Below are 65,676 nucleotides of genomic sequence, written 5' to 3' on the forward strand. Positions count from 1 at the left end.
CAAGCGAACCAGGGCTCACAGAAGACATGTCTGAGGGGTGCCAGGCTCTGCCGTTGCCGGACAGCCAGGCCGTTGATTGAGACCTAATTTACAGAAGACAGGAAGCCAGCACTGAAGACTTGCATCAAATGTGAAAGGTCCATGTGTGCCCAGCACTTGGAGCCACACCTTTCAGTCCCATTTCTGCTGTAGACACATACCCTGACTGAACCCATAGCACCGGGGGCTGGGGGAGTTGGGTTGGCCACCAAATGCCCCCACCACGGTAAGATTCTGGAGTACTACTGCTTGGACGACCTAACTAGTGCTTGCATGTCCTGCGCCATCGAGGACCTGCATCGCATCCACAACATGAAGACCCTGCCTAAAGCACACAAAGAGCTGAGGGAGAAGTTGAAGGAGGAGCAGAAGGCTTTGGCCAAGAGAGAGAATCAGAGCATGAAACTAAGCAGGTGGGACAAGGAGCAGAGGGAGAGGTTGGCGAGCTCCAGTATCCGACTCATTGAGGGAGTGTCCTCCCTCCGCGACATCACCCTGACGGGCGTCCAGAGTTCTGTCTCAGTTCGCTTAAACTCCATCAAGACCTCTAAGAGAACCATGCAGGCTGCCCTGTCCGAGGGGGACTTCTTCCGCTTCCTCCAGGGGTATGAAGGGGTGCACCAGGCTGTGGAGAAGGCCCGTGCCGTGGATCTGAGGAAGGGGCTGGAGCCCGGGGCCGACCGGGACAAGCTGGTCCAGGAGTTACAGCAGAGCGGAGGAAAGCTGCTGGAGCAGACGACCCAGCTGTGGAGTTCTCTGCTGGCTCTGGTCGACCCCGAGAACCACCAGGAAAAACAGGGTTCCCCAGGGTTTACCTCCCACCGCCACGTTGAACTTTGACCCCAAGAGCTTGGGAAGGGGCATGTCTCTTTCCCAGGACCACAGGAAAGTGTTCTACACCCCGCTTGCCAAACTCACCACCCATACTCTTCTGTGCCAGGATAGCGGCTCTGATGCCAACCCTAGGTGGGTGGTCAAATTCTCTGAGGACTGTGATTGGACCGTTGGCGTATGTGACAAGGAAGCTACTGAGAATTTCAATAATGGCCATGTCTATGCTCTGCGCTGGCAGAAGGACCAACTGAGCTCTGTTTGCACTCAGTACTATGAGAGTGTTAGGCGTAGTGATGGGATGACCTATACAGATAAACCTCCAGAGGCACATGTCGATTCTCAGTGTATCTATCTTCCTGGGCAAACTGCAGCTCAACCTGAAACAATACCCCGTCCCATAGAACTAGAAGTGTTCTGGGACAAAACCTCCCCAGCATCCCTGTCCTTCTACAGCAGGGGCAAATGTCACCAGAGGATGGAACTGCACAGAATGGAGATCGAGCATCATCAGGGTGACCTAACCCCCTTTGTCACCCTGGGAACAGGAAGTAGCCCAGCCAGTGCCAGAGAGTACAGAGATTACAGTCAACCAGAGCAGAAGTGGAGGTGCCCATGTGGAGAGGTCCATCAGATTCAGCAGCAGTCTTCCTACCACCAGCAGTGGTCTAACCAGGGTCCCATGTGCAAGTGTGAGAGGGTTATCGGTACGGCATATATAGAGGTGTTTTGTGAGCTTGTATAATGTAGGCAATGTCTAGGTAAAGTGCATTGAATTCAGTTTGGATCCCGGCTAGTGAGTTGTTGGTACTGTAGGATTCTAATGTGTGTTGGACTCACTGGTTGGATTTGAGTTGACATGTAAGGCAGGACTTTTTCTCCCCCTGCTGTTCACCCACCTATCATAATGTTGTCCCAATGTATCAATAACTTCCACTTTTTCATGTTCCGTAATCACATTTTTCTGACCTCATTATTGTAAAATAAATCCTGTAAATAGTCAATTGATGTAATGTAAATGCTGATGTTTCTGTTCAGATATTCAACTGGGTCATTTACAAACAGGTCTGAGAAGTACATTCTGAATTTCTTAAGTTTGACATTTTAACAAACAGACAGTACAATTAATATCTGTGCTATATGTTGTATATATGGGTGGATTTTTAATGGTCATGTTTAGCTAAAATGTAAAATGAACAATGAACTCTAAAATACAAATCATATGGAATTACCTTTATTGGTTGGAACTGACAAGACTGTAACAACAAAACAGAAGGCTTACAAAATGCATAACACGTTTTACTAAAAGGAAAAGATATAAAATGGAATTATCCTCCAAATCACTGTAAAGTAAATATACCACCCTGGTGAAAACTAGTCAGTTAAACACCTTAGCATAATAATGCAGAGACAACATTCTCGCAAAGTAACTCTATACACGGGATCCAGACATGTTGCACTTTGTAGCGTTTGTTGCGTTGGTTATCTGCTGCGCAGCTCAAGCGAGAACGTTGTAGAGGATGGGCAGACATCGTTGTGATCGCAGCTGAATGTGTTTAGGGACCCAGGATTTTTGCAGCGGGGTTATTGCAGGGAGTCCTGTCGCCTGACAGTGAGTGCTCCGTCCTCTTTGGCCCCTGAGCCTGTGTGGGGATGTGATTTGAACTGTGACTGAAGTTGCGGCATGGTTTTTGATTTATTTATTTTTTGTATTTTGTAATGATGTCATTTTTTCTCTCAAAGTTCCCGGGATGTCACGTGTCCTACTTATTTTGGTACACTCGTAACAACTTTATAATTACGAAACGTATATTCGATCAAATTAACCTCCCGTAGCAAATAAGCCATACATTTTTTAGTTGATCATATTCGAAACTCTCATCGACCTCCATACACAAACGAATTTCTTGGTAGGCGAAACAACGAAAAGACGCCAACTGTTGGAGGGAGACAGATTTTCCGTCGAGTTGGGCATCTCTCTTCCTCTCTGGCAATTTGGGCTGCCCGACCAATAGTGAATTATAGATCTGTCATTCTCGTTGAAAGAAAGCCTGAGAAGTAGAAGACCGATCTATGTGCGCAATTTCTGTGCTTCTTCCCGTTCTCGTATTTTTACTTTCGTTTTTGTACACGAACTTCAAACATCAGAAATACGATATTATTGGTTATACATTTTTTTATTTCGCTTTATTTTTAGATTGTACAAAATGCTTATCTACACAATTCATTGTTTGTTGTCACATAAACTTAAATTAGTCGAACCATTAGAATTTTATCAACCAGGAAATGGTGGAGAAATGTAATCATTAAAGGGGAATCAGCAGTTGCTACATCAATTTTTGAACATAAATTAATGCTATGTACCATTTATTATTGAAGAATATAACTTATAAGTGCCTCATGAGCTTAGTTCAACTGACCAACCTCATCAGAACCCAAAATAAGCTTTTTAATTCCAATGTTGGTAAACAATGTAAATATAAACAAACATGGTATAGCCTCAAAACATGATTAAAACTATAATATGTAAATTGATGGTCATCCATAGCTCTGTCTATGAATTTGAGTGGTTACATTTCTGCACCCAACTCGAATTTACGACTTCACAATTGGTAACTACCACCTTCCCACCTGGTTATGAACGCAGCAACATTGCATGAGATGAATCTAGGAGTGGCCTCAAACGCAGATCAGAGACAGAGAGCAAGCAAAAGCAAACAGGCCGACAAGTAAAACGTTTAGATTTTAATTATAGGGGCCAACGACTTTGAAAGTCTTATTGTCAGTCAGATTGAGAGAGGCTACTAAGAGGTATTTTTAACATGCGAAGGACAACACCAACGCAAAAGACCCGATTCCCACCACCATTTGTTGAGATAGCTTCAACCGCACCAGGGATCCCAGAAGTGAAAATGATTGAGGTGTGCCAGGTTCTGCCGGAGATCCAGGCTGTTGTTTGTGACATGTGTGTGGATGACAAAAAGACAGCATTGAAGACCTGCATCAAATGCGAGATGTCCATGTGTGCCCAGCACTTGGAACCACACCTGACAGTGCCATTGCTGCTGCAGACACATACCCTGACTGAACCCATAGCACCGGGGGCTGGGGGAGTTGGGTTGGCCACCAAATGCCCCCACCACGGTAAGATTCTTGAGTATTACTGCTTGGATGACCTAACCGGCGTGTGCATGTCTTGCGCCATCGAGGACCAGCATCGCGTCCACAATATGAAAACACTGCCTAAGGCACACAAAGAGCTGGGAGAGAAGCTGAAGGAAGAGCAGAAGGAGTTGGCCCAGAGAGAGAGACAGATTCAGGAACTAGGGAGGTGGGATAAGGAGCAGAGGGAGAGGTTGGCTAGCTCCAGTGTCCGGCTCATCGAGGGAGTGTCAGCCCTGCGTGACATCACCCTAACCTGCGTCAAGACTTCCGTCTCAGCTCGCATAGTGTCCATCAATACCTCCAAGAGGACCATGCAGGCTGCCCTGTCTGATGGGGACTCCTTCCGCTTCCTCCAGGGTTATGCAGGGGTGCACCAGGCTGTGGAGAAGGCCCGTGCTGTGGATCTGAGGAAGGGGCTGGAGCCCGGGGCCGACCAGGACAGGCTGGTCCAGGAGCTACAGCAGAGTGGAGGAAAGCTCGTGGAGCAGATGACACAGCTTTGGAGTTCTCTGCTGGCTCTGGTCGACCCCGAGAACCACCAGAAAGCACAAGGTTCCACCCCTTTGACCTTTGACCCCAAGAGCTTGGGAAGGGGAATGTCTCTTTCCCAGGACCACAGGAAAGTGTTCTACACCCCGCTTGCCAAACTCACCACCCATACTCTTCTGTGCCAGGATAGCGGCTCTGATGCCAAGCTTAGGTGGGTGGTCAAACTATCTGAGGACTGTGATTGGACCATTGGTTTACGTGTCACTGTTTCTTCTGGGAATGCCAACGTTTTTGCTCTGCGCTGGCAGAAGGGCCAACTGAGTTCACAGGCAGACTTAAAGTCTGAGTTAATCTATCTTTCTGGGGAAAATGAAGCTCTACCTGAAACAATACCCCGTCCCATAGAATTAGAAGTGTTCTGGGACAAAACCTCCCCAGCATCCCTGTCCTTCTACAGCAGGGGCAGATATCACCAGAGGACGGAACTGCACAGAATGGAGATCCGGCATCATCAGGGTGACCTAGCTCCCTTTGTCACCTTGGAAACAGGAAGTAGACCAGCCAGAGCCAGAGCCAGACAGTCCAGAGCCATAGTCTTTGGAGGTTACAGTCAGTTAAATGACTATGGAGAGTACGGTCTCTATGGAGTGAACGTTCAGCCAGAGCAGCAGTGGGGGTGCCCATGTGGAGCAGTCCATGAACAACCCAAGACTCAGCAGCTGTATTCTTCCTACCAACAGCTTGTGTCTCAACAGGATCCAATGTGCACATGTGGGAAGGTTATCGGTACGCCGTATATGGGGGTGTTCTGTGAGCTGGTGTAATGTCTACACTCTTAGAAAAAAAGTTGCTATTCAGAACCTTAAAAAGGTTCTTTGTCTGAAGAACCTTTGAAGAACCAGTTTTGGTTGCAGGTAGAACTCTTTTTGTAGAAGTTTGGATCCTGGCTAGTTTAAAAAAATAATTATGTGAAATTTTTTCTTGTTTTTTTCCAGTGAGGGGCTCAGATCACAGACAGGTGTGTAAACATAAAGACATTCAAAAAATACATAATAAAGAGTCGAAAGACAGTAGAACATAAGAACAAGGATACAAGCCAAAACACCAAACTAGAACAAAATGGTTAATTAGTTCAAATTAATTAATTAAGGAGTCTGTAATTGTTCTGTCTGCCCCCTCTCCCTTCCAGTTTAAAAAAAATGTGTAGCTTACAACATTTTAATACATTGTCATTCATGAAATTACATGTGATAGTACACAAACAGAGTACAATTGATTATATTATTGTCCAATAAATCATGTAAATAGTCAAATGATTGAATGTTAATGCTGATGCTTCACTTCAGATATTTAGAAATTGTTCATTTACAAACAGGTCTGAGAAGTACATTCAGATTTTCTTAACAGTTTGACATTTTAACAAACAGTACAATTAATATCTGTACTGTATTTTGTATAAATGTGTGGATCTTTAATTGTCATGTTGAGATTCAATATTAAAATGAAAAATAAACAATGAACTCTAAAACACAAATCATATGGAATGCTCTTTACTGGTCAGAAGTGAGAAGACTGAAGAAAAGTGGCATAAAACCTGCATAACACATTTGACTAAAACCAGATAGATATAAAATGGAATTATCCTCCGAAACACTATGAAGTAAAGTAAATATACCGCCATAGGGAAAACTAGTCAGTTACAAGTACATAATAATGCATAGACAGAAACAACATTCTTGCAAAGTCATTGAATACACAGTTGTGTTGGAAATTCAACACCAGGGACACCTGAAGTCAATATTAAATGAATTGCTCTTTTTTATCAGTTAACTGGAGAGGTTACAACAAACACATACAACCTACAAGTCTGCCGCAAGTTCCGCCAGGGCGGTCCCTTCAGTTCTCTTTTAAAAGCTACGTAGGCATGGTTCATAGGGTTGGTTCCTGCAGGTGACTGGCTGTTATCGCGCTGGCTCAGTTTCCTAAGAAACTGAACATGTCTCCTATCTTAACTTCCAGAACATATTCTGGGCATTCTGCCAATTGGTCTGAGGAAGTGGTCATAGTCATCTGCACGAACCAAGATAGAGTGAGAGGAGAGGCATAATGTACAATTCAAGGCTATCTCTTCTGACAATAAAATGTTCCCTTACACAGTCAAGTACAATCATGTGAAATGCTGATTGCATGGACATTTTATATAATCTCTGACTATATAAAATATTGAGAAAAGTGTGAAATCAACAGTAAGTCAAGGTAACACTCAAAGCTGTCCTGTCTCCCTTAGCCTACTTTAAGAACATACTTTGAACACATTCTGTATTCCACAACAGTTTCCTGCCCCTCTGACCTTTTCATACAATTGGTTTTGAGAAGTAGAGCGGACTGCAACTGACATTCATTTACAAATAGATCTGAGCAGTACATTCAGATTTTCTTAACAGTTTGACATTTTAACAAACTGTACAATTAATATCTGTCATGTATTTTGTATAGATGTGTGGATGTTGAGATTTAATGTTAACATTTTAAATAAACCCTCAACTCTAAAATACAAATCATATGGAATGGACTTTATTGGTCAGTACTGACACAAGAAAAAATAACGTTTACCGACGGCATCACACGTTTGACTAAAAGCAAAAGATATAAAATGGAATTATCCTCCAAAACACTATGAAGTAAAGTAAATATATCGCCATAGTTAAAACTAGTCAGTTACACACGTTAACATAATAATGCATTGAGAGAGACAACATTCTCGCAAAGTAACTGAATACCCAATAAAGTACAATAATGTGAAATACTGATTGCATGGAGGGAGAGGTTGGCTAGCTACAATGTCCAGCTCATTGAGGGAGTGTCCGCCCTGCGTGACATCGCCCTGACCAGCGTCCAGAGTTCCGTTTCAGCTCGCTTAAAGTCCATCAAGACCTCTAAGAGAACCATGTAGGCTGCCCTGTCCGCGGGGGACTCCTGCTTCCTCCAGGGGTATGCAGGGGTGCACCAGGCTGTGGAGAAGGCCCGTGCCGTGGATCTGAGGAAGGGGCTGGAGCCCGGGTCCGACTGGGACAAGCTGGTCCAGGAGGTACAGCAGAGCCGAGGAAAGCTCCTGTACTATGACAGTATTAGGCGTAGTGATGGGATGACCTATACAGATAAACCTCCACAGGCACACGTTTATTCTCAGTTAATCTATCTTCCTGGGAAAAATGAAGCTCTACCTGAAACAATACCCCGTCCCATAGAATTAGAAGTGTTCTGGGACAAAACCTCCCCAGCATCCCTGTCCTTCTACAGCAGGGGCAGATATCACCAGAGGGCGGAACTGCACAGAATGGAGATTGAGCATCATCAGGGTGACCTAACTCCCTTTGTCACCCTGGGAACAGGAAGTAGCCCAGACAGTCCAGAGCCAGATTCATTGGAGATTAGTCAGTTAAATGACTATGGAGAGTACGGTCTCTATGGAGTGAACATTCAGCCAGAGCAACCCAAGACTCAGCAGGTGCGGTATTTCTACCACCAGCATGTGTCTCAACAGGGTCCCATGTTGACATGTGAGAGGGTTATCGGTATGCCAAATATATTTTTACATTTATTTTACCTTTATTTAACCAGGTAGGCCAGTTGAGAACAAGTTCTCATTTACAACTGCGACCTGGCCAAGATAAAGCAAAGCAGTGCGACAAAAACAACAGCACAGAGTTACACATGGGATAAACAAACGTACAGTCAATAACAGAATAGAAAATCTGTATACAGTGTGTGCAAATGAAGTAAGGAGGTAAGGCAATAAATAGGCCATAGTGGCGAAGTAATTACAATTGAGCAATTAACACTGGAGTGATAGATGTATAGATGAGGATGTGCAAGTAGAAATACTGGTGTGCAAAAGAGCAGAAAAACAAATATGGGGATGAGGTAGGTAGTTTGTTGGATGGGCTATTTACAGATGGGCTGTGTACAGCTGCAGCGATCGGTAAGCTGCTCTGACAGCCGATGCTTAAAGTTAGTGATGGGGTGTGTTCTGTGAGCTGGTGTAATGTCTACACTCTTAGAAAAAAGAACCCTTCGAAGAACCCTTTTTGGTTTGAATCCTGGCTAGTGTTAAAAAATAATTGTGGACATATCTAATTGTGGACATATATCAACATGAGCCCCTCCCAGCTCATGTTGTGGACATATCTAGGCATTAAAAAAAACACTTGCATCACTCACCTTATGTTTTTACATTTGGCACACATTCATTAAGTCAGGTTGCATACATCAATATATATTTTCAATACAGATATTCAAAATACATTGAATGAATTTACTCATTATTACATTACATCACCTGTTGAATGTATCAACTGTAATTTCCTTGGCGCTGTTCACACGGGCTATGGAAAGTTCGAGTGAAAAGATGTCAAGGAAATGCAGTAGACATTGAGTTATACAGAGCTTATGTGGAGTCTTCTATCTGGTAACTAACATTATTTTTGCTGCAGTCAGTCCAGACAATCACACTAGTTTCTGAGGTACTATGATAGTCAGTGAAGAATTATTGGTTCGTAATATGATATTTGGGAGAAATGGGATGGTGGCCCAACCTGTGACCATAAAGTTTTCACATTGGGGCAACCCCACATTATATGCATATTCCAATGCTGTTGTTTTTGGCCAGTGTGTTGTACTGTAGGATTCTAATGTGTGTTGGACTCACAGTGGCTGGATTTGGGTTTAACATGCAAGGCAGGACTTTGTCTCCCCCTGCTGGTCAGGTTACCTAACTATCCTAATGTTGTCCCACTGTTCCAAGAACTCCCACCTATTCATGTCCCTTAATCACATTTAGCTGACCTCATCATTGTACATGAAATCATGTAAATAGTCAGTTGACTGAATGTTAATGCTGATGTTTCTGTCCAGTTATAAAATAAATTACTAGCTTATAAAATCTAAATACATTGTGATTCATGAAATTACATGAGCTGGTACACAAACAGAGTTCAATTAATATCTGTATTGTATATTGTATAAATGTGTGAATCTTTAATTGTCATGTTGAGATTCAATATTAAAATGAAAAATAAACAATGAACTCTAAAACACAAATCATATGGAATGCTCTTTATTGGTCAGAAGTGAGAAGACTGAAGAAAAGTGGCATAAAACCTGCATAACACATTTGACTAAAACCAGATAGATATAAAATGGAATTATCCTCCAAAACACTGTGAAGTAAAGTAAATATACCGCCATAGGGAAAACTAGTCAGTTACAAGTACATAATAATGCATAGACAGAAACAACATTCTCACAAAGTAACTGACACAGTCAAGTACAATCATGTGAAATGCTGATTGCATGGACATTTTATATAATCTCTGACTATATAAAATATTGAGAAAAGTGTGAAATCAATAGTAAGTCAAGGTAACACTCAAAGCTGTCCTGTCTCCCTCACCTCTTTAGCCTATGTTAAGAACATACTTTGAATACATTCTGTATTCCATAAGTTTCCCCTCAAAATACTGGGTGTAATTTGACTGACTTGAGTTTCTACTGTAGCTGTACGGTACATGAAACAGTTTGTCAGTAGTTTCACTCTATGGGAAAAAAAGACTGGAATACAATATCATCTAACACTTTTGCAAATCATTCAAGGTTAATATATATTTATTTAAGTGAGTTTGAAAAGGATTAAGTTAAATAACCAGAAATATCTTAACATAAAAATCTTTCAATATTGCTAATTATAAGGAATATTTTCATCTATTGAATATATCTAAAATAATAAAAACTATGTTTTTGGGATAAACTTGATCTGTACTCTTGATATAGTAAATACTTCATACAGTGAAATACTAAACATACATTTTTTGCATATGGCTTTCATATAGCATGGTGGTGACGTGCATAGAAGTGTTAGGAGAAAGAGGGGATTGAGAGAGAGAGAGAAAGAGGTAAAGAGAGAGAGAGATTCTAGGATTTGGTAGATAATAATGGACAGAGAGAAGAAGCCTGTACACAAGGCCTGCAGAGTTGAATGGGAATGATTGAGCAAGATGACACAAAAATGCATCCTGAAGTACCACAACAATCCTCGGGTCACTTATTAACAAAGACACGTCAATTTCTGGTAATTTACAGGAAAAAAAGCCAAATATGTCTAAAATATCAAAACTTAAATAAGACTCTTAGATAAGGGATTGTTTTGATAGTGTCACCTAAAAAGGTTTTGATTTGGCAACCAAACACTTATCCAAGATTTACGTTTCTCAAATGACTGATTCTTACTATCAATGGTTACAGTATTGTGTGTTTCTGTGTGTGTGTGTGCAGAATATGTAATAGCATCCACGTGACAGGGGCAGGCAGCAAACAAAACACACCACCACCCCCCCCCCTGACCCTGTTACGCCCAGGAACCAGCCTGGACCTCGCCTAGTTATCGTTCCCAAAGACGGTGTTGAGCTGCTGGGTGACCCTGATGAAGGTGGTCCTGCGGCTGAGCTCCTTGAGCTTCCCTGCGCCCACGTAGGTGCAGGTGGAGCGGACCCCACCCAGGACGTCGCGTATGGTTACGTCCACTGGGCCCTTGTAGACCACCTCCACCGTCTTCCCCTCAGAAGCCCTGGGAGAAGAAGAGGGAACGTTTTAGCGAACTCTTAAGCCTAATGTATTCGACGCAAGAACCATACGCAAAATGGCGATCCTGTGTTCTTGCGTCGAGTTATGAATTGTGGGGATACACACGTCTGCATATTTTTTCTACGCAACGCAATTTTGCGTAGCTACTTTTAGTTCCATGAGTACGTACGTGGGATATAAACTAGTATTTATGTTTCAAGTTTGACGAATATTCATTTTATTAGAGAATGCCAAGAGTGTGCAAAGCTGTCATCTAGGCAAAGGGTAGCTATTTTGAAGAATCTAAAATATATTTTGATTTGTTTAACACTTTTTGGGTTACTACATGATTCCATACGTGTTATTTCATAGTTTTGATGTCTTCACTATAATTCTACAATGTAGTAAAAATAAAGTAGTAAAAATAGTAAAAATAGTAAAAATAAAGAAAAACCCTTGAATGAGTAGGTGTGTCCAAACTTTTGACTGGTACTGTGTGTACGGGATAAATGTCTCAGTAGAATAGAACAAACACTTCAGCATAAGTATAATACAGGAAGGCACAATTAATAGTCCAATATTGACATGTGTTTTGGGTAAGGGTGTTTTTCCTAAAGCGTGCTACGGTGTTTAAAGCTGCTCATTTCCTGCTAGGCGGTCAGTAACACCTCTGACCTGTACTCCGCCACGCCCCCGGCGTGTCTCTTCATGGCCGTGTCGGAGCTCATGCCGTAGAACAGCTTGTACTTCTTCCCGTTCTTCTCGATGACCTCGCCCCCGCTCTCTGAGTGGCCGGCCAGCATTCCGCCCAGCATCACAAAGTCCGCCCCCGCGCCTGTCAGTCACACACAACCACAGCTGAGAAAACCCAGACAGGGTCAGACACATTCCTGTGGGACCATCACACGACGTCCTAAGAACCCAGCTGGGGTCGGACAATCCTGGGAACTAGACAAAACCTTCAGGGGACCATGACACAACATCCTGACAACTTTAGGCGACCATTTTATGACGTCCCGGTGACATCCTAACGACTCATTATTGATAGCAGGGTTGTCAGAACCTTGGTATGGGATGCAGGGGGTTAAGTGTGAGGTTAGCGCGAGACAACAAATGCACTTTTCTATACTCAAGGAGAGAAAGAGACAAACAGCTAGACTGTTGTTTTACTATTAAACTCAATACTAGCATTGTTTTACATATCGTAAAGCAGTTTGTGTTTCATAACCAGGCAAAGCTAAATAGTTGGCTAGTGACTGGCGGTTATGGAGAAATAAGAGAGTCGCTTATGCGATGTCTAGCAGAGCCTGCCTGCTTGTCTGCCCACACGCATCGCTTGCTCCCCCGCGGCTCACCAGCTGATGTAGGCTGTGTGTGGCGCGTCCTTCCCACTGCTAGAGAACTGAACCCTCGCTGCTCTGCGCACCCAGTGCTGCTAATATTCTACTTATCATAGTAGCTTATCCAGTCCAAAGTGCAAATACAAGGCACGAGAAGCCAAGTCTGAGTCATAAATGGTTGACTCCAAGTCCGAGTCACCAACGGTTGAGTCCAAGTCCAGTCACCAACGGTTGAGTCCAGGTCCGAGTCACCAACGGTTGAGTCCAAGTCCGAGTCACCAATGGTTGAGTCCAAGTCCAGTCACCAACGGTTGAGTCCAAGTCCGAGTCACCAATGGTTGAGTCCAAGTCCAGTCACCAACGGTTGAGTCCAAGTCCGAGTCACCAACGGTTGAGTCCAAGTCCGAGTCACCAACGGTTGAGTCCAGGTCCAGTCAGTAGTCCTGAAAATGTGTTGTAGTACTTGAGCCCGAGTCCTGGACCTGAGTACTACAACTCTGGTTTTAGAGTCTCTGTAGTCTGATTAAAGTCGGTACTGTATGTTCTGTGAGTTGAAATGTTACATTCTACTGCTACAAAACTCACCAAAAGCCTTGGAGACGTCACCTGGGCAAGTGCATCCACCGTCCTTTATGAGAGAGGAAGAAAAGGGAAGAATAACATACTATGGGTCTTCAGGTAAAGTCTTTATCTATTCAACCATCTTGGCATGTATATGTACTGTATGTGTGTATGAGGTCCAGGGTGTACCACGGTGTTGAGCCAAAGACAGCCAAAGACTGTTGAGCCAAAGACTGCCAAAGACTGTTGAGCCAAAGACAACCAAAGACTGTTGAGCCAAAGACAACCAAAGACTGTTGAGCCAAAGACAGCCAAAGACTGTTGAGCCAAAGACAGCCAAAGACTGTTGAGCCAAAGACAGCCAAAGACTGTTGAGCCAAAGACTGCCAAAGACTGTTGAGCCAAAGACAACCAAAGCACTGTTGAGCCAAAGACAACCAAAGACTGTTGAGCCAAAGACAGCCAAAGACTGTTGAGCCAAAGACAGCCAAAGACTGTTGAGCCAAAGACAGCCAAAGACTGTTGAGCCAAAGACAGCCAAAGACTGTTGAGCCAAAGACAGCCAAAGACTGTTGAGCCAAAGGGATGTAAGTGTATAACTAGGGATGCACGATACTATCTGTGAACATATCTGAATCGGCCCGATGTCTAGTTTAACGCTGACGTGCAAAACCGATGTCAAAGCTGACGTGCATACCTATATAACGTAGGTACATGACGTGCATACCTATATAACGTAGGTACATGACGTGCATACCTATATAATGTAGGTACATGACGTGCATACCTATATAACGTAGGTACATGACGTGCATACCTATATAACGTAGGTACATGACATAATGACGCCATGAAAAATACAGCGCTACACAGAACAAAAGCATAGAGATACTAAGCGCACACTTCCAACAACTAAACAAGTTCAAGTCCAGCAGTCATTTGAAAGAGTAAGAACATTCCAGTGAGACAACTCAAAGGTGAAATCCATTAACGCCAAGATAATGGAATTCATTATGCTACTTGCTATTGGCGTCACGACTGACATTAGGACCAGCGATGTCAGCCCCACGAGCATCCTGAGTCTGACAGCACAGTGGGTCGACGAGGATTTGGTGCTGAGGAAAGCCGTATTACATGCTCAAGAATGTGCTGGTTCTCATACCGCTGCTGCCATTTCAATGGCATCTGACGACATGAACACACTACTAGTGCCATTCAAACTAACTGGAGAAATAAGCTCCCCAACTGCGTCTGCAGCAGGCGTGATACCCTCTGTCATGGCACTGAAACGCCTGCTCAACAAAACTGCCAACAGACCGTGGGGTTAAAACTTACAAAAGTATTCGAGGCTGTGAACAAGCAATTCGGTGGTATTCTCTTTGAGCCTCTTTACTGTGTCGCCACCATGCTCGATGCTATGTATAAGGACAGCTACTTCGATGCAGACAAGAAACAGGGTTTATGTGAAATGTTACAGACGCAGCTGGACAAGATGGAAACAGACACAGTGACAGTGCGCACCAAGGAAGAGAGGCCACGGACAGACAGAACTGAAACACTGCTTGATATGTATGATGAAATCCTGGTTCAGAATGAAACGACTGAACAAATGAACAATGAAACAGCACAGCAAGTAAGTGAAAGAAATAGGTTTTGATTATGTTTTACTGGTAATGGGGACATACGTAAATGACAACAAAATAACTTTTTGGTCAGTGTGGTGTGTGTGTGTAACCTTTATTTAGCTAGGCAAGTCAGCTAAGAACAAATTCTTATTTACAATGATGGCCAACCCGGCCAAACCCGGACGACGCTGGGCCAATTGTGCGCTGCCCTACGGGACTCCCAATCATGCCCGGATGTGATACAGCCTGGATTCTAACCAGGGACTGTAGTGACGCCTCTTGCACTGAGATGCAGTGCCTTAGACCGCTGCATCCATGTGTGTGTGTTAACTATTTAACTGTACTAGAATGCTTAAAAGGCCGCTAAAATTTAAAAGATGGGTATCGGGTTTTTTGACAAGGAAAATATCGGATATCAGCCCAAAATGTCATATCGGTGCATCAATATGTATAAAATAACAATACATGTATAATAATAATGGAGGCTTACAGAGATGATGTGTCCGCCCAGGCCGTGGGCAGCGTCTGCACACTCGATCACAGCGCTCAGCTGGGGATAGCCCACCCCAGTCTTCATACGGGTGGTGCACACAGACCCTACACACACACACGCACGCACGCACGCACGCACGCACGCAGGCAGGCAGGCAGGCAGGCAGGCAGGCAGACAGACAGGCAGGCAGGCAGACAGACAGACAGACAGACAGACAGACAGACAGACAGACAGACAGACAGACAGACAGACAGACAGACAGACAGACAGACAGACAGACAGACAGACAGACAGAAAGTTAGGAGGTTATGAGTATAACCACACTAAGACCCCAATTCAATCAATTGCAGAAAAGGTATGAGGAATGACGATCCAGCAAAACCGCAATGTGACAAAGTCGCCCGGGTTATAACATCACCTGGTCCGATGCCCACTTTGATGATGTCAGCGCCGGCGAGGATCAGCTCCTCCACCATCTCCCCGGTAACCACATTCCCTGCCTGTGGCAAAGACAACACAGTCACTTTCAGTGTCTTAGATGGTGCACTAGTATAGTGCACTACTTTTGACTAGAGTATTATATGGGCTCAAATGACACCCTGAGTGCACTACTTTGACAAGAGCCCTCAGGAATAGTGTGATTTGAGATGTATAAACTGTAAATACTGCAGGCATAATCACATGCTCATAATCACAAGTTTGCACACTATAAAAGAGAGTATAGAGGAGTCACTGACCATGATGGTGTGTGTCGGGTACTTCTGACGCACGTCTTTGACAAAGTGGACAAAGTGCTCTGAGTAGCCATTGGCCACATCCACACAGATGTACTGCAGCTGAGGCACAGCGGCTAGGATCTCACCCAGTCTGTCAAAGTCCCCTTCACTTGTCCCTGTGCTGACTGCCACACTCTGAGAGAGAGAGAGAGAGAGAGAGAGAGAGAGAGAGAGAGAGAGAGAGAGAGAGAGAGAGATAAACACATAATGAAAAGTTTGGCAAAGTAAGATACTTGTCTTATAGGGTACTATGTAAATTATATCCCAGACAACATTGCTTTAATGTACCTGTACACATTCTTGATTCTTTGTTGCAAACTCCTTCCAGTCATCTACTGAATAGTGTTTGTGAATGGCAGTGAAGAGAGTGAACTGGTGGGAGAAAGAGAAATGTGTTTGTTAAACACCTTTAAATGCATAAAATCTATGGGAACAGAGACTTCTAATAAACATAGATTTGGGCTCCACTTTCTCTGTGAGCCAGTAGGGGATATTTGAGATGTTTAGTATTAGAAAGTATGAGTGAGGATGGTGAATTCTGATTTAAGCTATTTTGTTGTTTTTGCTTGTTGCCGTTTATAACACAATATGCATGTCTATGTCTATACCTTGGATAACGCCAGGGCCATCTCGAAGGTGCCGACGGTGTCCATGTTGGCTGCAACTATGGGGATTCCTCTGTAGCTTCCCTTAGAGTTCCTGAAGGTGTAACTTCTCATCAGGTCAACCTGGGGGAGAAGGAGAAACAGATTTAGACAGAGAGACAAACAGAGAGACAGACAGAGATACAGACAGACAGAAACAGAGAGAGACAGAGATACAGACAGACAGAAACACAGACAGACAGACAGACAGACAGACAGACAGACAGACAGACAGACAGACAGACAGACAGACAGAGAGAGAGAGAGAGAGACAGACAGAGACAGACAGACAGAGATACAGACAATAACAGAGAGAGAGAGAGACAGACAGAGAGAGACAGAGATACAGACAGACAGGTGGAAGGTAGAGAAAAAGGCACCACCATTGAAGAGTGATATACTGTGTTTGGAAAATGACACTACTGGTACAAACTGGTCATTGAATACAATAGAACAATGCTGTAGACATATTAGTACATTACAGGAAAAGGGAAGGAGTTATGCACCTCGCTACGGGACTTGAGTGTGCTTCGTTTCGGACGGAGAAGCACATCCTTGAAGTCCAACTTGATGTCATTCTCAATGCGAGGCATTTCTACTGCTGGTTACCGGTAGTAGGAACACGTTGTATCTTCTTCTGATCGGTCTGCAATGGGGTCGACAAAACGAACAACTGTATAGAACAGGCAGAATAGCACACAACAGGCTGATTCACACCAACCCACACACAAAAACAAACAACCAAACACACACGAGGGAGAACATGTGATAAACGCTAGAGATAGTGAACAATGAGTGCCTTAAAACATTAGAGTAAGCACATTTTCAAGGTTCCATGAGGGTCTGTTCACTCATAAAAATGGTAGTAGACAGGGACTGTTCAAAGTTCCATGAGGTTTCCTTGTGGGTCTGTTTATTGTCGCGACAGTAGTGCAAGGAAAAATACCCACTTTTAAATGTTACATAATTAAGATACACTTAAGATAACGTTACTTACAATATCCAAATCGGTAATAATGTAATAGTAATACATTAATTACAGACCATTTAGCTAAAGCTGGTCATATAAGGCCTGATAAACTAGCTACTCGAAAAATCTAGTCAAGATAGGCTATCATGCTGTCACTGCGTCCATGGTCCAGTCAAAATTCAAGGTTGGCAAATATTTAATTAAAACCGTCAAAAGAGGTTAAAGACCCTAGATCTGTACGTACGGTTAGATTTAGGTATATAATGAATCATGTTTCTTCTCTACAAAATGAGGAATAAACTACTTACCTTTATGAAATGTATGAGGAATATTTCTTATTTCAGCAGAACACTTCCGTTACAAATGCGAGGCAGGAATGTTTAAGAGGGCGGGTCTTTACTGTAAAGCTATTCTTGTAGTTCTATTATTCGGGTATCTGTGCTTTTTCTGTTACAGTAGGGTTTGAGAAAAGACTACAAATAAAGACTTTACGTCACTCCTTCGTCGTGGAGTTTACTAAATTGTTTTTTTTTTACCACTAGTAATGGGGCTACCTCTACAGATTTCTCGCACACTAAAATATTTAAATAAACATATTTTATCTAATAAAAAATGTTGATGCAGAAAACATCTCCTCGAAGTACCAACGCACATAGCGGAACCTATTTTTGTGAGCAACGTGAATAGTGGGACCTATCTTTGAGAAACACAGAACATTTTTTGCGACCGAAGATTGGTGTAGAAATTTGCTTAGGTTGTGAACTGGAAACCAAATTTAGTAGCTATTACACAGATACCATATCAGTTATAATATAATTAATGTGTTTAGAAAACAAAATAAGACAAAAATGTTGATTAAAGTCAAGGTAAGAGAACGTCAGACACAGAAATGCAGCCACTAGCAAGTTAGCTAGTTTTAGCTTTAATTTCAGCTGCTCAGTGCATACAATCAGTAGCAGGCTAGCTACCTACATGGGTCCATAAAATAAGAATCGAATAACCTGACATTTTAAATGGCTACATAGATCATAAGTAACTGTCTTCTGCTGGTTATCAGGGGTCGAATAATAGATAATCCTGAACATGATTAAGTATTTTCTAAATGGCTTTCTCTCAGACTCTCACAGGGAAGGAAATTGAGATTGACATAGAGCCCACAGACAAGGTATGTATGTATGTAACATTACCTTTTCCAGTATTCCCTTTGTTGTGTGTATGTACACCATGCGCTGATATTATGTATTCATTGTGTGTATTCTATTTGTCTCTGTCAGGTGGAGAGGATCAAGGAGCGGGTGGAGGAGAAAGAGGGGATCCCTCCTCAACAGCAGAGGTTGATCTACAGCGGGAAACAGATGTAAGCCACAGAGGCAATATCTCAGAATTAATCATGTGGAAAAGAAAAAAAATAGCTTATATGTTTTCAGTGTACAAATGACTCCCCTGCACTAGTCTCGGAAATCCCAGTCCTAGGGCAACAGCACTGGAACATTGTTAATGTGGGAGGCAGCCCATTTGCCCTAGGTATACTACACCTCTACAGACATACTTTAGTCAGTGGTCAGATAACAACAGACATGAAAATGATTTGTTCCTCTCTTCCTAATATCCCCATTTTCCCGCTGTGTCTTTCCCTCAGGAACGATGAAAAGACAGCGGCAGACTACAAGATCCAGGGAGGTTCTGTACTACATCTGGTCCTGGCACTGAGAGGAGGGGAGGTCCTTCACTGTCCCACGAGCCTTCTGCTCACCTTGTAACCACCACGCTTGCCTTAGCCCCGGTTAGATGTTGCCCTTAAGCACAGATCTAGGATCAGCTTAACCCTCCTCAAATCCAAACCGTAATCGTTATGGGCGAGAAATGCAAAACGGACCTTAGATCAGTGATTGTGGGCAACTTCAGCTCTATCCCCTTGGAACCGGCCAATGTAGACCTTCTCTGAGACATATTACAACTGTAATGAGGTGTTGTCCTTTTGTGTTGGGAGGATCGCCATGTCAGCACTCTCTCTTGTCCCTTCCTCGTTTGAGAGTATCAAACTGATGCAGATGTTACGTTTACAATGCGTGAAAGTGTGAGAAAGTATTATTCTTTAGAGATAGATTCATGTAAGGGTTTAGTTTGTCATTAAAACATCAGTTTTCCGTGATGGATTTTGCATTGTCATTAATGATGTGTTTAATGTTATGGGACTGAGAGGCATGCTTTGTAGGAAAAATTCAAACACCACACCAGTCACCAACAATTATTTTACCCCAGTATAATAATCTCTTGTTACTATAGCTATGTACATTTATGCTGGAACTCACAAAAATAATCCATAAGAGACAGGAGGTAGGTAGAAAGTTAAACAGTTCTCTTTGAAGTATGTCTAAGTAGGGCTAGGAGTTTCTCGGTCTGCTCAATTGGTCAACAAATACTTCTTGCTTCACTCATGTACAATTAGGTAGGTGGTGGGACTGACACCTACAGTCAAAGGCCTAATCCCAAATCGCCCCATACGCCCCATGCACTTGTGGAGATTTGACAGGTGTAAGCAATATGGTAATACATTTACATTTTTACATTTACGTAATTTAGCAGACGCTCTTATCCAGAGCGACTTACAAATTGGTGCATTCACCTTATGATATCCAGTGGAACAACCACTTTACAATAGTACATCTATATATTTTTTTTTTTGGGGGGGGGGGGTGTTAGAAGGATTACTATATCCTATCCCAGGTATTCCTTAAAGTGGTGGGGTTTCAGGTGTCTACGGAAGGTGGTGATTGACTCCGCTGTCCTGGCGTCGTGAGGGAGCTTGTTCCACCATTGGGGTGCCAGAGCAGCGAACAGTTTTGACTGGGCTGAGCGGGAACTGTGCTTCCGCAGAGGTAGGGGGGATGAACACAGTGCCCTTGTTTGGGTGTAGGGCCTGATCAGAGCCTGAAGGTACGGAGGTGCCGTTCCCCTCACAGCTCCGTAGGCAAGCACCATGGTCTTGTAGCAGATGCGAGCTTCAACTGGAAGCCAGTGGAGTGTGCGGAGGAGCGGGGTGACGTGAGAGAACTTGGGAAGGTTGAACACCAGACGGACTGGATGAGTTGTAGGGGTTTAATGGCACAGGCAGGGAGCCCCGCCAACAGCGAGTTGCAGTAATCCAGACGGGAGATGACAAGTGCCTGGATTAGGACCTGCGCCGCTTCCTGTGTAATGCAGGGTTGTAATACAGTTGAAGTCGGAAGTTTACATACACCTTAGCCAAATACATTTAAACTCTGTTTTTCACAATTCCTGACATTTAGTCCTAGTAAAAATTCCCTGTCTTAGGTCAGTTAGGATCACCTCTTTATTTTAAGAATGTGAAATGTCAGAATAATAGTAGAGAGAATTATTTATTTCAGATTTTATTTCTTTCATCACATTCCCAGTGGGTCAGAAGTTTACATACTCTCAATTAGTATTTGGTAGCATTGCCTTTAAATTGTTTAACTTGGGTCAAACGTTCCACAAGCTTCCCACAATAAGTTGGGTGAATTTTGGCCCATTCCTCCTGACAGAGCTGGTGTAACTGAGTCAGGTTTGTTGGCCTCCTTGCTCGCACACGCTTTTTCAGTTCTGCCCACACATTTTCTATAGGATTGAGGTCAGGGCTTTGTGATGGCCACTCCAATACCTTGACTTTGTTGTCCTTAAGCCATTTTGCCACAACTTTGGAAGTATGCTTGGGGTCATTGTCCATTTGGAAGACCCATTTGCGACCAAGCTTTAACTATTGAGATGTTGCTTAAATATATCCACATCATTTTCCCATTCCTCATGATGCCATCTATTTTGTGAAGTGCACCAGTCCCTCCTGCAGCACAGCACCCCCACAACATGATGCTGCCACCCCCGTGCTTCACGGTTAGGATGGTGTTCTTCAGTTTGCAAGCCTCCCCCTTTTTCCTCCAAACATAATGATGGTCGTTATGGCCAAACAGTTCTATTTTTGTTTCAACAGGCCAGAGGACATTTCTCCAAAAAGTACGATCTTTGTCCCCATGTGCAGTTGCAAACCTTAGTCTGGTTTTATTATGGCGGTTTTGGAGCAGTGGCTTCTTCCTTGCTGAGCGGCCTTTCAGGTTATGTCGATATAGGACTTGTTTTACTGTGGATATAGATACTTTTGTACCTGTTTCCTCCATCATCTTCACAAGGTCCTTTGCTGTTGTTCTGGGATTGATTTGCACTTTTCGCACCAAAGTATGTTAATCTCAAGGAGACAGAACGCGTCTCCTTCCTGAGCGGTATGACGCCTGCGTGGTCCCATGGTGTTAATACTTGCATACTATTGTTTGTACAGATGAACGTGGTACCTTCAGGCATTTGGAAATTGCTCCCAAGGATGAACCAGACTTGTGGAGGTCTACAATTGTTTTTCTAAGGTCTTGGCTGATTTCTTTTGATTTTCCCATAATGTCAAGCAAAGAGGCACTGAGTTTAAAGGTAGACCTTGAAATACATCCACAGGTACACCTCCAATTGACTCAAATGATGTCAATCAGCCTATCAGAAGCTTCTAAAGCCATGCCATCCTTTTCTGGAATTTTCCAAGCTGTTTAAAGGCACAGTCAACTTAATGTATGTAAACTTCTGACCCACTGGAATTGTGATACAGTGAATTATAAGTGGAATAATCTGTATGTAAACAATTGTTGGAAAAATTACTTGTGTCATGCACAAAGTAGGTGTCCTAACCGACTTGCCAAAACTATAGTTTGTTAACAAGAAATTTGTGGAGTGGTTGAAAATCGAGTTTTAATGACTCCAACCTAAGTGTATGCAATCTTCCGACTTCAACTGTAGCTCACCCTGATAGGCTAGCTGGAAGTTGCACCAATCCTCTCAGATATCCAGAATTGCATAGGGCATAACGGTCGATTTGGCCAACCACATGACTCCAACAGGGTCACCAGGAGGGATCAGCCAATGAAGTTGGAAGTCCCACACGGTTGACTACATTAAATTGGTGGAAGCCCTCAATGGCACTGCCCATGTTAATACTTTTGTCCACAAGAGGCCTCTATCATTATCTATGGCAAGGGGGGTGATATCCGGTCCGCCGGGCACTTCAATCAGGCCCACGAGACACATTTTTATTTTATTTATCATTTTTATTTTTTCTCCCCAATTTTATGGTATCCAATGGTAATTACTGTCTTGTCCAATTGCTGCACCTCCCGTACGGACTCAGGAGAGATCAGATTGCGGGACCAAGCAGAAGATCAGATTGCGGGACCAAGCAGAACTCTGAGATTACCATTAGCTCTGAAACTATGTTATTACAATGTTATAATGATTTCTCATTATCATTATTATCGCATAATAGTTTAAAAGATGATTATTCAACTGAAGGAACTAGCGAAGTGGGGATGCCATATTTAAGTGCTATGCCTGTGTTATTCCTCGGTATTAGTACACAAAAGCTACAGAGTGGGTTTAACATTGGGTTACCATGAATGCCTGCAGTAGAAAGCGGTCGACCATGTGTGTAAGCGTCATGATGTCATCCTGTTGTAATAGTAAAGCCATATTGCAGCTGAGGTGACTGAGATGGTAATGAGATAAGGAAGCACGGTTACAGTATGTCAATAAAGAGGATACACTCCCCACTTTAAATAAATAAAACATAACTTTTTATTCTGTGGGGACTTTCCATAAAGTCATGGACATCTAGTGATATACAGCACAAAACACTTCTCTGTCACGCAACTTTCAAAGACATGGCAGACCTTTCAGAGCTACAGTAAGGCCTACGGTCCAGGCTGACTACATGGCAGAACCTTTCAGAGCTACAGTATAGCCTAAGGTCCAGGCTGACTACATGGCAGACCTTTCAGAGCTACAGATATGGGTTAAGGTCCAGGCTGACTACACTGGCAGGACACTTTCAGACGCTACAGTCTAGACTAAGGTCCAGGCTGACTACATGGCAGACCTTTCAGAGCTACAGTATAGGCCTAAGGTCCAGGCTGAACTACATGGCAGACCATTTCAGAGCTACAGTATAGGGTTAAGGTCCAGGCTGACTACATGGCAGACCTTTCAGAGCTACAGTATAGGCCTAAGGTCCAGGCTGACTACATGGCAGACCTTTTAGAGCTACAGTATAGGGTTAAGGTCCAGGCTGACTACATGGTAGACCTTTCAGAGCTACAGTATAGGGTTAAGGTCCAGGCTGACTACATGGCAGACCTTTCAGAGCTACAGTATAGGGTTAAGGTCCAGGCTGACTACCATGGCAGACCTTTTCAGAGCTACAGTATAGGGTTAAGGTCCAGGCTGACTTCATGGCAGACCTTTCAGAGCTACAGTATAGGGTTAAGGTCCAGGCTTACTACATGGCAGACCTTTCAGAGCTACAGTATAGGCCTAAGGTCCAGGCTGACTACATGGCAGACCTTTCAGAGCTACAGTATAGGGTTAAGGTCCAGGCTGACTACATGGCAGACCTTTCATAGCTACAGTATAGGCCTAAGGTCCAGGCTGACTACATGGCAGACCTTTCAGAGCTACAGTATAGGGTTAAGGTCCAGGCTGACTACATGGCAGACCTTTCAGAGCTACAGTATAGGCCTAAGGTCCAGGCTGACTACATGGCAGACCTTTCAGAGCTACAGTATAAGGTTAAGGTCCAGGCAGACTACATGGCAGACCTTTCAGAGCTACAGTATAGGGTTAAGGTCCAGGCTGACTGAATGGCAGACCTTTCAGAGCTACAGTATAGGCCTAAGGTCCAGGCTGACTACATGGCAGACCTTTCAGAGCTACAGTATAGGCCTAAGGTCCAGGCTGACTACATGGCAGACCTTTTAGAGCTACAGTATAGGGTTAAGGTCCAGGCTGACTTCATGGCAGACCTTTCAGAGCTACAGTATAGGCCTAAGGTCCAGGCTGACTACATGGCAGACCTTTCAGAGCTACAGTATAGGGTTAAGGTCCAGGCTGACTACATGGCAGACCTTTCAGAGCTACAGTATAGGCCTAAGGTCCAGGCTGACTACATGGCAGACCTTTCAGAGCTACAGTATAGGGTTAAGGTCCAGGCTGACTTCATGGCAGACCTTTCAGAGCTACAGTATAGGGTTAAGGTCCAGGCTGACTACATGGCAGACCTTTCAGAGCTACAGTATAGGCCTAAGGTCCAGGATGACTACATGGCAGACCTTTCAGAGCTACAGTAAAGGGTTAAGGTCCAGGCTGACTACATGGCAGACCTTTCAGAGCTACAGTATAGGGTTAAGGTCCAGGCTGACTACATGGCAGACATTTCATAGCTACAATATAGGCCTAAGGTCCAGGCTGACTACATGGCAGACCTTTCAGAGCTACAGTATAGGCCTAAGGTCCAGGCTGACTACATGGCAGACCTTTCAGAGCTACAGTATAGGGTTAAGGTCCAGGCTGACTACATGGCAGACCTTTCAGTGCTACAGAATAGGCCTAAGGTCCAGGCTGACTACATGGCAGACCTTTCAGAGCTACAGTATAGGGTTAAGGTCCAGGCTGACTACATGGCAGACCTTTCAGAGATACAGTATAGGCCTAAGGTCCAGGCTGACTACATGGCAGACCTTTCAGAGCTACAGTATAGGGTTAAGTTCCAGGCTGACTACATGGCAGACCTTTCAGAGCTACAGTATAGGGTTAAGGTCCAGGCTGACTGAATGGCAGACCTTTCAGAGCTACAGTATAGGCCTAAGGTCCAGGCTGACTACATGGCAGACCTTTTAGAGCTACAGTATAGGGTTAAGGTCCAGGCTGACTTCATGGCAGACCTTTCAGAGCTACAGTATAGGCCTAAGGTCCAGGCTGACTACATGGCAGACCTTTCAGAGCTACAGTATAGGGTTAAGGTCCAGGCTGACTACATGGCAGACCTTTCAGAGCTACAGTATAGGCCTAAGGTCCAGGCTGACTACATGGCAGACCTTTCAGAGCTACAGTATAGGGTTAAGGTCCAGGCTGACTTCATGGCAGACCTTTCAGAGCTACAGTATAGGCCTAAGGTCCAGGCTGACTACATGGCAGACCTTTCAGAGCTACAGTATAGGCCTAAGGTCCAGGCTGACGACATGGCAGACCTTTCAGAGCTACAGTATAGGGTTAAGGTCCAGGCTGACTTAATGGCAGACCTTTCAGAGCTACAGTATAGGGTTAAGGTCCAGATTGACTACATGGCAGACCTTTCAGAGCTACAGTATAGGCCTAAGGTCCAGGCTGACTACATGGCAGACCTTTCAGAGCTACAGTATAGCCTAAGGTCCAGGCTGACTACACGGCAGACCTTTCAGAGCTACAGTATAGGGTTAAGGTCCAGGCTGACTACATGGCAGACCTTTCAGAGCTACAATATAGGCCTAAGGTCCAGGCTGACTACATGGCAGACCTTTCAGAGCTACAGTATAGGCCTAAGGTCCAGGCTGACTACATGGCAGACCTTTCAGAGCGACAGTATAGGGTTAAGGTCCAGGCTGACTACATGGCATACCTTTCAGAGCTACAGTATAGGCCTAAGGTCCAGGCTGACTACATGGCAGACCTTTCAGAGCTACAGTATAGGGTTAAGGTCCAGGCTGACTACATGGCAGACCTTTCAGAGCTACAGTATAGGCCTAAGGTCCAGGCTGACTACATGGCAGACCTTTCAGAGCTACAGTATAGGCCTAAGGTCCAGGCTGACTACATGGCAGACCTTTTAGAGCTACAGTATAGGGTTAAGGTCCAGGCTGACTTCATGGCAGACCTTTCAGAGCTACAGTATAGGCCTAAGGTCCAGGCTGACTACATGGCAGACCTTTTAGAGCTACAGTATAGGGTTAAGGTCCAGGCTGACTTCATGGCAGGCCTTTCAGAGCTACAGTATAGGCCTAAGGTCCAGGCTGACTACATGGCAGACCTTTCAGAGCTACAGTATAGGGTTAAGGTCCAGGCTGACTACATGGCAGACCTTTCAGAGCTACAGTATAGGCCTAAGGTCCAGGCTGACTACATGGCAGACCTTTCAGAGCTACAGTATAGGGTTAAGGTCCAGGCTGACTTCATGGCAGACCTTTCAGAGCTACAGTATAGGCCTAAGGTCCAGGCTGACTACATGGCAGACCTTTCAGAGCTACAGTATAGGCCTAAGGTCCAGGCTGACGACATGGCAGACCTTTCAGAGCTACAGTATAGGGTTAAGGTCCAGGCTGACTTCATGGCAGACCTTTCAGAGCTACAGTATAGGGTTAAGGTCCAGATTGACTACATGGCAGACCTTTCAGAGCTACAGTATAGGCCTAAGGTCCAGGCTGACTACATGGCAGACCTTTCAGAGCTACAGTATAGGCCTAAGGTCCAGGCTGACTACACGGCAGACCTTTCAGAGCTACAGTATAGGGTTAAGGTCCAGGCTGACTACATGGCAGACCTTTCAGAGCTACAATATAGGCCTAAGGTCCAGGCTGACTACATGGCAGACCTTTCAGAGCTACAGTAAAGGCCTAAGGTCCAGGCTGACTACATGGCAGACCTTTCAGAGCTACAGTATAGGGTTAAGGTCCAGGCTGACTACATGGCAGACCTTTCAGAGCTACAGTATAGGGTTAAGGTCCAGGCTGACTGAATGGCAGACCTTTCAGAGCTACAGTATAGGCCTAAGGTCCAGGCTGACTACATGGCAGACCTTTCAGAGCTACAGTATAGGCCTAAGGTCCAGGCTGACTACATGGCAGACCTTTTAGAGCTACAGTATAGGGTTAAGGTCCAGGCTGACTTCATGGCAGACCTTTCAGAGCTACAGTATAGGCCTAAGGTCCAGGCTGACTACATGGCAGACCTTTTAGAGCTACAGTATAGGGTTAAGGTCCAGGCTGACTTCATGGCAGACCTTTCAGAGCTACAGTATGGGCCTAAGGTCCAGGCTGACTACATGGCAGACCTTTCAGAGCTACAGTATAGGGTTAAGGTCCAGGCTGACTACATGGCAGACCTTTCAGAGCTACAGTATAGGCCTAAGGTCCAGGCTGACTACATGGCAGACCTTTCAGAGCTACAGTATAGGGTTAAGGTCCAGGCTGACTTCATGGCAGACCTTTCAGAGCTACAGTATAGGCCTAAGGTCCAGGCTGACTACATGGCAGACCTTTCAGAGCTACAGTATAGGCCTAAGGTCCAGGCTGACGACATGGCAGACCTTTCAGAGCTACAGTATAGGGTTAAGGTCCAGGCTGACTTCATGGCAGACCTTTCAGAGCTACAGTATAGGGTTAAGGTCCAGATTGACTACATGGCAGACCTTTCAGAGCTACAGTATAGGCCTAAGGTCCAGGCTGACTACATGGCAGACCTTTCAGAGCTACAGTATAGGCCCAAGGTCCAGGCTGACTACACGGCAGACCTTTCAGAGCTACAGTATAGGGTTAAGGTCCAGGCTGACTACATGGCAGACCTTTCAGAGCTACAATATAGGCCTAAGGTCCAGGCTGACTACATGGCAGACCTTTCAGAGCTACAGTATAGGCCTAAGGTCCAGGCTGACTACATGGCAGACCTTTCAGAGCTACAGTATAGGGTTAAGGTCCAGGCTGACTACATGGCAGACCTTTCAGAGCTACAGTATAGGCCTAAGGTCCAGGCTGACTACATGGCAGACCTTTCAGAGCTACAGTGTAGGGTTAAGGTCCAGGCTGACTACATGGCAGACCTTTCAGAGCTACAGTATAGGCCTAAGGTCCAGGCTGACTACATGGCAGACCTTTCAGAGCTACAGTATAGGGTTAAGGTCCAGGCTGACTACATGGCAGACCTTTCAGAGCTACAGTATAGGGTTAAGGTCCAGGCTGACTGAATGGCAGACCTTTCAGAGCTACAGTATAGGCCTAAGGTCCAGGCTGACTACATGGCAGACCTTTCAAAGCTACAGTATAGGGTTAAGGTCCAGGCTGACTACATGGCAGACCTTTCAGAGCTAAAATATAGCCCTAAGGTCCAGGCTGACTACATGGCAGACCTTTCAGAGCTACAGTATAGTCATAAGGTCCAGGCTGACTACATGGCAGACCTTTCAGAGCTACAGTATAGGGTTAAGGTCCAGGCTGACTACATGGCAGACCTTTCAGTGCTACAGTATAGGCCTAAGGTCCAGGCTGACTACATGGCAGACCTTTCAAAGCTACAGTATAGGGTTAAGGTCCAGGCTGACTACATGGCAGACCTTTCAGAGCTACAGTATAGGCCTAAGGTCCAGGCTGACTACATGGCAGACCTTTCAGAGCTACAGTATAGGGTTAAGGTCCAGGCTGACTACATGGCAGACCTTTCAGAGCTACAGTATAGGCCTAAGGTCCAGGCTGACTACATGTCAGACCTTTCAGAGCTACAGTATAGGCCTAAGTTCCAGGCTGACTACATGGCAGACCTTTCAGAGCTACAGTATAGGGTTAAGGTCCAGGCTGACTGAATGGCAGACCTTTCAGAGCTACAGTATAGGCCTAAGGTCCAGGCTGACTTCATGGCAGACCTTTCAGAGCTACAGTATAGGGTTAAGGTCCAGGCTGACTACATGGCAGACCTTTCAGAGCTACAGTATAGGCCTAAGGTCCAGGATGACTACATGGCAGACCTTTCAGAGCTACAGTATAGGGTTAAGGTCCAGGCTGACTACATGGCAGACCTTTCAGAGCTACAGTATAGGCCTAAGGTCCAGGCTGACTACATGGCAGACCTTTCAGAGCTACAGTATAGGGTTAAGGTCCAGGCTGACTACATGGCAGACCTTTCAGAGCTACAGTATAGGCCTAAGGTCCAGGCTGACTACATGGCAGACTTTTCAGAGCTACAGTATAAGGTTAAGGTCCAGGCTGACTACATGGCAGACCTTTCAGAGCTACAGTATAGGGTTAAGGTCCAGGCTGACTGAATGGCAGACCTTTCAGAGCTACAGTATAGGCCTAAGGTCCAGGCTGACTACATGGCAGACCTTTCAGAGCTACAGTATAGGGTTAAGGTCCAGGCTGACTACATGGAAGACCTTTCAGAGCTACAGTATAGGCCTAAGGTCAAAGCTGACTACATGGCAGAACTTTCAGAGCTACAGTATAGGGTTAAGGTCCAGGCTGACTACATGGCAGACCTTTCAGAGCTACAGTATAGGCCTAAGGTCCAGGCTGACTACATGGCAGACCTTTCAGAGCTACAGTATAGGGTTAAGGTCCAGGCTGACTACATGGCAGACCTTTCAGAGCTACAGTATAGGCCTAAGGTCCAGGCTGACTACATGGCAGACCTTTCAGAGCTACAGTATAGGGTTAAGGTCCAGGCTGACTTCATGGCAGACCTTTCAGAGCTACAGTATAGGCCTAAGGTCCAGGCTGACTACATGGCAGACCTTTCAGAGCTACAGTATAGGCCTAAGGTCCAGGCTGACGACATGGCAGACCTTTCAGAGCTACCGTATAGGGTTAAGGTCCAGGCTGACTTCATGGCAGACCTTTCAGAGCTACAGTATAGGCCTAAGGTCCAGGCTGACTTCATGGCAGACCTTTCAGAGCTACAGTATAGGCCTAAGGTCCAGGCTGACTTCATGGCAGACCTTTCAGAGCTACAGTATAGGCCTAAGGTCCAGGCTGACTACATGGCAGAACTTTCAGAGCTACAGTATAGGGTTAAGGTCCAGGCTGACTACATGGAAGACCTTTCAGAGCTACAGTATAGGCCTAAGGTCAAGGCTGACTACATGGCAGAACTTTCAGAGCTACAGTATAGGGTTAAGGTCCAGGCTGACTACATGGCAGACCTTTCAGAGCTACAGTATAGGCCTAAGGTCCAGGCTGACTACATGGCAGACCTTTCAGAGCTACAGTATAGGGTTAAGGTCCAGGCTGACAACATGGCAGACCTTTCAGAGCTACAGTATAGGGTTAAGGTCCAGGCTGACTACATGGCAGACCTTTCAGAGCTACAGTATAGGGTTAAGGTCCAGGCTGACTACATGGCAGACCTTTCAGAGCTACAGTATAGGGTTAAGTTCCAGGCTGACTTCATGGCAGACCTTTCAGAGCTACAGTATAGGGTTAAGGTCCAGGCTGACTACATGGCAGACCTTTCAGAGCTACAGTATAGGCCTAAGGTCCAGGATGACTACATGGCAGACCTTTCAGAGCTACAGTAAAGGGTTAAGGTCCAGGCTGACTACATGGCAGACCTTTCAGAGCTACAGTATAGGGTTAAGGTCCAGGCTGACTACATGGCAGACCTTTCAGAGCTACAGTATAGGCCTAAGGTCCAGGCTGACTACATGGCAGACCTTTCAGAGCTACAGTATAGGGTTAAGGTCCAGGCTGACTTCATGGCAGACCTTTCAGAGCTATAGTATAGGCCCAAGGTCCAGGCTGACTACATGGCAGACCTTTCAGAGCTACAGTATAGGCCTAAGGTCCAGGCTGACTACATGGCAGACCTTTCAGAGCTACAGTATAGGGTTAAGGTCCAGGCTGACTTCATGGCAGACCTTTCAGAGCTACAGTATAGGCCTAAGGTCCAGGCTGACTTCATGGCAGACCTTTAAGAGCTACAGTATAGGCCTAAGGTCCAGGCTGACTACATGGCAGACCTTTCAGAGCTACAGTATAGGGTTAAGGTCCAGGCTGACTACATGGCAGACCTTTCAGAGCTACAGTATAGGCCTAAGGTCCAGGCTGACTACATGGCAGACCTTTCAGAGCTACAGTATAGGGTTAAGGTCCAGGCTGACTACATGGCAGACCTTTCAGTGCTACAGAATAGGCCTAAGGTCCAGGCTGACTACATGGCAGACCTTTCAGAGCTACAGTATAGGGTTAAGGTCCAGGCTGACTACATGGCAGACCTTTCAGAGCTACAGTATAGGCCTAAGGTCCAGGCTGACTACATGGCAGACCTTTCAGAGCTACATTATAGGGTTAAGGTCCAGGCTGACTACATGGCAGACCTTTCAGAGCTACAGTATAGGGTTAAGGTCCAGGCTGACTGAATGGCAGACCTTTCAGAGCTACAGTATAGGCCTAAGGTCCAGGCTGACTACATGGCAGACCTTTCAGTGCTACAGTATAGGCCTAAGGTCCAGGCTGACTACATGGCAGACCTTTTAGAGCTACAGTATAGGGTTAAGGTCCAGGCTGACTTCATGGCAGACCTTTCAGAGCTACAGTATAGGCCTAAGGTCCAGGCTGACTACATGGCAGACCTTTTAGAGCTACAGTATAGGGTTAAGGTCCAGGCTGACTTCATGGCAGACCTTTCAGAGCTACAGTATAGGCCTAAGGTCCAGGCTGACTACATGGCAGACCTTTCAGAGCTACAGTATAGGGTTAAGGTCCAGGCTGACTACATGGCAGACCTTTCAGAGCTACAGTATAGGCCTAAGGTCCAGGCTGACTACATGGCAGACCTTTCAGAGCTACAGTATAGGGTTAAGGTCCAGGCTGACTTCATGGCAGACCTTTCAGAGCTACAGTATAGGCCTAAGGTCCAGGCTGACTACATGGCAGACCTTTCAGAGCTACAGTATAGGCCTAAGGTCCAGGCTGACGACATGGCAGACCTTTCAGAGCTACAGTATAGGGTTAAGGTCCAGGCTGACTTCATGGCAGACCTTTCAGAGTTACAGTATAGGGTTAAGGTCCAGATTGACTACATGGCAGACCTTTCAGAGCTACAGTATAGGCCTAAGGTCCAGGCTGACTACATGGCAGACCTTTCAGAGCTACAGTATAGGCCTAAGGTCCAGGCTGACTACATGGCAGACCTTTCAGAGCTACAGTATAGGGTTAAGGTCCAGGCTGACTACATGGCAGACCTTTCATAGCTACAATATAGGCCTAAGGTCCAGGCTGACTACATGGCAGACCTTTCAGAGCTACAGTATAGGCCTAAGGTCCAGGCTGACTACATGGCAGACCTTTCAGAGCTACAGTATAGGGTTAAGGTCCAGGCTGACTACATGGCAGACCTTTCAGAGCTACAGTATAGGCCTAAGGTCCAGGCTGACTACATGGCAGACCTTTCAGAGCTACAGTATAGGGTTAAGGTCCAGGCTGACTACATGGCAGACCTTTCAGAGCTACAGTAAAGGCCTAAGGTCCAGGCTGACTACATGGCAGACCTTTCAGAGCTACAGTATAGGGTTAAGGTCCAGGCTGACTACATGGCAGACCTTTCAGAGCTACAGTATAGGGTTAAGGTCCAGGCTGACTGAATGGCAGACCTTTCAGAGCTACAGTATAGGCCTAAGGTCCAGGCTGACTACATGGCAGACCTTTCAGAGCTACAGTATAGGGTTAAGGTCCAGGCTGACTACATTGCAGACCTTTCAGAGCTAAAATATAGGCCTAAGGTCCAGGCTGACTACATGGCAGACCTTTCAGAGCTACAGTATAGGCCTAAGGTCCAGGCTGACTACATGGCAGACCTTTCAGAGCTACAGTATAGGGTCAAGGTCCAGGCTGACTACATGGCAGACCTTTCAGTGCTACAGTATAGGCCTAAGGTCCAGGCTGACTACATGGCAGACCTTTCAAAGCTACAGTATAGGGTTAAGGTCCAGGCTGACTACATGGCATACCTTTCAGAGCTACAGTATAGGCCTAAGGTCCAGGCTGACTACATGGCAGACCTTTCAGAGCTACAGTATAGGGTTAAGGTCCAGGCTGACTACATGGCAGACCTTTCAGAGCTACAGTATAGGCCTAAGGTCCAGGCTGACTACATGTCAGACCTTTCAGAGCTACAGTATAGGGTTAAGGTCCAGGCTGACTACATGGCAGACCTTTCAGAGCTACAGTATAGGGTTAAGGTCCAGGCTGACTGAATGGCAGACCTTTCAGAGCTACAGTATAGGCCTAAGGTCCAGGCTGACTACATGGCAGACCTTTCAGAGCTACAGTATAGGCCTAAGGTCCAGGCTGACTACATGGCAGACCTTTTAGAGCTACAGTATAGGGTTAAGGTCCAGGCTGACTTCATGGCAGACCTTTCAGAGCTACAGTATAGGCCTAAGGTCCAGGCTGACTACATGGCAGACCTTTTAGAGCTACAGTATAGGGTTAAGGTCCAGGCTGACTTCATGGCAGACCTTTCAGAGCTACAGTATGGGCCTAAGGTCCAGGCTGACTACATGGCAGACCTTTCAGAGCTACAGTATAGGGTTAAGGTCCAGGCTGACTACATGGCAGACCTTTCAGAGCTAAAATATAGGCCTAAGGTCCAGGCTGACTACATGGCAGACCTTTCAGAGCTACAGTATAGGGTTAAGGTCCAGGCTGACTTCATGGCAGACCTTTCAGAGCTACAGTATAGGCCTAAGGTCCAGGCTGACTACATGGCAGACCTTTCAGAGCTACAGTATAGGCCTAAGGTCCAGGCTGACGACATGGCAGACCTTTCAGAGCTACAGTATAGGGTTAAGGTCCAGGCTGACTTCATGGCAGACCTTTCAGAGCTACAGTATAGGGTTAAGGTCCAGATTGACTACATGGCAGACCTTTCAGAGCTACAGTATAGGCCTAAGGTCCAGGCTGACTACATGGCAGACCTTTCAGAGCTACAGTATAGGCCTAAGGTCCAGGCTGACTACACGGCAGACCTTTCAGAGCTACAGTATAGGGTTAAGGTCCAGGCTGACTACATGGCAGACCTTTCAGAGCTACAATATAGGCCTAAGGTCCAGGCTGACTACATGGCAGACCTTTCAGAGCTACAGTATAGGCCTAAGGTCCAGGCTGACTACATGGCAGACCTTTCAGAGCTACAGTATAGGGTTAAGGTCCAGGATGACTACATGGCAGACCTTTCAGAGCTACAGTATAGGCCTAAGGTCCAGGCTGACTACATGGCAGACCTTTCAGAGCTACAGTATAGGGTTAAGGTCCAGGCTGACTACATGGCAGACCTTTCAGAGCTACAGTATAGGCCTAAGGTCCAGGCTGACTACATGGCAGACCTTTCAGAACTACAGTATAGGGTTAAGGTCCAGGCTGACTACATGGCAGACCTTTCAGAGCTACAGTATAGGGTTAAGGTCCAGGCTGACTGAATGGCAGACCTTTCAGAGCTACAGTATAGGCCTAAGGTCCAGGCTGACTACATGGCAGACCTTTCAGAGCTACAGTATAGGGTTAAGGTCCAGGCTGACTACATGGCAGACCTTTCAGAGCTACAGTATAGGGTTAAGGTCCAGGCTGACTACATCGCAGACCTTTCAGAGCTAAAATATAGCCCTAAGGTCCAGGCTGACTACATGGCAGACCTTTCAGAGCTACAGTATAGGCCTAAGGTCCAGGCTGACTACATGGCAGACCTTTCAGAGCTACAGTATAGGGTTAAGGTCCAGGCTGACTACATGGCAGACCTTTCAGTGCTACAGTATAGGCCTAAGGTCCAGGCTGACTACATGGCAGACCTTTCAAAGCTACAGTATAGGGTTAAGGTCCAGGCTGACTACATGGCAGACCTTTCAGAGCTACAGAATAGGCCTAAGGTCCAGGCTGACTACATGGCAGACCTTTCAGAGCTACAGTATAGGGTTAAGGTCCAGGCTGACTACATGGCAGACCTTTCAGAGCTACAGTATAGGCCTAAGGTCCAGGCTGACTACATGGCAGACCTTTCAGAGCTACAGTATAGGGTTAAGGTCCAGGCTGACTACATGGCAGACCTTTCAGAGCTACAGTATAGGCCTAAGGTCCAGGCTGACTACATGGCAGACCTTTCAGAGCTACAGTATAGGGTTAAGGTCCAGGCTGACTACATGGCAGACCTTTCAGAGCTACAGTATAGGGTTAAGGTCCAGGCTGACTGAATGGCAGACCTTTCAGAGCTACAGTATAGGCCTAAGGTCCAGGCTGACTACATGGCAGACCTTTCAGAGCTACAGTATAGGGTTAAGGTCCAGGCTGACTACATGGCAGACCTTTCAGAGCTACAGAATAGTCCTAAGGTCCAGGCTGACTACATGGCAGACCTTTCAAAGCTACAGTATAGGGTTAAGGTCCAGGCTGACTACATGGCAGACCTTTCAGAGCTACAGTATAGGCCTAAGGTCCAGGCTGACTACATGGCAGACCTTTCAGAGCTACAGTATAGGGTTAAGGTCCAGGCTGACTTCATGGCAGACCTTTCAGAGCTACAGTATAGGCCCAAGGTCCAGGCTGACTACATGGCAGACCTTTTAGAGCTACAGTATAGGCCTAAGTTCCAGGCTGACTACATGGCAGACCTTTCAGAGCTACAGTATAGGCCTAAGGTCCAGGCTGACTACATGGCAGACCTTTCAGAGCTACAGTATAGGCCTAAGGTCCAGGCTGACTACATGGCAGACCTTTCAGAGCTACAGTATAGGCCTAAGGTCCAGGCTGACTACATGGCAGACCTTTCAGAGCTACAGTATAGGCCTAAGGTCCAGGCTGACTACATGGCAGACCTTTCAGAGCTACAGTATAGGCCTAAGGTCCAGGCTGACTACATGGGAGACCTTTCAGAGCTACAGTATAGGCCTAAGGTCCAGGCTGACTACATGGCAGAGCTTTCAGAGCTACAGTGTAGGCCTAAGGTCCAGGCTGACTACATGGCAGACCTTTCAGAGCTACAGTATAGGGTTAAGGTCCAGGCTGACTACATGGCAGACGCATGCCAGATCTCACAACGTCTGGATAGGTGTTTAACATATCTGCTAACCACATAGCAATCTGATGCCCCACAGACCATTTGATGACTTAACACACAGCCTTCGGTTGATTGACCATTTGATGACTTAACACACAACCATCGGTTGATGGGAAGGCAACATCCGCAACGTAGTCGGCCTTGGAACTCGACCTTCCACCTCTGAACCGTGTGATCCTTAAATCTTCCCATGGACAACACAGATTACGATCCATACCATGACCTTTGACTTGTGTTAGCACTGCAGAGAGCAAACTGTCCCTATACAAACTGGTTGACTTATCAGAAACCTGTATCTGTACATATTACCTTCACTGACCTGTCATATACTGGACAGTATGTGTGTCTAAGACCCAAATCAGTATTTGCAACTGCATCCATGACATTCTTCTTGTGTCTGTGTGATCATTAACATTATGTCCAATGGTCATTTAATGTGATTTTAGTGGGATTATGTGTGTCTGTGTGTATAAATGTATGAATGATTAAGACGTGTAGAGGAATGACATCTTCACTGCACTTGACAGAGGTCTTAAGATAAATTGGTTGATTCCCATGAAGCCACCCCTCTATAGAAACCTACCTAGGGCTCAATTCAGTCCGTGATTTAAATTTAAAGGTCATTTCCGATTGAGCCGACATATGCAGAGTTTACTGTGAACGCAGTCTCTGCGAACGCGGGGGAACAGTGCCTTTTCATTGACATTTCGCTATAGCGCTGAACTTCCGCACTACGGATTGAATCGAGCCCTTATATGTTCATTGGCTGCATGGAGATAAAGCAGTCGGAATGTCCTGAGAACGCCTCAAACTGGTCATACAAACTGTAGAAGAGGAGTGTGTGTGTTCCAAAGGTCCAATAGCAAGGACATAGTGGGTATACTGGGCCACACAACCATCTATGGTATAGCTATACATTACAGTTACCTGACAATAAACATATCATTTCTGGTTAATATAGGGGTGCAAATTTAAATCCCTGAAGGCTTTAACACCACATGTGACTGTACATGTATATCACTCCACTACAGGGCGGCAGGTAGCCTAGCGATTAAGGACGTTGGGGCTGTAACCGAAAGGTTGCTGGTTGGAATCCATGGGCCGACTACGTGAACAATCTGTCGATGTGCCCTTGAGCAAGGCAACTAACTCTAATTGCTCTGGATAAGAGCGCCTGCTAAAATGTAAACGTCTCCAATGATAGTTTTTATATTATGATCAATTATATTTATTAAAACACCCCTAAATAAAGCACTATCAAACTTTTATAGAGTGGATTTATAGATTTGTTTTAATTTACAAAAATACTGAATTAACCTCATGATAGACATTGACATTAAAACACAGGAACACTACTGGTTGGCCTCATTCACAACATTACAGTACGCTTAGCTACACATGATTAAACTTGTGTCAATTCTCTCCGCGTAGGTTCACGTGTGTTTGTGTGCATGTGAGTTTGCGCATGTCTGGTCAATATTGTGGAGAACCCTACTCAAAATGCTCTTCAGAGTCTGCTAGCCTACCCCTATATTTTCAAAGACTTCTCTGTTTGTTAGTATCTGTAAAGGTTTAGCACTGTAGTCAGTCTGTACTGCAAGTCTTTCATTGAGCAGGCGGTCCATCTGTAGAGTTGATTGTCTGTCTTTAATGAAATCTTTCTCAGGTGTCCAGTAAAATGAAGTCACTGAGTCAAAGTGGAATATTCAAAATGGCCACTCCATTCTTTTTTTTCTTCAACATTAAATGTTTTCTTAGCTCTTTAAAAATATCAGAATAAAATAATCTGTCAACATCAATGATAACAAAAATAGGCCAATACCTAAGTACAGAATATATCAGAATTAGAGTGATAAAAGAGTTGATTTTGCACCAGGCAAGGATCTGACAGGCACTGAACCAGATTACCCATAGGCTCTTAAATGTATACCTCCGCTGTTGCATGATGTTGAATAGAAAAAAAACACACACTAAAACTAACATAATAAAACTAAAATAATAACAATGACACATGATATAAACAATTATCACAGATATAAAACACATTTTGGAATCACAGTTGTTAAAATTAAAAAACACAGACAGTATTTAGTGTATTTGACATAGAACATGAAATGAATTGATATTAATTTGATGTTTTTGACGATCAAAAAATCCAGCTTTGGTGTGTTTTCAGTAAGACAAGGCAAATTCAAAAGGTGGCAAAAAAGAAATACAAACTGACACAAGCAATACTGATGATGAATCTGCCACAGTACACTATGAGTACTTTAAAATGGCCGCCACTCTCTCACTCATGGAGTGTGTGGAGGAAGAGGAGGAAGATGAAAAAGAAGAGGAGGGGGAAGAAAAAGAGGAATCCTTATTATTGTCAAGTGGGTAAATAAAAAAAAACGAGGGGATGAAAAGAGGTGTGTATCTGTGAGGATGTCAGGTTGGATATGTCTTCTACAATAAGCAGCATCGAAAGGAGGCAGACTAAAATGTAATGACCAGATATGGTCTATAATCTTCCCTCTCCCCTAAATGTTTCTCTCCTCCTCCTTCCCACCTCCTCTCACCCCCTCCCACCTCCTTCTCCTCCTTTTCTCTATTTGGCACAGCATTCGTGATTGAAACAAAGCTACAATCAGACGTCTGAACACATTAAAATAACAGGGTGTGTCACTGAATGTTTCCAAGTCTGTGAGGGTGTGGGTGTTAACTCCCCTCTGCCATAGTGATATACCTGAAACTTTGACTACCTCAACGAGAGTGTGTTTCTCTGAGTTTGTGTGTGTCTGTGTGTGTATGGTGAGGCGTTGGGTGGTGGTGGGTGTTGGGGGGGGGGGTAGTCAAGGTGTGTGTTCAGCAGTCTGCAGACTTTTGTGTCTCGCCGTCCTCCTGCGAGAGAGGAGCCCGCGACTCCTTCAGTTGCTCGCACTCCTCCCCGCTCCCTGCCTCCTCGCCTCCCTTCGTCTCCCCTGGATACACCACCACACAGAACTTCTGGCCCAGGTAGGTCATCTTGGCTGGAGAGAGACAAGAGGAGAGGTTAGGATACTAGTCTAGAGTACAACAGTATAGTAAACGCCCAGTAGATACAGAGAGAAGCCAAGGGAGTTAATACAGTGTAAGGAGTCATAGGGAAGAGAGCCACGAGTCAGAAGAAGAATCCGTGTTCGTAAGTGATATCTTGTGAATCAACATTCATAATGTCATGTGACTAGAAAGCCAGTCATTTGAATAATAATAACAACAATGCTTTTGAAAGTTGAACGTTGCCACAAGCAGCACCGCAGATATTGAGATGAGTGAGATGCAAGTCTTTGCTCTCACACAGTCGCACACAGCTTCATGCTGTTCACAGGGTGGTAGACAGGGCACCAAAACGGCGGAGAAGTTGAGCCTCGCACTTCAACGCTCTTAGTTGTTGACCCACTATGCTGTTCACTTTCTGAAACTCCGTCATATTGCTGAGTCTACCTTTAATGACGTTCCAGGCCATCCTTGTCAATACGAAGTTATTCTTAACTGACTTGCCTGCTAAAATAAAAGGTTAAATAAATAAATCAAGTTGAAGGAATTTGAACGAGGCTGCCGTACCAACGAAGGTGTTGAAGCACTCAGGCTTGTTGTCCCAGTAGACACCCAGGAAGTAGACAGGTACTCCAGTCAGCATGATAGCCATACCGAGGCCACACACCACGGGCTCAGAGTACAGGGAGAAGATGAGCAGGAAGGCCCAGAACAACAGATAGATCACAGGCCATGCCAGACTGATCTGTAGGAGGGAGAGAGACAGATCGTGGAGTCAGTCATTATGCTAACCACAATAAGAATGCATATAATAGGCCCTCGAATACCTCGGGTCAGATTGACTAAACATTGAGAACATAACAAAAAGGTCAAATAAAAACGTTGGAGAAAGTCTAGCCCCTGTAGAACTTAATAGAACCCAATGCCAGGAATGGGTCTCCTAGGAAACTCACCCTGATTGGTCGGTGCATGTCGGGTTGCTTGATGCGCAGCACAATCTGCCCGGCAACAGTGACCCCGTAGAAGAGGTAGTTGATAAAGCCCACGTAGTTGATGAGGGTGTACATGTCACTGGTGCACAGCATCAGCAGGGTGGACAGACACTGGGGCAGGGAGGGAGAGAGGGATAGAGGTTAGAGGGTATCAGATTGCTTACTCGAAGCTTCTCACTGGGCACAGACGTCAGTTTAACGTCTATTCCACGTTGGTTCAACGTAATTTCGTTGAAATGACGTGAAAACATTGATTCAACCAGTGTGTTCCCAGTGGGTTGTGACAGTGACATTTTAAAGGCTGGCTTCATTGAACTTTATATTTGTGGTATGGACAGGGAAATTGGTAAACAGTCTGAGATAGAGGAGGACGGAGTTGGTACGCACAGTGAAGAGCAGAGCAGGGATGGGGGTGCAGCGCTTCACATGGATCATAGCCAGGAGACTGGGGAGGTGGCCCTCTCTGGCTCCAGCAAAGAACAACCTGTTAGAGAGAAAGAGAGAGAAAGAGAGAGAGACAGATAATCAGAACGAACACCAATTTAATCTGCAACACAAAATACTGTAAATCACTGTAGAGGAATACATGGTGGTATAAAGGTCTGGTACAGACGTACAGTAAGAGTTCCTAGTCAGAGATTCAGACGAGAAATAGAAATACTGTAGAATTAGACATAAGGAGAGATCAGCAGATAAACCCTGGTTGTTAAAGGAGAGATCAGCAGATAAACCCTGGTTGTTAAAGGAGCGATCAGCAGATAAACCCTGGTTGTTAAAGGAGCGATCAGCAGATAAACCCTGGTTGTTAAAGGAGAGATCAGCAGATAAACCCTGGTTGTTAAAGGAGAGATCAGCAGACAAACCCTGGTTGTTAAAGGAGAGATCAGCAGATAAACCCTGGTTGTTAAAGGAGAGATCAGCAGATAAACCCTGGTTGTTAAAGGGATGTTGACACTGACCGTGAGGAGGTGAAGAGGGATCCGTTGACCCCTCCGAAGGTGGACAGAGCTACAGAGATGGGCATGATCCACGACATCACTCCCAGCAGCTTTTCACCAAACGTCTGGAGGGAGGGAGGGAGGGAGGGAGGGGAGAGAGAGGGAGGGAGGGAGAGAGAGAGGGAGAGAGGGAGGGGGAAAGAGATGGTTAAACACACACTCAGACATTCAATGAACTGATGCATAGCTACATAAATATCACAAACATGTTTATATACTAAAATTTAAAAAAGAGTGGAAGATTGATACTTATTGATTATGTTACTGTGATGATTCTACACGCTTCAATACTCAAAGTTGAATTTGAAGCGCATTAACTCTTAGTGACCAGAAGGGGCCGCCAGAGGCCTTTTGCAATACTGAATATGAATAAACCCAGAGTCCATGTGTCTGCTTTCTGACAGGGTGATGGGTGGAGCTACTCACCACGGCAACAGCGTTGGAGGCCAGCAGCTCCTGAGGACTCATGGCGGTGACGTAGGCGATGTTGGCGAACACGTAGACGAACGTCACCAAGGGGATGGAGATGAAGATGGCGCGAGGAAGATTCCTAGAATAGAGAGAGGAATGGAGGGATGGGGAGAAATAAGTAAAATATCTATTATCTTTACCACTACCTACATGTACAAATGACCTCGACTAACCTGACTCGGTACCAGGACACCCTGTATATAGCCTCATTACTGTTATGTCATTTTATTGTGTTACTTTTTATAAAAAATGTTACCTTAGTTTATTTAGTAAATATTTTCTTAACTCTATTTCTTGAACTGCATTGTTGGTTAAGGGCTCATAAGTAAGTATTTCACGGTAAGGTCTACTACACCTGTTGTATTCGGCGCATGTGACAAATGCGATTTGATTTGATTTGGTGCACAACTTTTGACCAGAGCCCTATGTGCCCAATAAAATACTGCACTATAAAGGGAACAGTGTGCCATTTGGGAGGCAAGCGTGTACTAATTGATGGTATTACACGTAGCGGTAGACAAGCTCCTCAGTGACGTAGTGACAGAGCCCCATGTGCCCTGGTCCAAAGTAGTGCACTACAAAGAGAACAGGGTGCCATTTGGGAGGCACTAATAATGGTAGTGTCTTACACATAGGGGTCAACCAGCTCCTCGGTGACGTAGTTGAGGAAGTTCCATCCCCCGTAGGCGAAGGAGCCTTGTAGAAAGGCCAGGGCTATCAGTCCCACATCGTACTCCTGGAAGGGCTCGAAGGCATTCGCTGGCTCCAGCCAATAGTACTCTCCTGGAGGAGAAGAGAGGACCCGAGGCTTTAGAATTACGATGATGTAGGGTTTGGAGGAAATGTTCATCTGTTTGAAGTTGGTCAACTGCTGTTACAGCAACGCAGATCAATAAACACAGCCAGGTCACACATGGCATAACAATGAGGTGTGAGACAGACAGACAGACAGACAGACAGACAGACAGACAGACAGACAGACAGACAGACAGACAGACAGACAGACAGACAGACAGACAGACAGACAGACAGACAGACAGACAGACAGGCAGGCAGGCAGGCAGGCAGGCAGGCAGACAGACAGACAGACAGACAGACAGACAGACAGACAGACAGACAGACAGACAGACAGACAGACAGACAGACAGACAGACAGGCAGACAGGCAGACAGGCAGACAGGCAGACAGGCAGACAGACAGCATGTACTATTGGTTTGTACAACATGTCTGCTTCGTAGCCCAACCCATCTGTCTGTCTTCTTTCCCCTGGCTCACCTTTTTGTTGGCATGCCAATATGAACACGACATGTCTCTCTCTCTTCCTCTCTCTCTCTAACTCCCTGTCTCTCTCTCCCTCTCCCCCCTTCCATCTCTCTCTGGTGGGTGACTCTCCCATACTCTCACCCATTATGTTCTAACACCAACACTCAGAATCCTCCTCTCCTCTCCTCTCCTCTCCTCTCCTCTCCTCTCCTCTCCTCTCCTCTCCTCTCCTCTCCTCTCCTCTCCTCTCCTCTCCTCTCTCTGTGCCCACAGCCCTATTGTCACGGTTGTCTCTGTCCGTCTCGCTCATAACTGAGCCTCACGACTGTTATGATAACTAATCCACAGAGACACGCTGGGATGGAAACTACATTAAAACCCTATTAGCTCTGTGAGTTTTACCATAGGGAGGCTATGGTAACGTCTCAAATGGCACCCCTATTCCCTATGTTGTGCACTACTTTTGACCAGGGTCCGTTGGGCTCTGAATAAAAGTAGTGTACTATATAGGGAATAGGGTGCCATTTGGGCCTCAGGTTTTGCGTCCCCAGTGACCCAGTGATGGGATGTCAGTGGGGTTTTGTGTCTCTGTGTCTCTGGATCGAGAGAGAGATTAGAAAGATGCAGAGGCACAGATGGTGTAGGGACACACACGTATTGACACGCGCACACACACACACACACACACACAGACGCACACACACGCACACGCACACACATACACACACACACACACACACACACACATACACACACAGACGGAACCTAGTCCTACCCTTGCAGATCTGCACGATACCCATGATAATGATGAGAGCCAGGGCCAGCAGCTTGCCGGCTGTGAAGATGTCCTGGACTCTGGTGGCCCATCGCACACTGGAGCAGTTCACCCACGTCAACAACACTGTGAGAGAGAGAGAGAGAGAGAGACAGAGAGAATGTTATTATCGATTAAATATGCCGTTATTTCACGTTTCAAGTTGATGCCACGATGCCCCTGTACTGCGCGCGTCTGAGTGATGGAAGCGAGGAGAACAGGCCGTGGCTCAGCTGGCTGAGGTCCCTGATGATCGTCCTGGCCTTCCTGAGACACCTGGCGTTGTAGGTGTCCTGGAGGGAAGGCAGTGAGCACCCGGGGGTGCGTTGGGTTGTGCGTACCACCCGCCGCAGTGCCTCGCGCTCAGCGGCGGTGGAGTTGTCGTACCAGGTGTTTTTACTGTGGCAATATAAGACAGGGACTTATAATGCCACGAAAGCTTGTTGAATTAAATTGCGAGAAACATTACCGAGATCAACACAATACAATTCACACTGGGCGTTGTGTTCCATCCATTCATGTCCTCCGCTGCTCTCTGCTACATCAGACTACTGAGAATAACAGAGGAACACAATGGTGATTCCCAGTACAATAAACAACACTGCAGACTGGAGGAATTCTCACCAACTCAGTGTAGAATTGTTGCTAACAATGTACAAAGGTGGACGTACAGTGCACAGCTACACTACATTCGCCCTCTGCTCTGCTCTGTTCTTGCCTTTGAAGGCTTTATAACAGTAATCAGTGAGCGCGTTGGACACATACAGTAGGTAGCGGTGATAGTACTATAAATAACGATGTAAGGAGAGAGGGATAGAGGGAGAAAGAGATTGAGAAACGGATAGATATAGCGGTATCAGGTGGATGGACAAATAGAAAGAGGGCGAAGAAGGTGTGTGGGGGGGGGGTTGTGTGTGTGTGCGTGTCTGTGTGTGTGGCGGAAGTTACAGTAACACACATTGTGTTGCAACTGGCGTGACGTGTCATAAAAGGTGAAAGGCACGCAGCAACATCTCTGTACTATCACAATGAACTCTGACCCCGCTCTCCTTGCTTATCAACTTCTCTGCTAAAATGACAAGGACCACACCCCAAAGACCTACGGGTCTGAGTTTATCCACAGACACTGGCTGGGCGTTCAGCCTGTCTGTTCTGCAATCTGTCGCACCTTCACGTTTGGGTAAAAATCTGTCGTTCTACCCCTGAGCAAGGCAGTTAACCCACTGTTCCCAGGGTGCCGAAGACGTGGATGTCGATTACGGCAGCCCCCCTCACCGCTCTGATTCAGAGGGGTTGGGTTAAATGCAGAAGACACATTTCAGTTGAATGGATTTAGTTGTACACCTGACTAGGCATCTCCCTTTTTTTTCTCCCTCTCTTAATACAGCACCACAGTACATTACATCAGGAAGGGCCTGCGATAGACCAGCGTCCTGTCCAGGGTGTGTACATCAAGCTGCCTCACGCTGCCTTGGCTACTTACTTACTAGGTTAATGCTAAACACGATGGTATTGAATTCTAGAGTGTAGTGGGGGCGACAGGTAGCCTCGCGGTTAGCATTGGCCTAGTAACCAAAAGGTTGCTAGTTCGAATCCCCCAGCCGATAAAGTGAAGCATACGTCGATGTGCCCTTGAGCAAGGCACTTAAAGGAATAATCCAGTCAAAACCTATATTTTGGTATTCTGTTCATTAGTCCACTGTTGATACAGTCCCAAAATGTTATCCATGTCAGAAATCAAGTTTTCAAGATAAAGCATTTTCAAAAAGCTAATTGTCACTTATCACATCACCATGATGATGCAGATGCATTATTATTGGTGCAGACAGAGGCAGCAGTCGGGGCTGAATAAGGTTTACAGGACCCTCTAACGACCCTGTTGTTGCACACATGACATTACACACACATGACATTACACACACATGACATTACACACGCATGACATTACACACGCATGACATTACACACACATGACATTACACACGCATGACATTACACACACATGACATTACACACACATGACATTACACACACACATTACACACACATCACATTACACACACATGACATTACACACACATGACATTACACACACATGACATTACACACACATGACATTACGCACGCATGACATTACACACACATGACATTACACACACATGACATTACACACACATCACATTAGACACACATCACATTACACACACATGACATTACACACACATGACATTACACACACATCACATTACACACACATGACATTACACACACATGACATTACACACACATGACATTACACACACATGACATTACACACACATGACATTACACACACATCACATTACACACACATCACATTACACACACATCACATTACACACACATCACATTACACACACATGACATTACACACACATCACATTACACACACATGACATTACACACACATCACATTACACACACATCAGATTAGAAATACCTCTGAGCTTATCTGTTCTGGTCAGTCTGCCAAGGAACAGAGACAGGCTGGCTACTCAGCCAGACAGAGACGGAGAGAGGAGGAGGAGAGGAGGAGGAGAGGAGTAGGGGGTGGGAGAGGAGGAGGAGGTGGGGTGGGAGGGTTGTTCATAGTTTATAGTTGTAAAAGAGTGTATGGTGTTTAGCGGTTTGGGGAAAGGAAAGGGGGGGAGTGCAAGGGAAGGGGTAGGGGGATGTATGGCCTGATCTGTGGATATGTTGTCAGCTGGTAACACACAGTTAGCTGGTCCCAGGTCTGTGCTTTAGCTCCTCTACAAGACAGAAGTTAACTAAAGCACATAAAGTGTAGATCTGGGATCAGGCTAACACAAACTGCGCCTACACTACATGGGAGTAGGAGCTGAGCATTGTGTGTGTGTGTGTGTGTGTGTGTGTGTGTGTGTGTGTGTGTGTGTGTGTGTGTGTGTGTGTGTGTGTGTGTGTGTGTGTGTGTAATAAAGAACATACAGCACAGATGCACTCTCTCGCAAGGTGACGCCAAGCAGCAAGTGTGTTTGCAATCCTCTACAGTAACAATAACCTATGTAATGGAAGATATCTGTGAGATTTCTGAAATATGCCTGACAGCGCAGTTATATCCACGTTGCAGCACATTAAAAAAATATATACATTTGACCTGTGCTGGGAACAGTGCAGGGAACATTCTAAATCACTCCAACTGAATCTCATCGTCCCGTGAATAAAAACAACATGAATCCTACTCCCATTCCCCCTCTGTTCTATATGTGGTCTGAATAAGAGGAACATCCACTGGTTAACACCTGGGAAACAGTTTGTTACTGAGCACACACTGGAACATGCTGAGAAGCTCCATAACATGACTGTTCAATAACACGACAACACGCAACCCCGCTCCAGGCCACGGAGACGGAGGGGTGGAGGGGGGGGGGGGGGGGGCTGGCCTGCAACATGTTTTTGAAACTCAACACTTTTCTAATGTTTCCTCATTGCTGCAGCAGCAGTCTGTCCCAGTGACCAGCGAATGGTTAGTGGTTGTGCGTTTAGAAAAACATGAGTGGGGGCCCAGGAGGGGGAGGGGATCAAGGCAACTCAAGAAAACAAACAGTATATACATACATACATACATATATATATATATATATACTTTATTGTCGTTTCTTGTGTATAGTCAGCAAAAGTGGTCACACAGCACCATATACAGGTACAGCAAAACCCCACCATCTATGCCTGCTATAGATACAAATGTAGGATTTCATTTGTTCACTCTTCTGTTGATGGGCAGGAAATGCAAATTTGTTGTGCATTTGATTTTTAAAAAGGCTTCTAAAGTTTGTGATTTCCACTTTGAAAATTCAGACTTGATTTGCCCAAACGAAAAATGTATCAACTCCTACAACAATGTCCATTAATTATAATCCACATAATAATTCACATTTCCTGAGGCTGAAGGATTATTTTCCTGCTGTAGCAAACTGCCTCAAATGAAGATCCTACTGTATTATTGACTGTATGTTTGTTTATTCCATGTGTAACTCTGTGTTGTTGTTTGTGTCGCACCGCTTTGCTTTATCTTGGCCAGGTCGCAGTTGTAAATGAGAACTTGTTCTCAACTAGCCTACCTGGTTAAATAAAGGTGAAATAAAAATGTAAAAAAAAACGTCTGTAGCATATCATTTTTCAAGGGCTACTTCGCTGTACTCTAAGAAACGGAGGAAAATAATATCTGGACTCTCCCGACTCTCCTAGACACATGAAACCCCCTTGTATAGCACAACATACAGAATGTCCCTGAAACCACCGTCCGAGATACAGAGAATCAGACTGTACCGTACATGCAGGGCCACAAAGAAACCTAAAACAACAGAGACGGAGGAAGAGGAGGAACAGCAGAAAGAGGAGGAACAGAGAGAGACGGAAGAGGAGCATGAAAAAGAAGGACAGCGAGAGAGAGGAACGTGTCCTAAAGTAACCCTTCACCCAGTTTGCTTATTTTCCGCCGCTGGCTGTAAGAGGAACAACAGCAGAACAACAGCAGAACAACAGCAGAACAACAGCAGAACAACAGCAGAACAACAGCAGAACGCAGGAGAATAAGTTGGTCAAAAACAACAACAGTGACGCTGAGCTCGACATTCTGCTTGACAACATCTGACCAATTCGTTTGGAGGAAACACACATTAGGGCTATCGCCTCGGGCCAATCAGATCGCAGTGTTCTAAAACTATTGCACATCATCATCGGCCAAGGAAAATGAATCTTTCTGGCAAGTCTCAACACATCTTTCCCCAGAGGCATAATGGATTGCATAAGGCTTCAGGGAAGAAAACAGGTACATTATGTACATGTACGAGTGCTGGTCTGGGATCAGTTTAGCCCTTTAGATTGTTCGATTATCATCATTTTATGGACAGGGAGGACCTGATCCTCGATCAGCACTTCTATACTCTGAGAATCTTTGTGAATACAACGCCCCCAGATCTTCTCTAATTACTGAAACAATCCCAGCTGTGTGACTGGGTTGACGATCGGGATGGCACAAAGACGCCCACAGGGAGTCTGTCTGTCTGCACCGCCAAGCTATCTTAGTATCCTGCTCTATGGCTGAACTGAAAAACATCAGGGCAACAGAATAGCCACAGGTGCATTCCAGCTAAAGTGGGTACTAGGCTTGAATGGTGACACGAAAGAACAGTTTCCACACAGCAATTATTCGTTAGTAACAATCGAGCCAGTTACAAAAAACTATTGATGAGATCAACTCATAAAAAAATATCATTAAACAGTTCTTATGGGTTTTGGGGAAAGATTTCGCAGACAGAAGAAAACATATTGAAGCTATCTGGGAGGTTGTTGTTGCTTTCACAAACTAGCTTCACACTGTCTGTCTATCTCTCTCTCCCCCCATCTTTCTCTCTCTCTCTCACTCTCTCTGACTCTCTTTCTCCCCATCTCTTTCTCTCTCTCTCTCTGACTCTCTTTCTCCCCATCTCTTTCTCTCTCTCTCTCTCACTCTCTTTCTCCCCATCTCTTTCTCTCTCTCTCTCTCACTCTCTGACTCTCTCTCCCCATCTCTCTCCCCCTGTCACTCTGACTCTCTCTCTCCCCATCTCTCTCTCTCTCTTTCTCCCCATCTCTCTCTCTCTCTCTCTCTCTCTCTCTCTCTCTCTCTCTCACTCTCTCTCCCCATCTCTCTCTCTCTCTCTCTCTCTCTCTCTCTGTCACTCTTTGACTCTCTCTGACTTTCTCTCCCCATCTCTCTTTCTCTCTCTGTCACTCTCTGACTCTCTCTACCCATCTCTCTCTCTCTCTCTCTCTCTCTGTGTCACTCTCTGACTCTCTCTCCCCATCTCTCTGACTCTCTCTCCCCATCTCTCTCTCTGACTCTCTCTCTCCCCATCTCGCTCTCTCTCTGACTCTCTCTCTCCCCATCTCTCTCTCTCTCTGACTCTCTCTCTCTGACTCTCTCTCTCCCCATCTCTCTCTCTCTCTCTGACTCTCTCTCTCCCCATCTCTCTCTCTCTCTGTCTCTCTCTGCCTGTCTGAGCCCACCTTGTGGTATTTGGGCTACGTGTGTGAGGTTTGTAGAGAAGTCTGTCACCAACACTCTCTCCTGCTCTGCTACCTCTTTTTCTTACATGTTCTTTGACCGTGAGCCACAAGTGGATGTTACTGAAAGAACAGAAGAGAAAGTATGGCAGGAGGAGGATGTGAGCGAGAGACAGAGAGGAAGAGAGAGAGAGCAAGAGACATGACGAGAGCGCGCGAGAGAGATGAAGAGAGATAAAAAGAGAGAGATGGAGAGATGAAGAGAGATGAAGAGAAAGACAGAGCGAGCGAGAGAAAGATGGAGAGACTTCTATGAGTGTTACTGTTCATTTTTATTGTTTATTTCACTTTTGTATATTATCTACTTCACTTGCTTTGGCAATGTTAACATATGTTTCCCATGCCAATAAACCCCCTTGAATTGAATTGAGAGAGAGAGAGATGAAGAGAGATGAAGAGAGAGACAGAGAGAGACAGAGAGAGACAGAGACAGAGAGAGAGAGAGATGAATAGAGAGAGAGCGAGAGAGATGAAGAGAGAGACAGAGCTAGAGAGAGATGAATAGAGAGAGAGAGCGAGAGAGATGAAGAGAGAGAGAGCGAGAGAGATGAAGAGAGACGAAGAGTGAGAGAGACAGAGCGAAAGAGATGACGAGAGAGAGAGAGCGAGAGATGGAGAGAGAGAGCGAGACGGAGAGAGCGAAAGAGATGAAGAGAGAGAGAGAGATGAGAGAGATGGAGAGAGAGAGAGAGAGAGAGGGAGAGAGAGAGGGAGAGAGAGAGAGAGAGAGAATACCTGACCACAGTGACTGACTCAAAATTAAGGAAAGCTTTGACTATGTACAGACTCAGTGAGCATAGCCTTGCTATTGAGAGAGGTCGCTGTAGGCTCAGTGTAAACTGAGCTGCACTTCCTAACCTCCTGACAAATGTATGACCATATTAGAGACACATATTTCCCACAGATTACACAGACCCACATAAAAAAAATTTAAAAATCCAATTTTTATAAACTCCCATATCTACTGGGTGAAATACCACAGTGTGCCATCACAGCAGCAAGATTTGTGACCTGTTGCCACAAGAAAAGGGCAACCAGCGAAGAACAAACACCATTGTAAATACAACCCATATTTATGTTCATTTATTTTCCCTTTGTACTTTAACTATTTGCCCATCGTTACAACACTGTTTATAGACATAATATGACATTTGAAATGTCTCTATTATTTTGGAACTCGAGTGTAATGTTTTCTGTTCCTTTTTATTGTTTATTTCACTTTTGTTTATCCACATTTCACTTGCTTTGGCAATGTAAACATGTTTCCCATGCCAATAAAGCCCCTTCAAATGAATTGAATTGAGAGAGACAGACACAGAGAGAGAGAGAGACAAAGACACAGAGAGAGAGAGAGAGAGAGAGAGAGAGAGAGAGAGAGAGAGAGAGAGATGAAGAGAGAGAGAGAGAGAGAGAGAGAGAGATGAAGAGAGAGAGATGAAGAGAGAAAGTGTGTGTGAAGGGTGAGTGAACCAGAAAGAGACCCAGGTTAAATTCAACCTCACGAAGTTGTTCCCCACTTTTTGCCCTCCTTCACTCTCCTTCACAGATATGATTGAATAAGTGAAAGCAATACAACGTAGACTAGATGTAGCTACTGCTTGCACCGATTCCAGTTTTCTCAGATCTGTGAAGGAACAATCTGTTGATGTTTTACTCCTCTCTCTTTCGCGTGTCCTTTTCCCGCCCTTTCCACTCTTCCTGCAGGAAGAGGCGCTACTACTACACCAATACAACAGAATCTTATGGGTTTCCTACAAACAACAAATCTTTGGCATGCAGAGAGTTGACAAAACACAGAGTAGAGAACAAACCAATCTGAGTTGTCAAAGTAAGGCTAAAATAGTTTTTAAGACTTGTAGTAATTGTAGCATAGAAGTGCATTATCATTGCACAGCTAAACATGAAAAAAACGTATTTAACAAAAACTCTCTCTCTTTCACTCTTGTTTCTATCTTTCTCTCTCTCTGTCACTCTCTGTCACTCTCTCTCTCTGTCACTCTCTCACATTCAATCCATTCAACATTTCAATACCCTTCCACCCCCCCCATCCCCCCCCTCCTCCACCTCTCCCTCCAGGGTACAGGGTACTCACGTAGGCAGACGCCGGCCAGCAGGCGCAGACCGTTCTCTGGGGGGAAGCAGGTTGGGAAGAGGGGCTGTAGGACGTAGTTGGAGAAGGTGAGGGCGATCACCGCCTGGTTGGTGGGGTAGATCACCAGCACCGCGATCCACAGACGCAGGAACCTAGAGGAAGAGGAGGGAGGGAGGAAGGGAGGGAGGAAGAGAGATGGAGGGAGAGGAGGGAAATGGAGGGAGAGGAGAGGAAGGGGTAAATTAGGGTTATGAACAGCATGTAGACACTGACGTATGTACGTGCACGCACATACACACACACACACACACGTCCGTGCACACACACACACAGATAGTGTGTTTAAAACATAGAGTAGGACGGGATAACAATGTATTGTATAAATCATGAAGGGGCAGAGCTACTCTTAGAGGGATAGAGGTCCCTCCCTCCCTCCCTCACTCCCTCACTCACTCACTCCCTCACTCACTCACTCCCTCACTCACTCACTCACTCCCTCCCTCCCTCACTCACTCACTCACTCACTCACTCACTCACTCACTCACTCACTCACTCACTCACTCCCTCCCTCCCTCCCTCCCTCCCTCCCTCCCTCCCTCACTCACTCACTCCCTCCCTCCCTCCCTCTCTCCCTCACCCACCCACTCACTCCCTCCCTCCCTCCCTCCCTCAGAGAGTGGATGTGTGTGTGTTAAGGAGGGGGCAGTGATATTTATCTGACTAGAGGAGGAGGAGGCCACATCAGAACATGGTTTTTCCCAAAATTCTCCACCAGCTTCTGGAGCGGTCATTATGCTTCGCTGCGTTCCCCATCTTAGCCTGGCTGTTACTCACAAAAACGGTGTGTGTGTGTGAGCCGGTGTTGAGCCAGAGTGTGTCTATGTGTGTGTTAACAAAATGTTCACAAGGCAACACGTCTGTAAGATTAAAGTAAAGCCCCAAAGCTGAGCCCTCAGTTAAGGAATTGATTTGCTGGCCTTCCCTGTAGCTCAGTTGGTAGAGCATGGTGTTTGCAACACCAGGGTTGTGGGTTCGATTCCCACGGGGGGCCAGCACAGAAAAAAAAAAAAATAATGTATGAAATGTATGCATTCACTACTGTAAGTCGCTCTGGATAAGACTGTCTGCTAAATGACGTAAAATGTAACAATGTGTGATAGTATTTCATCAGGACTGAGTGTCAGCACCACCATGGCTAGTACTGGAATGCCTGGCCTGACATCCCCACGCCAATGGGGTGAGCACATCCACAAACACCTATGGAGAGTCTCTGCGGAAGAGTCCACCCCCCCGGCAACGCAGGGGTGTTGCTATCAACAACCTTGTTTCTGCTGTACCCTCTGACTCCTACACAGTACACCATCAAAACAAACACTCCTTGATTGTAACTTGGTATCACAGAGAGAAGGAAACAGTATGTGCCCCGAAGAACTTCAAACCTAAACATCTGAGGCATCTGGAGGAAACAGTCCCGAGACCCATTCTAACATACTAAACAAAGCCTTCAAACAGAGAATATGAGTTAGTTCTGGGTAAAACTTTGTTTCATTTTAAACCTCTCATTGATCTACAGACGGGACACTAACAATAGTCTGAGGTGTTTTGGTCTGGGTGAATTCCTCTCTGAAAATACTCTTGATACAAAATGGATCCAGACTGTTACAACACAAGATCTGTGTGTGTTTACCGTCTGGGCGAACACTACAAACACATTAATCAATGTGGACAAAGGATTGGTGATCCGTCCTGGACAGAAGATACCAGAGAGGATAAGAATGAGTGAGTGAGTTAGATCAGTGAATACAGTGGTGGGTCAAAGGTCACCAAGCACCATAGATCCAGCCACTCACCCTGCCAGTCCTCCGAAGATGTCCTTGACGTATGCGTAGTCTCCCCCTGACTTGGGGATGGTGACACCCAGCTCGGCGTAGCACAGCGCCCCGATGGCCGTGATGATGCCGGTGACGATCCACACGATCAGCGCCAGACCCACCGAACTGGCGTTCTCCATCACGCCCTTAGGGCTGACGAAGATCCCCGACCCGATGATGTTACCTGGGATAGAGAGAAGAAGAGGGGATGGTTATTGAAGTGACACCAATAGCTATTTGGTACCGAGGAGAAAGGGGGGGGGGGGTTATTAGCGTGACACCAGTGTCATTCACAGGCAGGAAGAGCTGAAGGGGGATGGAGACATTAGAGAACATGAGTTCCACCATCTAATAACGATGGGAGAAGGGAATGTTATTGACGTGACACCAGCATTAGTCACAGGTTTTGCAATCAGGAGATCAATTGGGGGGAACAGAGTGGAAGCAACGGAGACAGTTTAAAGAGGGATTCTAAACAATGTGTGTAACAAAAGCACAGTTCAGAATCCCTAATCCAATCATGAGCGTGCTCTATACCGCTGAGAGACAACACCATGTTACCAGACCCAGAGGAGGAGGAGGTTCTGACCCAGAAGTTCCATGAACACATCTGATTGCTCAGCCTTTTAGCTGATTTCCTAGAGAAGAGAAGGAGGGCAATAAAGGAGGGAGACAAACAGAATGTTGGGATTTAAAGAGTGGTGTAGTGGAAAATGGATGACAGAGGGCAAATGTGAGGACGAAGGAGACAGATAAAGTAGAAGAAAGAGAGAGAGAGAGACAAAGAGAGAGGAGAGAATTTAATTTTAACAGCAGTGAGCAGCCAGCCAGCAGACAGTGGAAACGCAATGTGCTGAGTTAGCACTGAGGATGAGAAGACACAGAGAGAGAGAGAGAGAGTGAGTGAGTGTGAGAGTGAGTGAGTGAGTGAGTGAGAGAGAGAGAGAGAGAGAGAGAGAGAGAGAGAGAGAGAGATAGAGATAGAGAGAGAGAGAGAGAAAGGGGGGAGAGGTGAGAGTGTGTGTGTGTGTGTGTGTGTGTGTGTATGTGTACTAAGGAGGCCCCTACACTACATCAGAACAATGCCCTGACAGCCTATATAAGCATCAGACTGGCAGTCAGTTTATAGAGCTAGGAAACATGAAAGAGACAGTGTGTGTGTGTGTGTGTGTGTTAGGTTAGACTTGGTTTAGATGACAGGTTAACTACTCACACCCCATCAGAGATCTGACGAAGCAGTTGGGGTCAGAGGTCGGGGCTTGAGAATCAGATTCAGCTGACTGATTGGCTCATAAACCTTGACAGCGAATGGCTCGCCAGGGCTAAAGATCGTGCATTAGAACTTGCAGAGTCAGAGTGGACTGAGGAGAATACACAGTACAAAAGCCAAAGGTATTGATATAGACTTTTTGAATAGGGTTTGTGTGTGTGTGTTCTCTTTTACTTCAACATTCTCTACAGGTAAGTACATAACATGTGTGCAGACAGTGTCTGGAGGCACTAACCTACACACACACGAGCATTTAAATGCTCCATATGCATCCTGAACTGTACTCGCTGGTGCACTTAGGTAACGTTGACTTAATGGCTGAAGGGTAAAGAAGGATACATCTCAACCTTGACTAAAGAAGGCGACTGCTTCCAGTTAGTTGACTACATCTTTGGTACTGTGCAGTCAGTGTACCAACTTTACAAGGCTTCAGTTCAGCAACTTTGTGTGTGACCCTTGGATGGTGAGACAATGAGAGGGGACTGGGTTAGGTTATAGGGTGACTGGTGAGACAATGAGAGGGGACTGGGTTAGGTTATAGGGTGACTGGTGAGACAATGAGAGGGGACTGGGTTAGGTTATAGGGTGACTGGTGAGACAATGAGAGGGGACTGGGTTAGGTTATAGGGTGACTGGTGAGACAATGAGAGGGGACTGGGTTAGGTTATAGGGTGACTGGTGAGACAATGAGAGGGGACTGGGTTAGGTTATAGGGTGACTGGTGAGACAATGAGAGGGGACTGGGTTAGGTTATAGGGTGACTGGTGAGACAATGAGAGGGGACTGGGTTAGGTTATAGGGTGACTGGTGAGACAATGAGAGGGGACTGGGTTAGGTTATAGGGTGACTGGTGAGACAATGAGAGGGGACTGGGTTAGGTTATAGGGTGACTGGTGAGACAATGAGAGGGAACTGGGTTAGGTTATTGGGTGACTGGTGAGACAATGAGAGGGGACTGGTAGGATTGGTGTAGTCATTGGCTGGAGGTAGTTTCCACCATTGTTCACGCCATGAAGGGGAGTTTGCATCCACACACTTTGAGAGAACGGTGGAGAACTGGGAATGAAACCTAAAGGTCTCTGTAAGCACTAGAACAAGTAAGAACCAAACCCAGCATGTGTAATCTGCAGGAGAATGTACACTAAAACATCACTGGCCTCAAACAATGCTGGTAGGCCTACAGCTCAGACAAAGCTGTTCATGTCATGTGCTAGGCTTACTTACTCAGACACAGGTTGCGTCCCAATTGGCACCCTATTCCCCAACACGGTGCCCTACTTTGTAGGGAATAGGGTGCCATTTGAGACGCAGACAGTGCTTACTTCAGCCTTATGATCCCCTTTCATGAACAATGTGCTGTGTAGTGTGTCCCAGTCTACTGCCCCCTTACCAGAGGCAGGGCCCTTAACCAGAGCTCCCAAGCTCCAAGCTGTGATGAACTGACAAGCATCCCACAAAAACACAGACAGGTGAACGCTGAGCACAGATGTAATGTGCACAAGGCTCTCCGAGACCTACACTAATGGTTAAGGTTAGGAAGCTGATCCTAGACCTGTACCAAGGGGACTTCAACCCAGAGAGTAGCGCTACAGCTGTGAGCGGGTTCTGTGGTATTACAAAGACCAGGGAGATTAGCGCATTTTCACTTCCTCCCTGTCCCTAAAGCCCTCTACAAACTGCCCAGCTGAGGCAACCTGCTGCTTGGACACTGTCCAGAAGCTCTCCGAGGACATACACACACACACACACGCAAACACACACACACACGCACGCACGCACGCACACACACACACACACACACACACACACACACACACACACACACACACACACACACACACACACACACACACAACCTCAGAGAGCGCTGCCAATTAGCACTTATCATTACAGCAGTGCCCAGCTTTGAGTTTAATGGGCCCAGAGTAAAAGAGGTGAAGAATGAAGAATGAAATAATGTTAGAAGGAATGAAAGGAGGAGGGGGAGGTGAAGAATGTGGTGAGCTGCTGCAATCCCCATCATCCACCCACCTGACTGTCACTCCTACCTGCTGACTCTGATTAGGCCACCTCCCCCACCTCACTCCCCTTAGTCTCCCCTCCTCACCGCCCTCACCCCTCACCCAGAAGGGGGTGAAGGTGGACTCACAATAGATCTGACTGACTGTACCTTTAGCTCATAACCCCCCCCCCCCCAGCCCCCTTCAAGGGAACAGAGAACAAAGGCTGAGGGAAGAGTTGGAACATGGCAGTTTGAGTTCAGTCATCTGACGATAAGGCCTCGCACGTGAGATAAGAGGAGAGATCAGGGTTGTGTTCATTTGGCATGGAACGGAAGAAAACATTCAAACAGGGAGGGACAGCACCTGAACTTATGCAATAAGAAACGTTTGTTTTCGTCTTCTGTTGCAAACCATTTTGCTTCGGTGTGCATTAATGAATATGGCCCAGATGTGTTCGTGAAAGAGTGACCTTACTGTAGACTAGTGTGTCATAATGACATGTAGGCTACTATGGTAATCATTGGCTTGCTCTTTTAAAGCTTCATGATTGGGGTTAAATGTTGTGGGTTAAACTGTTAATGATATCTGGAAGATGAAGAACCTATGGACTGGGTGGGAGCAATTCACACCTCTAGTCTGTTCACTCTTTTGCATTTAAAAACAACAAGGGCTGCGACCCAAGTGGCACCATATCCCCTATATAGTGCACCACTTTGGGCCATGGCCCATAGAGCTCTGGTCAAAAGTAATGCACTTTAAGAATAGGCTGCTATTTTAGTTTTTGAACCGTTCTGTTTTAATGATGGCGAGTCTAGTATTTATGTTGGAGATGAATGGATGATATTTGAATGGGGGAGAGTCTATGGGGCAGATGTCAGGACATAGGGGCTCTCTTCATACAGGCTCATTCAATAGAGCTCAAAGGAAAGGTCTACCATGGGCCTACCCTTCAATATCTGCTTTATTTGCTGTTAGCTGTAACTCTCTCTCTCTCTCTCTCTCTCTCTCTCTCTCTCTGTCTCTCTCTCTCCCATCTCCCATCTCCCTCAAGGCTGAAAGACCAGAGACCACACCACTAATTCACCTGGACCTCACAACAACAAATCCTCTGTCTGTGTATCGATCTACACAGCAGCTCAGATGGGCTTTACAGTGATTTACAATTACACTCCATCTATAGGATCTATCTATAGGCTGTAAGTGCAGGGCTATACAGTGCCACCATTTTACTCGCATATGCGCCTCAAATTTTTTGCATTGTGCTCCTAATTTCCTTTGTGCGCGCCTACATTTTTCAACTGGTGCATACACATGCTCCTTGTAAAAAAAAGCCCGGCCCCGATGTGTTTGAATGATCACTTTGGATGATCACTTCCACTAAGCATAAACTAAGTGGCTCTGATCATAAGTATTGGTAAACAGATTTACAAGTGATATAAGCCTAGTTCGGTGGTTACATGGGTTTTCACTTTCTAATGGTAATGATGGTGTAATTACTTGGAACTACAAAGAAATTGTAAATGTGACAAAGTGTTGCTTTTTCTTGAAATTACAGCTCAGAGCTCAGACATCTTAATTTACAGCAATGATGGAGATAATGTCCTGACAGTTTCCGTTTGGGCTGAAGATTAAAGAGATGATCAAAGTGTTGCTGATTAACTGACTAACGAACTCACAGCGAGAGAATGAATTGAACTGAATGACTGGTAACTGCTGAAGTGATGCAATAGCCATCAACGAGAATTAGCCTACATTAGAAGATGTTTAAAATGATCCACTAATAAGGTTCCATTTTGAGTAAGTGGGAGAGCGACCTTATGCCACCCAAACAAAATGTTATTCATAATGTTTATGCCATACTTAAAAGCAGCTCTCAGCTACTCTGAGCAGTGGTCAGTCCAATTCACTTTCATAGCACTGGTTTTCGAACTAGTTATGGACGAACGCACACACACACACACACACACACACACACACACACACTTTCTTTGAGTCAGTGTACCTAAAGCTCAGGTGGGTCACAGTAGGCTAATATACAAAATTAACTACGCCTATTAATAACTTATTCGCAAACCAGCCTTTGCAAATACACATGAACATTATTAGAGACATTATCCATTCCAATGTTTGATTTTTGACACTTACCAACAATAATTCCGCAGGCGCTCACAAGGCCGATCTCTTTCTTCAGAGCCACCCCTCCTCCTGACTCCTTCCCGGACTCGGAGACGGCATCCCCGCCAGACGCGGCTGCGCTGCCCCGTTGCCTTGGTCCGTTCGTCATTTTGGTGATAGAGTTGTTCAGTCCTCGCTGTGACACTTGCTGCTGCAGCTGTATGCCTGTGGTCGCTCTAAATTGATAGCTGAAGAGCACTTGGACGTAGGGGCTCAATGTGCGCTTCGGTAAGACCACACACCACACTTCACAACACTTCGCCCAAAGGTGTCGAAGATGAGTAGATACAAGTAATTGTTTACTTGTTGCTGTATTCTGGTGTAGCCTATTCAACACCTCGCGAATTGAATTGAGCCTTCAGATGTTATGGGCAACACACTGCCACAAATAGTTAATTTATATAACAATAAATCAGTGCACTTACACGTTATGTAAACTTTGTTTTTAAACCTGTATTCTCATGTTGCTGTTGTCCAGAATACCATTGTATTTGCTGTTTGAATGTTGCACTCGCGCGCTACCTGAGCGCTTAGGAAATTGCAACTAGGTCGCCTACCTAATCAGTTTATAAAATATGAAAAATGCCTAGTTTGCACTGCGGGCAACGACAACAAAAACATGCGATAACAGCTTTTTATCTCGTATTGACCGTTAACGCGACTGTCTAATTTGAGTAACAAAGTTGTGATATTTCACAGGTAATCTATTTTAATTGTTAGAGATATGACAACAAAAAAAACGTATTGTTGAAAATATATAACCAAATAAGTAACAGGTATTCAATAGTCCATTTAGTGAACAAGAATGGCGTATTCCAGTGACATACTGCGAAAGAACCCTTCTGTCACAAAATATTCGTTTTGAAACAAAACTAAAACGTCTTTCACTGCTTCCTTGCCTACAGGTGAGAGCTCCAGAGACCCGACTTAGAGCATACCGTTACGCACAATTAAAACTGGTTGAAAAACACAACTGTGTGAACATGTCCTTTCTGGTCTTCAGCGGTATCCTTGCAGCTTGGTTTGACTAAACAATGAGCAAGATATTGGGTAAATATACATGTCCCCTTCATATTATGGGTACAGTAGGACCGCCCCTTTCCACACTAGCCCCTCCTCTTCTAACGACAAGGCTTTTCTTCCATCAGTTCAGCCTGTTCCATATACCCTTCCCCTCCTCCCCATATTCAAGTAATCGGCTTTTCCTCAACCCCCCCTCTGCTCCATACAGTACACCCCGAAGAAAACACCACACAAACATAGTGGAATACTACACAAACTCTCTCTCCCCCTTTCTCTCTCTCCCCCTTTCTTTCTCTCTCTTTCTCTCTCTATCTCTCTCACTCCTTCTTTCTCTCTTTCTCTTTCTCTCCCTCTCACTCACACCTGACCCTAAATGTAGCACGTTCACTTGCACCTCTAGTGTTTGCTGGTGGTGTAGTAGGTATACCATTAGCCTACATACATAAATATGACATTTACATAAGTATTCAGACTCTTTACTCAGTACTTTGTTGAAGCACTTTTGGCAGCGATTACAGCATCTATTCTTCTTGGGTATGCTTGGCACACCTTTATTTGGGGAGTTTCTCTAATTCTTCTCTGCAGACCCTCTGAAGCTCTGTCAGGTTGGATGGGGAGCATTGCTGAACAGCTACTTTTCGGGTTTCTCCAGAGATGTTCGATTTGGTTCAAGTTTGGGTTCTGGCTGGGCCACTCAAGGACATTAAGAGACGTGTCCCGAAGCCACTCCTGCGTTATCTTGGCTGTGTGTTTCACAGGCGTCAGAATGAGTAGACCAAGGTGCAGCGTGGAATATGTTCATCTTGAGTTTAATGAAGAAATGAACACTTTACAAATTAAACAAGAAATGACAGCTGACAGTTCTGTCAGGTACTTACAACTAAACAGAAAACAACTACCCACAAACCCCAAAGGAAAAACAGGCAGCCTAAGTATGATTCCTAATCAGAGACAACGATAGACAGCTGCCTCTGGTTAGGAACCATACTCGGCCCAACACAAAGAAATACAAAACATAGAATGCCCACCCACCTATCACACCCTGGCCTAGCTAAACAGAGAAAACACAGCTCTCCTAGGTCAGAGCGTGACAGTACCCCCCCCAAAGGTGCGGACTCCCGGCCGCAAACCTGAACCTATTGGGGAGGGTCCGTGTGGGCATCTATAATTGGCGGCGGCTCTGGTTCGGGGCGTAGCCCCCACACTGCCTGCTGATACCCCCGCTTCTGTGTCGCCGGAGGAACCCGACCGTGGATCAGCGCCGGAGGCTGAGCTGCAGGCCGCCGCTGAAGACTCTGGGCTGCTGACCGCCGCTGAAGACTCGGGGCTGCAGACCGTCGCTGAAGACTCGGGGCTGCAGACCGTCGCTGAAGACTCTGGGCTGCAGACCGCCGTTGAAGACTGCGGAATGGAGAGCGTCGCTGGAGGCTCCGGACTGGAGAGCGTCGCTGGAGGCTCCGGGCTGGGGAGCGTCGCTGGAGGCTCCGGGCTGAGGAGCGTCGCAGGAGGCTCCGGGCTGAGGAGCGTCACTGGAGGCTCCGGACTGGAGAGCGTCGCTGGAGGCACCGGGCTGGGGAGCGTCGCTGGAGGCTCCGGGCTGAGGAGCGTCGCAGGAGGCTCCGGGCTGAGGAGCGTCGCTGGAGGCTCCGGGCTGAGGAGCGTCTCTGTAGGTTCCGGACTGGGGACCGTCGCTGCAGGTTCCGGGCTGAGGAGCGTCGCTGGAGGCTCTGGGCCGAGGAGCGTCGCTGGAGGCTCCGGGCTGGAGAGCGTTGCTGGAGGGCTCCGGACTGGAGAGCGTCTCTGTAGGTTCCGGACTGGGGACCGTCGCTGCAGGTTCCAGGCTGAGGAGCGTCGCTGGAGGCTCCAGGCTGAGGAGCGTCGCTGGAGGCTCCGGGCTGAGGAGCGTCGCTGGAGGCTCCGGGCTGAGGAGTGTCACTGGAGGCTCCGGACTGGAGAGTGTCTCTGTAGGTTCCGGACTGGGGACCTTCGCTGCAGGCTCTGTGCCATGGATCATCACTACTGGTTCCGCGCCATGGATCATCACTGGAGGCTTTGTGCCATGGATCATCACTGGAGGCTCCGGGCCATGGATTATCACTGGAGGCTTCGTGCCATGGATCATCCCTACAGGCTCCGGGCCATGGATCATCACTGGAGGCTTCGTGCCATGGATTATCACTGGAGGCTTCGTGCCATGGATTATCACTGGAGGCTTCGGACCATCGATCATCACTGGAGGCTTCCTACGGGGAGCTGGAACCGGTTTCACCAGACTGGGGAGACGCACAGGAGACTGGGTGCGCAGAGCAGGCACAAGGCACACTGGGCCATGGAGGCGCACCGGAGGTCTGGAGCTCAGGGCTGTCACAACCCGTCCTGGCTCGATGTTGACTCTAGCCCGGCAAGGGCGGAGTGCTGGTACAGGATGAACTGGGCTGTGCTGGTGAATGGGGGGTACCGTGCATAGAGCAGGCGCAGGATAACCTGGGCCGAAGAGACGCACTGGAGACCAGATATGTTGAGGCGGTGCACTTCTCCCTGGCTGCCGGCCAACTCTAGCACGGCAACGGTGAGGAGCTTGCACCGAGCGCACCGGGCTGTGAGTACGCACTGGCGACACAGTGCGTATCACCGCATAACACGGTGCTTGCTCGGTCACTTGCTCCCCATGGTAAGCACGGGGAGTTGGCTCAGGTCTTAGACCCGCCTTAGCCAATCTACCCGTGTGCCCCCCACAAATAATTTTTTGGCGCTGCCTCTCGGGCTTCCGTTGTTGCTTTCTTCCCTGTTCCTCCCAGTATCGCCGTTCCGCTTTCGCTGCCTCGATCTCCCATTTGGACGGCGATACTCCCCAGGCCTTGTCCAGGGTCCTGCCCCATCCAGGATCTCCTCCCAGGTCCAGACATCCTGCCCACGCTGCTCGGTCTTCTTGTGGTGGGTAGTTCTGTCACGTTCATCGTTCAAGGTAGACCAAGGCGCAGCGTGAGTTGAGTTCATCATCTTTTATTTTCAAAGGTGAACCAGCAAAAAAACAATAAACAACTCAATGAACGAAAAGCTTCGTAGTGCAAAATACATGCAACCAAACAAAGACAAGATCCCACAACTGACTGTGGGGAAAAGGGCAGCCTAAGTATGATTCCCAATCAGAGACAACGATAGACAGCTGCCTCTGATTGGAAACCATACCAGGCCAATCAAAGGAAAAACCAACATAGAATTGCAACACATAGAATGCCCACCCCATGTCACACCCTGACCTAACCAAACAGAGAAAAAACGTCTCTCTCAGGTCAGGGCATGACAGTGTGCTTAGGGTCGTTGTCCTGCTGGAAGGCGAACCTTTGCCCCAGTCTGAGGTCCTGAGAGCTCTGTAGCAGGTTTTCATCAAGGATATCTCTGTACTTTGCTCCGTTCATCTTTCCCTCGATCCCGGCTAGTCTCCCAGTCCCTGCCGCTGAAAAACATCCCCACTGCATGATGCTGCCACCACCATGCTTCACTGTAGGGATGGTGCCAGGTTTCCTCAATACGTGACACTTGGCATTTATGCCAAAGAGTTCAATATTAGTTTCATCAGACCAGAGAATGTTGTTTCTCATGGTCTGAGAGTCTTTAGGTGCCTTCTGACAAACTCCAAGCGGGCTGTCAGGTGCCTTTTACTGAGGAGTGGTATCCGTCTGGCCACTCTACCATAAATTACTGATTGGTGGAGTGCTACAGAGATGATTGTCCTTCTGGAAGGTTCTCCCACCTGTGGTCTGTGCATTGACACAATCCTGTCTCAGAGCTCTACGGACAATTCCTTCAACCTCATGGCTTGGTTTTTGCTCTGACATGTGCTGTCAAATGTGGGACCTTTCATAGACAGGTGTGTGCCTTTCCAAATCATGTCCAATCAACTAAATTTACCACAGGTGGACTCCAATCAAGTTGTAGAAACATCTCAAGGATGATCACTGGAAACAGAATGCACCTGAGCTGAATTTTGAATCTCATAGCAAAGGGTCTGATTACTTCTGTATTTTTATTTTTAATAAATGTGCAAAAATGACTATAAATCTGTTTCGCTTTGTCATTATGGGGTATTGTGTGTAGATTGCTGAGGATGTTTTTTTTATTTAATCCATTTTAGAATAAGTCTGTAACGTAACAAAATGTGGAAAAAGTCAAGGGGTCTGAATAATTTCCCAAGGCACTGTATGTAACGTAGGGTGGAGAGAGTGTATTTCTCTGACTTCCCCAATGACAACCTTGTTGGCATTGCACACAGACCATACACACCACATACACAATGCACACACGACACACCATGCACACTGTGTATGCAAATGTGTCTCCAGCAGCTCTCTTGGGTGTGGCTGATATGCTACTCTTGCGGCTGTCCTTGATTATCTGCTAAGAGTTTGTCTGAGTGTGTGTGTGTGTGTGTGTGTGTGTGTGTGTGTGTGTGTGTAAAACAGGTGTTTATTTACTGATTGAGAGCCATACCAGGCCAAAACAAAGAAATACAAAAACATAGAAAAAAGGACATAGAATGCCCACCCTAGTCACACCCTGGCCTAACCAAAATAGAGAACAAAAACCTCTCTATGGCCAGGGCGTGACAGTATCCCCCCAAAGGTGCGGACTCCGGCCGCAAAACCTAAACCTCTAGGGAAGGGTCCGGGTGGGCATCTATCCGCGGTGGCGGCTCAGGAGCGGGACGCAGACCCCGCTCCACCACTGGCTCACCCCACTTTGGTGGCGCCTCTAGAGCGGGGTCCCTCGCCGCCGACCCCGGACTGAGGACCCTCGCAGCGGGTCCCGGACTGGCAGGCGACTCTGGCTGCGCCGGACAGGCGGGCGACTCTGGCTGCGCCGGACAGGCGGGCGACTCTGGCTGCGCCGGACTGGCGGGCGGCTCTGGCTGCGCCGGACAGGCGGGCGGCTCTGGCTGCTCCGGACTGGTGGGCGGCTCTGGCGGCTCCGGACTGGCGGGCGGCTCTGGCGGTGCCGGACTGGCGGGCGGCTCTGGCGGCGCCGGACTGGCGGGCGGCTCTGGCGGCTTCGGACTGGCGGGCGGCTCTGGCGGCTGACCAGTACAACGCATGCCACGGTAAGCACGAGGAGCTGGCTCAGGTCTCCAACCTCACTCTGCCACACTCCCCATGTGGCTGCCTCTCGGGCTTCCTTGCCAGCCTCGTTCCCTCATACCGTTGCCGTTGGTCCTTTTCTCCTGCTGCCTCCGCTCTTCTGAGTGCCTCCACCTGTTCCCATGGGAGGCGATCCCTTCCGGCCAGGATCTCTTCCCATGTTTAGGATCCCTTGCCGTCCAGGATGTCC

The 65,676-nt window shown here is 46.2% G+C and overlaps 3 protein-coding genes across 7 annotated transcripts; 1 reads left to right on the forward strand and 2 right to left on the reverse strand.

Moving 5' to 3' along the window:
* Positions 1–9,624: 9,624 nt before the first annotated feature.
* On the reverse strand, positions 9,625–17,965 carry LOC115194404 (GMP reductase 2). Of its 5 annotated transcripts, none has more exons than XM_029754075.1 (10): positions 17,860–17,965; positions 17,088–17,227; positions 16,546–16,665; positions 16,226–16,309; positions 15,899–16,072; positions 15,580–15,661; positions 15,159–15,265; positions 13,068–13,110; positions 11,818–11,977; positions 9,625–11,146 (listed from the first exon to the last, which is right to left on the reverse strand). In XM_029754075.1, the coding sequence occupies exons 2-10, from the start codon at positions 17,172–17,174 to the stop codon at positions 10,957–10,959; spliced, it is 1,047 nt and encodes a 348-aa protein (XP_029609935.1). In that variant the 5' UTR covers positions 17,175–17,227; positions 17,860–17,965; the 3' UTR covers positions 9,625–10,956. The 5 variants fall into 5 exon arrangements, with proteins under 5 accessions (XP_029609935.1, XP_029609934.1, XP_029609936.1 ...); XM_029754074.1 differs by having other exon boundaries at positions 17,088–17,254; positions 17,860–17,958; XM_029754076.1 differs by having other exon boundaries at positions 17,088–17,287; positions 17,860–17,945.
* Positions 17,966–18,224: 259 nt separating this feature from the next.
* LOC115194405 (NEDD8) lies at positions 18,225–19,703 on the forward strand. Its single transcript, XM_029754079.1, has 4 exons — positions 18,225–18,417; positions 18,669–18,716; positions 18,826–18,908; positions 19,191–19,703. Exons 1-4 carry the CDS (start codon positions 18,400–18,402, stop codon positions 19,309–19,311), a joined length of 270 nt encoding a protein of 89 aa, XP_029609939.1. The 5' UTR covers positions 18,225–18,399; the 3' UTR covers positions 19,312–19,703.
* A 17,821-nt stretch (positions 19,704–37,524) lies between these two features.
* Positions 37,525–60,364, reverse strand: LOC115194406 (large neutral amino acids transporter small subunit 2). Its single transcript, XM_029754080.1, has 11 exons — positions 59,299–60,364; positions 53,860–54,064; positions 52,010–52,161; positions 43,774–43,899; positions 42,365–42,518; positions 41,691–41,814; positions 41,226–41,329; positions 40,654–40,750; positions 40,228–40,377; positions 39,842–40,019; positions 37,525–39,267 (listed from the first exon to the last, which is right to left on the reverse strand). Exons 1-11 carry the CDS (start codon positions 59,435–59,437, stop codon positions 39,104–39,106), a joined length of 1,593 nt encoding a protein of 530 aa, XP_029609940.1. The 5' UTR covers positions 59,438–60,364; the 3' UTR covers positions 37,525–39,103.
* Positions 60,365–65,676: the final 5,312 nt, after the last annotated feature.

This window comes from Salmo trutta, chromosome 5 (assembly GCF_901001165.1).
Source record: "Salmo trutta chromosome 5, fSalTru1.1, whole genome shotgun sequence".
Classification (NCBI taxonomy): Eukaryota; Metazoa; Chordata; class Actinopteri; order Salmoniformes; family Salmonidae; genus Salmo; species Salmo trutta.

Excerpts from the sequence above, each read along its gene's own strand:
- LOC115194404 (XM_029754075.1), bottom strand. The coding sequence starts at position 17,174 with ATGCCTCGCATTGAGAATGACATCAAGTTGGACTTCAAGGATGTGCTT. Across the intron at positions 13,111-15,158 it reads TGGGCGGACACATCATCTCT|GACGGTGGATGCACTTGCCC; the intron begins GTAAGCCTCCAT and ends TCTCTCATAAAG. Across the intron at positions 11,978-13,067 it reads TGACGTCTCCAAGGCTTTTG|GCGCGGGGGCGGACTTTGTG; the intron begins GTGAGTTTTGTA and ends TGTGACTGACAG.
- LOC115194405 (XM_029754079.1), top strand. Across the intron at positions 18,717-18,825 it reads ACATAGAGCCCACAGACAAG|GTGGAGAGGATCAAGGAGCG; the intron begins GTATGTATGTAT and ends TGTCTCTGTCAG. Across the intron at positions 18,909-19,190 it reads ATCTACAGCGGGAAACAGAT|GAACGATGAAAAGACAGCGG; the intron begins GTAAGCCACAGA and ends TCTTTCCCTCAG.
- LOC115194406 (XM_029754080.1), bottom strand. The coding sequence starts at position 59,437 with ATGACGAACGGACCAAGGCAACGGGGCAGCGCAGCCGCGTCTGGCGGG. Across the intron at positions 54,065-59,298 it reads CGCCTGCGGAATTATTGTTG|GTAACATCATCGGGTCGGGG; the intron begins GTAAGTGTCAAA and ends TCTCTATCCCAG. Across the intron at positions 39,268-39,841 it reads GTGCTTCAACACCTTCGTTG|CCAAGATGACCTACCTGGGC; the intron begins GTACGGCAGCCT and ends GTCTCTCTCCAG.